This window comes from Taudactylus pleione, unplaced genomic scaffold (genome assembly GCF_031769625.1).
Source record: "Taudactylus pleione unplaced genomic scaffold, aTauple2 ptg002363l, whole genome shotgun sequence".
Lineage (NCBI taxonomy): Eukaryota > Metazoa > Chordata > Amphibia > Anura > Myobatrachidae > Taudactylus > Taudactylus pleione.
Genome location: NW_028286751.1, coordinates 6,129 through 78,217, shown reverse-complemented (window position 1 = coordinate 78,217; position 72,089 = coordinate 6,129). Strand labels below are relative to the sequence as shown.

At 45.8% G+C, this 72,089-nt stretch overlaps 1 protein-coding gene across 1 annotated transcript; it reads right to left on the bottom strand.

Annotated features, from left to right (window-relative positions):
• Positions 1–31,446: 31,446 nt before the first annotated feature.
• LOC148431371 (ciliary microtubule-associated protein 2-like) lies at positions 31,447–45,311 on the bottom strand. The gene is made up of 8 exons (XM_088466047.1): positions 44,683–45,311; positions 44,483–44,605; positions 43,780–43,915; positions 43,570–43,713; positions 34,993–35,160; positions 33,284–33,412; positions 32,792–32,913; positions 31,447–31,537 (listed from the first exon to the last, which is right to left on the bottom strand). Exons 3-8 carry the CDS (start codon positions 43,819–43,821, stop codon positions 31,447–31,449), a joined length of 696 nt encoding a protein of 231 aa, XP_088322173.1. The 5' UTR covers positions 43,822–43,915; positions 44,483–44,605; positions 44,683–45,311.
• Positions 45,312–72,089: the final 26,778 nt, after the last annotated feature.

Below are 72,089 nucleotides of genomic sequence, written 5' to 3'. Positions count from 1 at the left end.
AGCATGACTGAGATAGTGAAAACTTTGATTTTTGATGGTTCAATGCACACAAACTTTGTTTAAGGCACAAAATTATTAAAAATAAAGTATAAATTGACCAATAGGCTGTGTGTATAAGGTGTATATGACACATAAATAAATTTCATGTATGTACACAAACTTTGTTTGAGCCACAAAATTATTGAAAATATGGTATAAAATGACCTTCAGGCTGTGTGTATAAGGTGTATATAAATCATAAATGCATTCTGTGTTTAGATTTGGGCCCTATAGCTAAGATATTTTAATATGGCATGCAATTATTCCAAAATACAGAATGTTCCGATATCCAAAATACCCCTGGTCCCAAGCATTTTGGATATGGGAGACTCAACCTGTATTGCTCCTGGCTCTATCTAGATATCTAATAAACGGTTATACATTCAGGCAAATACAGTAGGTGTCACACTTAATAATATATTGGGCATGATCGCATTAAATGTTAAAGCTGTGAGACTGCGTCTTTGATTCAATTTTGTTTAACATAGATAGATGTAGAGTTTTGTTGTAATTTTGCTTCCTGTTAGTATTTTGGAAGTTTTTTTTTCTGTAGTAGCAGCGTTAATTCCTTGTCATGGTTAATAATGTTGCCTGTACTGTGCATTTTTTAATGTCGCTTACACACTTGCAGGGCGCCTGGAACATTTTGCATGAAGAGCCCATATTTGATTTAGCTATTTCCTAATGATCAGTGACATCACTGAGGCACAAGGCACTTTTTTGCCTATTGCCTCGGTGATGAATATTGCCCCAAAATTGTCGGTCTTCACTGTGTGTAGACGAAGGGGGGGCACTTTAACGGTCCCATATCGCAGGTACCAATAGTGATTAGCCAAAGGCTGCACAGTTACTCTTCCCAGGTTTTCATTGGAAGTCTAATAACTTATTTTACGAGCCAGCAGTTAATATGAAGTTATTTTCTCCATTATATTCACTGTACGAACTTTGTAAGAAGCACCAAATGTGTTCTCCTCTGTGTCTCTTTAAAGCAGGATAATAACTTGTCTGGACATTACGTTAATGATGGTACAGTGCCTTTAATGTTGTATTACCGTATATACGCCGAGTATAAGCCGACCCGAATATAAGCCGAGGTACCTACTTTTACCCCAAAAAACTGGGAAAACTTATTGACTCGAGTATAAGCCTAGTGTGGGAAATGGCAACAGCTGGTAGTGCCCCCTATAGTAATTCCCCCTGGTTGTGCCCCCAGTAGTAATCCCTCCTGGTAGTGCACCCAGTAGTAATCCCCCCTTTCAGTGCCTCCAGTGGTAATCCCCCCCTTTTAGTGCCCCCAGTAGTAATCCCCCCCTGGCAGTACCCCCAGTGGTAATCACCCCTTATAGTGCCCCCTGTAGTAATCCCCCCCTTGTAGCCTTGTAGTGCCCCCAGTGGTAATCCCCCCTTTTAGTGCCCCCTGTAGTAATCGCCCCCTGGTAGTGTCCCCTGTAGTAATCGCCCCCTTGTAGTGCCCCCTGTAGTAATCGCCCCCTGGTAGTGCCCCCTGTAGTAAACGCCCCCTGGTAGTGCCCCCTGTAGTCCTCCCCCAATAGAGAGAGACGTGATAAGAATTAAAAAAAAAAATCACTTACCTGAAACTCCCACTCCTGGTCCCGCCGCTATCCACTCCTCCGGCCGCTTTGCATGGTAGAGACGTCGTCATGACGACGTGTCTCCCATTACCCACTGCGAGAGCCGGAAGATGGCTCCCGCAGTGGGAGCAGCAGCAGCCACTGAGAGTCTGACAGACTCTCAGCCGCTGCTGATTACACCAAACACGCAGCTGCCGGCTCCGGCGGCTGTGTGTTTGGCAGTGTGTAGCACTTACCGAACTCCGTCCGGTCAGCGCTACACTTCACTCGAGTATAAGCCGAGGGGGTACTTTTTCAGCACAAAAAATGTGCTGAAAAAGTCGGCTTATACTCGAGTATATACGGTTGTATCCTTCTTTTCCAGTAGTATACGATAGCTCATGTAGCCTATAGCCGTGCTATGCAGAACAGCACAAAACGATGGAAGTCAGTTAGTGGCCACTTCAAAAAATTCCTGTGATGCCCAGTGCTCTCTATCTTCCCAGCTTCGCCCCAGGTGCAGGGCATGGATGTACTGGTACATGGTACTTGCATGGCAGTAATGGTATTTGCAGTAAGATGCACTGCTGTCTTGTACTCTGTATTACATTTGTCACTTTTATTCTATCTATAGGAAACTACCTGAACGGGAAGAAGGGGAAGGAGAGGAGACCCCAACATTCAGCCACTGGAGCGCCCCACGTGTGTATGTCATAGCTGTCAGTGTGCGTCCCTGTCTTTAACCACTTCCAATAACTGCATTACTGTTGTCCAACCATCTCCTGTTTTCTGATCTCCTTTCAGGGTAGAAATTTGGAGAGAGCCTGAAGTTTCCCTTGGAATCAGCATTGTTGGTGGGCAAACCGTTATAAAACGCCTCAAAAATGGGGAGGAGCTGAAAGGGATTTTTATTAAGCAGGTCCTGGAAGACAGTCCCGCGGGGAGAACCAATGCCTTGAAGACTGGAGATAAAATTCTAGAAGTAAGTGTAATAGCAAATACAAACAATACAGTCTTACCGACCAATTGAATTGGAGACGCTGTGCCGCTGTACACATCCCGCAATGTTTGGCTGCGCTCCTATTTGCCTATTAGGGTAGGCTGAGCATCGCTAGTTTTCTATGGGGTGCAAGGAGAAACTAGCGATGTTGCTGGTCGCGATGTAACTTTCCTGGACAGCACTTCACGGCCAGGCCGCTAATTGAATTGCCCCATTATCCAGCTTTTTCCTTTTCAATTCTGCACTGTATTTGTAAATTTGCAGTATGGTTTGCAGAACTGCCACGATCATTTCATTCTACCGGGTGATGTGGTTGGATTGGGAATAGGAGAATTTAAGAGTAAATTCCAAAATTGAAATGTTCAAAACTTACAGCTACAGTTCATCCGGAAAGTATTCACAACGCTTCACTTTTTCCACATTTTGTTATGTTCACCCTTATCCCAAAATGGAATAAATTAATTTTTGTCCTCAAAATTCTACACACAATACCCCATAATGACAACGTGCAATAAGTTTTTTTGAGATTTTTTTGCAAATTTCATTAAAAAAAAAACACTGATGGAGCATACACACGGTCAGACTTTTCTTCAGATCTGAACGATAATGATTTAAAAAATCGTTCAATCGGTCATATCTGAAGGAAAATCTGACATATCTGTCAGATGAACGATTTGAATGATGCGCGTTCCCGATGGTCAGATAACTATATCTGACATCTGATGTGTTTGCAGTCAGACTTGGACGATTCCATTCATTTTAATGCGGTCAAAAATCGTTCAATCGTTCATCTGACAGATCTGACAAATCTGACCATGTGTATGCTCCATAAGAAATCACATGTACATAAGTATTCACAGCCTTTGCCATGAAGCTCAAAATTGAGCTCAAGTGCACCCTGTTTCCACTGATCATCCTTGAGATGTTCCTACAGCTTAATTGGAGTCCACCTGTGGTAAATTCAGTTGATTGGACATGATTTTGAAAGGCATACACCTGTCTATATAAGGTCCCACACTTGACAGTGCATGTCAGAGCACAAACCAAGCATGAAGTCCAAGGAATTGTCTGTAGACCTCCGAGACAGGATTGTCTCGAGGCAAAAATCTGGGGAAGGGTACAGAAAAATATTTGCTGCTTTGAAGGTCCCAATGAGCAGTGGCCTCCATCATCCATAAAAAGAAGAAGTTCGGAGCCACAAGAACTCTTCCTATAGTTGGCCGGTCGTCTAAACTGAGCGATCGGGGGATCGGGGGATCTTGGTCACCTCCCTAGTCAGGGAGGTGACCAAGAACCCGATGGTCACTCTGTCAGAGCTACAGCATTCCTCTATGGAGAGAGGAGAACCTTCCAGAAGGACAACCATCTCTGCAGCAATCCACCAATCAGGCTTACATGGTAGAGTGGCCAGACGGAAGCCACTCCTTAGTAAAAAGCACATGGCAGCCCGCCTGGAGTTTGCCAAAATGCACCTGAAGGACTCTCAGACCATGAGACACAAAGATTGTACTCTTTGGCATGAATGCCAGGCGTTATGTTTGGAGGAAACCAGGCACTGCTCATCTCCAGGCCAATACCATCACTACAGTGAAGGATGGTGGTGGCAGCATCATGCTGTGGGGATGTTTTTCAGCAGCAGGAACTCGGAGACTAGTCAGGATAGAGGGAAAGATGAATGCAGCAATGTACAGAGACATCCTGGATGAAAACCTGCTTCAGAGCGCTCTTGACCTCAGACTGGGACGACGATTCATCTTTCAGCAGGACAACGACCCTAAGCACACAGCCAAGATATCAAAGGAGTGGCTTCAGGACAACTCTGTGAATGTCCTTGAGTGGCCCATCCAGAGCCCAGACTTGAATCCGATTGAACATCTCTGGAGAGATCTGAAAATGGCTGTGCACTGACGCTTCCCATCCAACCTGATGGAGCTTGAGAGGTGCTGCAAAGAGGAATGGGCGAAACTGCCCAAAGTTAGGTTGCCAAGCTTGCGGCATCATATTCAAAAAAGACTTGAGGCTGTAATTGCTACCAAAGGTGCATCAACAAAGTATTGAGCAATGGTTGTGAATACTTATGTACATGTGATTTCTTAGTTTTTTTTATTTGAAATAAATTTGCAAAAATCTCGAAAAACTTTTTACATGTTGTCATTATGGGGTATTGTGTGTAGAATTTTGAGGACAAAAATGAATTTATTCCATTTTAGAATAAGGCTGTAATGTAACAAAATGTGGAAAAAGTGAAGCGTGGTGAATACTTTCCGGATGCACTGTAAATGCACCATGGGACTAATAGTTTGTGGAACAGTTCTGTAAATTTTGTTCCTCCTGGTGACGTCGCCTTCCCGTCTTATTCCACTGAGCTGGACGCCTACCGGTTCCTCACCCCTGGGACTTCCATGGCATAGTTACCAACTTACCCTAAGTTTCAAGGCTTTAAAGATTTGTTCCTGTACAGTTTCTGTATTTTTCAATCTAACCATTTGTACAGTACAATTTGTGGAGCCTATGATCTAATCCCCCGACCATAGGCACACAAGTGCGCACAAACAATAGGGAAAAATTAGTCAGAAGCGAAGCCCAATAACCCAACAATATATTTTTGACTTGTGGGAGGACCTTTTAGAATATGATGAATATACAAACTTCATTTAGGTAGCATCTTGCATTGCAAGGAAGCTTAATCGTGTAGTGCAGGACTCTATAGGGTGTGGTTACATGCATCTGCTTAGCAGCGAAGTTTGAAAATATCTGTAAATATTAAAGTATTACATATGTCAATTGAGACGTTTACCAGGTTCAATGTTCTTCATGTGTCTCTTGCCAGGAGTATAAGGACCTGTCGGATGACTTATGTTCTGATACAGGGCTCTTTTAGTCTGCTGCGGCCCTTCAAAGCTTTTTTTTGCAACCCCCAATATTTGTGACGATCTCCATAATCTTCTGTATGACATAATTGTATTGTTAGCATTTAGCATAGTCATAGCAGAGACCGTAGGAGAGGTAACCAAGTTGTTGGATAATAGTTGCAATTACATAAATTATCTGCCTCTATCGCCGCTGGTGTTACTTACAGGTGCTAACCATTCTGTTACCATTCTAACCATTCTGTTACCATTCTAACCATTCTGTTACCATTCTAACCATTCTGTTACCAGTCTCACCATTCTGTTACCAATCTAACCATTCTGTTACCATTCTCACCATTCTGTTACCATTCTAACCATTCTGTTACCAATCTAACTATTCTGTTACCATTTTACCCATTCTGTTACCATTACAACCATCCTGTTACCATCATGTTACCATTCTCACCATTCTTTTACCCCAGACAAGTGTGGGAATTGCATCCCACGAACACAGAGTACCGTAAAACCTCTGCCTTCGTTATCAACTAGTGAATTTAAATATTAGTTTAAGCTATGGTATCTAGAATTATTGCATTTTATTATTGTACTCCCTGTCTGGCCATTATGTAGATCATTCCCCCCTTCCAGTTGCATTGTTTTAAATGTTGGTACTAATTTGTACATTACTAAATTTGCAATAAAACTGATTATGTGTTTCAGTTGTTAAAAATGTTTCCTATGATAGAATAGTGACACAGAACCTGTATTTGAGGTGTATAATTTGCCTCTGAATATAATTTCCAGGTGTCGGGTGTAGATCTGAGAGAAACCAGACACGATGAAGCTGTGGAGGCCATTAAAAATGCTGGAATTCCCGTCGTCTTCGTCATCCAGAGTTTATCGGCTGCCCTACGGGTGAGAAAGCGCCAAATGCTGAGAGATCATTGTATCAAATGGCGTATTAGTTATTCGTCCCTGAGCAAGGGAGCTCTATATTTTGTTGGGTTGCTGTGCATACGTAACAGACCTGGCCGTGAGAGGAACACTGGTGGGAAGTACATAAAATAATGTGTAACAGACCTGGCCGTGAGAGGAACACTGGTGGGAAGTACATAAAATAATGTGTAACAGACCTGGCCGTGAGAGGAACACTGGTGGGAAGTACATAGAATAATGTGTAACAGACCTGGCCGTGAGAGGAACACTGGTGGGAAGTACATAAAATAATGCGTAACAGACCTGGCCGTGAGAGGGACACTGGTGGGAAGTACATAAAATAATGCGTAACAGACCTGGCCGTGAGAGGAACACTGGTGGGAAGTACATAAAATAATGCGTAACATACCTGGCCGTGAGAGGAACACTGGTGGGTAGTACATAAAATAATGCGTAACAGACCTGGCCGTGAGAGGAACACTGGTGGGAAGTACATAAAATAATGTGTAAAAGACCTGGCCGTGAGAGGAACACTGGTGGGAAGTACATAAAATAATGCGTAACAGACCTGGCCGTGAGAGGAACACTGGTGGGAAGTACATAAAATAAATAGTTGTAACCTAGCTGCCTCCACACGTTAATGAGTGATAGTTTGCACAGAAATAGTCTTTTAAATTATATACATGGTAAATGGTCCTACCATTATAGGTGGGAGTGTGTCCCACCCTGTACTCTTTCTGTGGCTCACAACCAGTGAGAGAAGGGTCAAGGATGAAATGAATGTGACTGAGGCTACTCCCAAAATCTGGTCCTGCACGTGTATTGTATACCATACATGCTAAACTGCTATCTGGTCCTGCACGTGTATTGAATGCCATACATGCTAAACTGCTATCTGGTCCTGCACGTGTATTGTACACCATACATGCTAAACGGCTATCTGATCCTGCAAGTGTATTGTATGCCATACATGCTAAACTGCTATCTGGTCCTGCACGTGTATTGTATACCATACATGCTAAACTGCTATCTGGTCCTGCAAGTGTATTGTATACCATACATGCTAAATGGCTATATGGTCCTGCACGTGTATTGTACACCATGCATACTAAATGGCTATCTGGTCCTGCACGTGTATTGTACACCATACATGCTAAATGGCTATCTGGTCCTGCACGTGTATTGTATACCATACATGCTAAACTATCTGGTCTTGCACGTGTATTGTATACCATACCTGCTAAAATGCTATCTGGTCCTTCACGTGTATTGTATACCATACATGCTAAACTGCTATCTGATCCTGCACGTGTATCGTATACCATACATGTTAAACAGCTATCTGGTCCTGCACGTGTATTGTATACCATACATGCTAAACTGCTATCTGGTCCTGCACGTGTATTGTATACCATACATGCTAAACTGCTATCTGGTCCTGCACGTGTATTGTATACCATACATGCTAAACGGCTTTCTGGTCCTGTACGTGTATTGTGTACCATACATGCTAAACGGCTACTATTGTCTGAACATATGAATTGAGATGTGTAGGTAACAGAATTAAAAAATTTTAACCGGGGAAACCAGGATTAGGGGTTTCAGATAAGGAATGCGCTTGGATTGGTCATCTCCATGATACAAACCCAACATTGGGCCTGATTCATTACCGTACGCAACGGCGATTACGCACGCAGTCGCCTGATTGTTGCGTCCGCGCATGCATATGCTTTGCAGTGCGCAAACTAGCTTTTGTGATCGGGACTGCGATCGCAGAGGCTACGCAGACTGACAGGAAGCACCGTTTCTGGGTGGTGACTGGGGGTGGTGGTCAGGGAAACGCAGGTGTGCCAGTTCGCACGCCGTTGCAGGGGCGTGCATAAATTGTCCATTACCATACATGGTCTCAAAGTGTGCGTGGTTGTTAGCAATTTCTGAGTAAGGTCAGGGCTTGTTCAAATGTGCATGAGTCTGCGATGGTACTCGATTGTACCGATGGTTTCGCTATTCTGCTAAGTATTACGCATGTGTGCAATGTAAAGTTGGCGTCCTTATATAGTGCTGAGTTTGCATTGCGATTGCAATGGATTTGCATGTTATCGCAGTTGAACTGCATGCATGAGTGCGCAATATTGCAATCCGTAATGAATCAGGCCTGTTATCTCTTGTCTGGACTTGGCATTTTCTAACATTGACCACTAGATGGCATCAAAACAACCATTAGTGCAGATTTTGATACTTTTTTTTTTTTTTACTTAAAATAAATAAAATTAACTTCTACACCCTAGAATGCAATTATCGGAGCGACCCACCCGATATCCACTAAACGCCCCGATAATTGTAGTGTGTGATTTCTTGAAAATGCGCAGGGCCTCTGATTTGAAAATACCTGGAAGCGACCTATATCTCGTGATAATGATTACTTGACTTTGGTTTCTTTCAGCTGCTATCCATCGTGGCTCCTAAACCCTCAAAGTTTGACAAAACGAGCACAGACCCTGCAGAAAAGGTGAGATCCGCAGCGAGATAGGATTATAGCATAGAGTAACTTGTGCACAAAAGCACAGTCTCATTCCTTACATGTAGTGCTATCTGTGGGTCATTGCGTGGTGCTTTGTAGACACTACCAAAAGAGTGTTACAGGTACAATACGGGATAGCTGTGAAGTTCCTCAGTGGTGTCGCTGGTTCCGTAACGGCGTTCTTGTGTATCGGTTGACAAAATAGCTGCTACAGTTGCTTGTAGGTGACTGCTGCAAAAACAATTTATTTTAAGTATTGGTTATTTATAATTTGTTTTAGAAGTTTTCAGAAAAATTAGTAGAATCGTGAGCAACAAAACTGAAGTTGTTGGTATGGAGAAAGAATTGCGAGGGATGAAGTTGATGGGTTGGAGAAGGTAGAATTGTGAGGGACAATGTTGAAGTTGATGGGTTGGAGTAGGTAGAATCGCGAGGGACAAAATTAAGGTTGATGGAGTCTATGGGTTGAAGAAGGTAGAATCGTAAGAGGCAAAGGTGATGATGATGGGTTGGAGAAGGTAAAATCCTAAGTGACAAAACTAAGGTTGATGGGTTGGAGAAAGTAGAAATGTGAAGGATGAAGTCGATGGATGGAGAAAGTAGAATAATAGTGAAGGACAAAGCTGAAGTCGATTGATGGAGAAGGTAGAATAGTGAGGGACAAAGCTGAAGTCGATTGATGGAGAAGGTAGAATAGTGAGGGACAAAGTTGATGGATGGAGAAGGTAGAATAGCGAGGAGGAAAGCTGAAGTCGATGGATGGAGAAGATAGAATAGTGAGGGACAAAGCTAAAGTCAGTGGATGGAGAAAGTAGAATAGTGAGGGACAAAGTTGATTGATGGAGAAGGTAGAATAATGAGGAAGAAAGCTGAAGTCTATGGATGGAGAAGGTAGAATAATGAGGCAGAGAGCTGAAGTCTATGGATGGAGAAGGTAGAATAATGAGGGACAAAGCTGAAGTCGATGGACGGAGAAGGTAGAATAGTGAGGGACAAAGCTGAAGTCGATGGATGGAAAAGGTAGAATGGTGAGGGTCAAAGATGAAGTCGATGAATGGAGAAGGTAGAATAGCGTGGAAGAAAGCTGAAGTTGATGGATGGAGAAGATAGAATAGTGAGGCACATTGTCGATGGAGAAGGTAGAATAGTGAGGGACAAAGTCGATGGATGGAGAAGGTAGAATAGTGAGGGACAAAGTCGATTGATGGAGAAGGTAGAATAATGATTTATAATGAAGGAAAGGGAAGAATAATGAGGCAGAAAGCTGAAGTCTATGGATGGAGAAGGTAGAATAGTGAGGGACAAAGCTGAAGTCGATGGATGGAGAAGGTAGAATAGTGCGGGACAAAGTCAATGGATGGAGAAGGTAGAATAATGAGGCAGAAAGCTGAAGTCGATGGATGGAGAAGGTAGAATAATGAGGCAGAAAGCTGAAGTCTATGGATGGAGAAGATAGAATAGTGAGGGACAAAGCTGAAGTCGATGGATGGAGAAGGTAGAATAGTGAGGGACAAAATCGATGAGACCCCCATTCACACTACACCAAAACCCGGGAAATTCCAGGGTCGGATACATTAACACTAAACCCGGGTCTGCCCTGAAATTTGGTATGGATTTAAAAGGAACATTTTTATTTTTATTTTTTTTATTCACAGTAATGACATAGTATAAAAATTACCATTTTTAGAGTAAAGGCCACAAACTTTGTTTCCAATCTGTTTTTTTTTTTTATTGAAAACCAATAAATGTTTACATTACAATATAAGATAATTATGAATATAAGTCTTGGTCTATACAAAGACAAAATTTTCACATAAAAAAGTTAAACGTAAAATAATACACACTTAAATTAATTTGCTCCCCTGTCGTGGTCCGGGTGACTGCAGTTGATGTCATCTGCAGGTGCACGGAACAGCCAATGAGAAAGATTTCTTAAAACCCGGGTCTAGAAACCTGAGTTGGATGTATTCACACTACAGCCTACCAGGGGTTCACCCGGGAAAACCCTGGTACAGAGCAGGGTCATGGACCCAGGACTTCGACCCGGGTCATTTCTGTTCACATATAGCGAAAACCCGGGTTTTTGGTGTATGCCTGAAAGGGGTATGAGAATGCTGTGCAGTTGTTACATAACCTCATGACAAATGCAGCTATTTTGCATGCTGATCTACTTGTTCACTGAATATTAGGCAGGCCTCATGAATATTAGGCAGGCCTCATGAATATTAGGCAGGCCTCATGAATATTAGGCAGGCCTCATGAATATTAGGCAGTGCCTTTATGATGTCACTGGTTCCTAGTAAATGATTAGGTACATACTGGTCCAGCCAGCATGGTTGCCCCCATAATCTGTATATGTCCATTCCACTACCAGACCCAGATGTGCAATGTTGTCCACGCCTTATGTTCACGTAGAGTGCAAGCATGGACTTCATCCTTCTGTTTAATGCCAAATTAATCATTAGAGCAGATGGGCATGCTTTATAGCTTGGTGCATCATGTTTTGCTGTAGTTTGCAGCTATTTTACTAATAGCCTTAATCATTAGTATAATTATATTGCTTTATTTACTCAGACAAATCGCTCACATCTATTCATTTTTTTGTGACTAAGCGTTTTCGAGGCGTCTCCAGATGGCGCTTACTTTTAAGTAAACCATGACTTATTCAATTAATATTTCCCAAAGAGTAGCATTGATATTCAGAAACCAGTAATTATCTTCTCTAATCAGGCTTCCTGATTGCATGTCACTCGTTAGTTAGCGGACGTGTTTACTTGCAGGATATTCATTATTAATAATAATAATAAAAAATAATATTATGTATTTGTGCTCTGGTGTTATATTCTTGTTCAGCTAATGTCAAACGGAATATCTCAAAGTGAAAGCCGTCTGCTAGACTGCAGCCTAATTCACTAGGTACCAGTGACCTCACGCAAATGTATGCAACTAATACCTCTGACTTCTGTTATCATGTAGGATTCAAGTATTTTTGCCAATATTGCTGCAGTGTGCTGGAGGGAATATCCCTTTTTTTTCTCTGGTTCAGTGTAAACCCCGCCCTTTACAAGCACCTGGGCAATATCATTAAGCTGATTTGAGCGACCACCATACTTTCTATTTGTAGATATGTCAGATTTTCCTTCAGATATGAGCGATTGAACGATTTTTTAAATAAAGAAAAATCTGACAGTGTGTATGCACCATTAGGCACTAGAAGGGACTGTTAGGCTCAGGCACCTACCCTGACGGTTAGGGTTAAGCACCAGGAGGGAGGGTTAGGGTGAAGATTATGGCTAAAATAAATATTAAAAAATCATGTGGCGACAATTTTTGTCGCCGATTTGTACATGTCGACCTTCTTACATGTCGACATTTAGTGTCGACCTATTGACTGTCTAACATCTGGTGTCTATCTAGACACTGTCGACCTTTTTACTGTCTATCTGTTAATCCACACCAATGGCCGCCAATGTGAGCGATTAAGCATCTGTGTGTGCAATCAGTTCAGTGGCACGCCCCTGACACTCCCATAACACGCCCACAAGATGGACCATCTCCGTGTCTGTGAATAGCCGCCTCACAGTCACCGCCCAGCAAATTTCCAGTACAATTCTGATACCTTGCTTCTCCGTGTCATCTGCCCCTCTCTGAGTACACACAGTGGAACGCATGCACTGTAAGAGTTCTTAGGGGTTTTTTTTGCGTATGCACAGTAGCAGAAAATCACTGTACTCCGGGAACATCGGCGTGGAGTGCGGCTCAGAATCAGACCCCATGGCTCGATGGCATACGGTACTTTTGCGTGCACTTTTACTAACTGATCGCCCATTGGCTTTTAACTGGTGCAAGTTGCAATTGCCTTTTTGGTTTCTTATAGAGCAGTGCAAACGCTGATTCCTAAATTCAGGCTTAGCAAGTTATCTGTCCAGAATATAGCCATATCATTGGCCGGAACGTCAGAGGAACATCTGTCCATTCAGTTGTAGGTTATCCTCCACAGCAGCCATTTTGTTGTTGCTGTGAGATGAGGAGATGAGATCCAACCTCCCTCTGCCTATCAGTAACAACCAGAAGGAGAATTGTGGGATAGGAGAAAATAAGAGAGCTGGCACCGCAGGCAGTCTTAATTTGAAGAGCGAAGACAGACCGTCTGCAACTGGCAGTACAGCAGTATACGCGTCAGATATCCATAAATCGTTGCTGTGATATCATTGGTGACGAACGTATATCTAAGCGGAAGGAGGTATCTGAAGTTGTTCCCTGGTGGGAAGCCCTGAAGCTGATTGTTTAATGCTGTCCATCCACTACACGATGCGGGGATGACGGCACGATTACGACGTCGTCGTCTCCCGCGGGGTGAAGTGCATACACTGAACATTCAGTGTATGCAGATCAATTGTCCCCGAACATGGCAACATGATGGCGGTCGTCAGATTGACCGTCATGTTCGGGCGATGACTGATGTTAAAAACGACCAGCGGGCGTGCGTATCGCTGGTCGTTTTAACATTTTACTGCCCGATTTGCAGGCGATTACCAAGCGACAGAGCGATAACGACCGTCGTTATCGATCCATCACTAGGTTTAATCGCCTAGTGGATGGGCAGCATTAGATTTGCTTTATATGCTTAACTGACAAGTGTATACATGGCATGCACAGTGGCGTATCTATAATGGGTGCAGTGTGTGCGGGGCACAAGGGCCCCCGGGTCCAGGGGGGCCCCGCACCGCACACACTGCACCCACATTTTTTTTTAAACTTACCTGTCCGAGGTCCCACATCGGGTGTCACTGCTGCTCTGAACACCGTAAAAATGGCCACCGCGGCCATTTTTCCGGTGTTCTGCGCATGCGCAGTAGACTCCGGGCACACTCTAGTGCCCGGAGTCTACTAATGCTCCAGTGGCTGGCCAGCCGCGTCAGTCGGCTGCCAGCCACCAGGGAGAGAGGAGGGGGCCCCGCACGAGGAGTGCACACGGGCCCCCTCCTCTCTTAAAACGCCCCTGGGCACGCATATACATCGGAATACCTAATTTGGACTAATTGTTACTTAATACTGTATATTACACTATCAGGCGCTTGTCCTTCTCCCCCTTTTTTCCGGAGGTTATCCGTTATTTGTAAGGAGACACAAAACTTCTCAGTGACGGACGGTCGGTTTAACAAATCATACATTAAAAAAAAAAAATCCTACAGCAGAACCACAACATATGAGGCAGCTAAAGAAGGAGCAGAACTGAGACAGAGGGTAGAGAGGGCCCTGCTCATGAGAGCTTACAATCTAGCGTATTAGCCAGTTCTGCCTGAGATTGGCCTGGTACCCATCTTCGTCTGCTCTGTTTGGGTCTAATTTAGGTGCTGAATAGATGGCGTGATTTACATGCAGGCAGCAGCAGAACACTTTGTCAGCCCCGTCTACTACCGCAATGTCCAAGTCCCGTCGAGATCAGTTTTAGCCCTGGGCTGGGAATATAGGCGGTGGAAGCAGTGGTGGTTTGGCACAAGGGGGTCTATTCACTAAGCCAGGGGTTCCCAACCACGGTCCTCAAGGCACACTAACAGTCCTGGTTTTAATGATAGCCATACTTGAGCACAGGTGACTTAATTAGTATCCCAGTTAATTTGATTTAACCATCTGTGCTGCAGCATGGCTCACTGGCGGATCCAGGGGGGGGGGGCGATTGTGGCGATCGCCCCACCCTAGAAGTCACCTTCTAGCAGCACAGACTCCGCTGCCGCTGGACAGCGCTCCGCGTCCCCATAGAATCCAGCAGCTGGTCATGTCACGCTGAAGCAGGCACTAGGGGGAGGTCTGGGCACTAGAGTGTGAATATGTATAGTAACAGGTGTGTGTGCAAGAGTTAAGGAGTGGCAGCCATTTTCCCGAGGACCATCTCCCATCAGGATAGCATGCCCGGCTCCCGAGTCCCGCATGCTGCATACACCCCCACCCCCCCTTTCCTTCCTCTCTGTTAGGTGAGGTCCAGGAGCTGTGGGGATCGAGCTATTAGTGAGACTGTAAGAGGGAACTGATTGGGGAGAGTGCTGAGGTGGAGACAGGCAGAGTGCAGGCTGTGGAGGTAGTTGTCAAGTACATCACAGGAGAGCACCCGGCTCAGGGATAACGTGGTACCATAACAAGGTAATAATAGCACATATGTTCCTTATATTTCAGTGTTGGTATAAATGTGGCTGTGTGTATATATATATATATATATATATATATATATGGTTATCTGTGTATATATGTGGCTATATGTGTGTATATATATATATATATATATATATATATATATATATATATATATATATATGGTTATCTGTGTATATATGTGGCTATGTGTGTGTATATATATATATATATATATATATGGTTATCTCCGTTTATATGTGGCTGTGTGTGTATATATATATATATATATTAGGGGTGAGCGGGTTCGGATTTCTGAAATCCGAACCCCTCCCGATCCGAGTCAGACTCGACTTTTCCCGCCTGACTCAGATCTGAAATCGAGGCAATACGTCATCGTCCTGCCTTCCGGGTCTTGCGGGTTTTGGATCCTATATAAGGTACCCGCGTCGGCGCCATTTTCTCACTCGGCTGTGGATAGTCAAGAGGGAGGGTGGGAGTTAGGGCTGGCTGGGCTGTGTAGTGTAGTGTAGTATAGTGCAGTGTAGTGTTGTGCTGTGCTGCGCTGTGCTGCTGTTGTCCATAGTGGCTGTGTCCACTCCTCCAAAGTCCATAGGGGCTGGCTGTGTTGTACTGTGCTGCTGTTGTCCATAGGGGCTGTGTCCACTCCTCCAAAGTCCATAGGGGCTGGCTGGACTGTGTTGTGCAGTCAGTTGTCCATAGGGGCTGTGTCCACTCCAAAGTCCTGTGCAGAGTCCCAGTCCTAAAGGGGTGCTGTAGTGTTGTCCAGGGGGTGCTCTGTCCATCAGGGGTGCTCCCCCCAAGTGCAAAAAAAATTTAAATTTTCTGTGTTTGTGAATTGTGTGCGCAGTAGCTGCACGTGCATCAACAAAGTAGTGCCAAGCGTGCGCCTGTGTCATAAGTAAAGGGCCGGCTGGCTTGACCGTTAAAGGGTGCTGTAACCCCCAAAGTACACTCCAAACAAAATAAAAAAATATTTTCTGTGTTTGTGAATTGTGTGCGCAGTAGCCGCACGTGCATCAACAAAGTAGTGCCAAGCGTGCGCCTGTGTCATAAGTAAAGGGCCGGCTGGCTTGACCGTTAAAGGGTTCTGTAACCCCCAAAGTACACTCCAAACAAAATAAAAAAATATTTTCTGTGTTTGTGAATTGTGTGCGCAGTAGCTGCACGTGCATCAACAAAGTAGTGCCAAGCGTGCGCCTGTGTCATAAGTAAAGGGCCGGCTGGCTTGACCGTTAAAGGGTGCTGTAACCCCCAAAGTACACTCCAAGCAAAATAAAAAAATATTTTCTGTGTTTGTGAATTGTGTGCGCAGTAGCCGCACGTGCATCAACAAAGTAGTGCCAAGCGTGCGCCTGTGTCATAAGTAAAGGGCCGGCTGGCTTGACCGTTAAAGGGTGCTGTAACCCCCAAAGTACACTCCAAACAAAGTAAAAAAATATTTTCTGTGTTTGTGAATTGTGTGCGCAGTAGCCGCACGTGCATCAACAAAGTAGTGCCAAGCGTGCGCCTGTGTCATAAGTAAAGGGCCGGCTGGCTTGACCGTTAAAGGGTTCTGTAACCCCCAAAGTACACTCCAAACAAAATAAAAAAATATTTTCTGTGTTTGTGAATTGTGTGCGCAGTAGCTGCACGTGCATCAACAAAGTAGTGCCAAGCGTGCGCCTGTGTCATAAGTAAAGGGCCGGCTGGCTTGACCGTTAAAGGGTGCTGTAACCCCCAAAGTACACTCCAAGCAAAATAAAAAAATATTTTCTGTGTTTGTGAATTGTGTGCGCAGTAGCCGCATGTGCATCAACAAAGTAGTGCCAAGCGTGCGCCTGTGTCATAAGTAAAGGGCCGGCTGGCTTGACCGTTAAAGGGTGCTGTAACCCCCAAAGTACACTCCAAACAAAATAAAACATTTTTTTCTGTGTTTGTGAATTGTGTGCACTGTGGTTGCACGTGCATCAACAAAGGAGCAGCGCCAAGCGTGCGCCTGTGTCCCATAAGTAAAGGGCTGGCTGGCTCATTTCTTAAAGGGTGGTGTAACCCTCAAAGTGCGCTCCACAAAAAATAAAAAATTCTTCTTTTTTTTCTGTCTTTGTGAATTGTGTCTGTCTGTTAAAGGATTACATCGGTGACAGCATCCAAGTAGGCATGTCAGTCCTGTACCTGTACTGGCAGGAAAAAGAGGCAATTTGGAGGTCCCTGTACAAACTGGCTCTATTTTACCTGAGTTGCCCCCCCTCCAGTGTGTACTCCGAAAGAGTGTTTAGTGCAGCCGGGAACCTTGTCAGCGAAAGGCGTAGGAGGTTGCTTCCACAAAATGTGGAGAAGAAGATGTTCATAAAATGAATTATCAACTCTTCCAGGGAGACCAGCCTCCAGAACGTACAGAGGGACCTGTGGTTGTGGATTCCAGCGGGGACGAATTAATACTCTGTGAGGATGAGGATGTACACAACACTGAAGAGGGTGAGGAATCGGTGGATGAGGAGGATGAGGACGACATCTTGCCTCCGTAGAGCCAGTTTGTGCAGGGACAGATTAATTGCCAGCTTGTTTTGTGGGGGCCCAAACGAACCAATCATTTCAGCCACAGTCTTGTGGCAGACCCTGGCGCTGAAATGATTGGTTTGTTAAAGTATGCATGTCCTGTTTATACAACATAAGGGTGGGTGGGAGCACCCAAGGGCAATTCCATCTTGCACCTCTTTTTTTTCTTTGCATTATGTACTGTTTGGGGCCTAGTTTTTCAAACTGCCATCCTGTCTGCCACTGCAGTGTCACTCCTAGATGAACTATGTGTTTGTGCCGCCCACTCGTGTCGCTTAGCATAGTCATCCAGCTACCTCGGTGCAACCTTTTGGACATAAAAACACTATTGTGAGATATGAGGTGTTCAGAATAGACTGGAAATGAGTGGAAATTAAGGTTACTGAGGTTAATAATAGCATAGGCGCAGAAAAACCAACAATGTACTAGTTAAATGATAGCTACACTCTTAATTGGTTGCTACAGGCAACACCTGCACTTTTTAGAAGTTTTAGTAAATCTACCCCCAAGTTTCTGCCTCTGCTTTCTTAGTAAATTCTACATGTCAATGCAGAGAGAGCATTACAATTATTAAAGGGTATTCTGACAATTTAAAGCCGCTTATAGAATTGCTTTACAATGACTATTTGTGAGATCCAATGACTATGAATGGGTTACCATTATGTACTTGTTAAATGTACTCACTGTGGACTTGTTTTAGAGTTAATGTTAGTTGGTTGCAAGTGCAGCTGCATTGTGTGCCCGGAGATAAATCCGGATCTTGTCCCATATTCAGAGTTGGGCGCATCTATACGACTGCACCTATCCATCCTACCGTGAACGTAGCCGTCATCACTATCAGCGTCAGTCCTATAAATGGTGTAAAAGATCCGTCTGCTATCAGATGGACCTCTGCAAATGCTCAACACTGCTTAGATCACAATTCTGCATATACGCCAACGACACGCCCCTCTGTAAACCTCGTCTACATGCGAATGCCCAATTGCTACCCAGTTACACCCATTCAACCTCTAGTAAAACGTGACTGAGATTTGCATGGCCCAGAATCACCTATAGATACATTTCAGCTCCTGTTGCTAAAAATTGTAAGATCTGTCTGTGAAACTGACTCACATTTAATTCTGAATCGGGTCCTGTCTACTTCAACATTGGAGAGGTGTAATACCAGCATATTGTAATGTTTTGCTTAGGGATTTCCCATATCTAATATTATTTTATAAATTGTCTTATTTTTTGACCCAAACCTAATCCTTAACTTTTTTTTATTTCATTTTAAAGATCAATAATATTGGAAATTATTGGAAACCTTGGTTTTTCCAACATGTTAAGTCTTATTTGAAGAGTAACCGAAGTGGAACAGAGTACATCCCCCTACGGCATTACTATCACAGACACACACGGAGTATCTTCTGGGAGTTGCAGGTAGGTGTCCAGCTCCACCAGTGCACAAGTGCTCTAGAAAGATAGGATTGTACCAGTGCTGCTAGTAGGACTAGATTTGTAATATCATGTCGATAAACATCGCCTGTTCCAAAACGTTACAGAAGTATTAAGAGCTTTATCGTTTATTAATAAATTATTTATTAACCGTGTGTCAAAAAATTTGTAATAAACTTTTCTTTTTGTTCTCCCTTTGTTTTAGGACATAGGGCCTGATTCAGACCCACTCGCGAGTGGCTGTCCGCTCGCAAGTGGGTCGATGGTGTGCACTGCGCATGCGCACGACGGAGGGAGCTCCATTGTGCGCATGCGCGAGACGCGACGAGCGAAGGACTTTCCTTCGCTCGTAGTGTCTGATCAAAGGGGGCGTGCTGTCGATGTTGATTGACAGCACGCCCCCTTTGTTGGGCGTGCCAGGGGCATGCCTGCCAGACGGAGGCGTTCCCAAGGGGACGCCTACCGTCAGAAGCCGGCCCCACTGACATCACTAGTGATGTCAGTGGGAGTGATTTTGGCTCTGATAGAGCCAAAATCACTCCTGGCCTTGCGGTTGAGAAACTCAACCACAGGCTTCTGGTCGCACTGGCGATGGTCACGATGGTCAAGACCATCGCAACCATCATCCTGCACGCTTGTATAGGCTGTGGGTGGTGACCCACAGCTATGCGAGCGTCCAGGAGGACGCTCCATAATTATGGAGGTGGGCCCTGATTCAGAGCGAGCGCTCTGGTCAGAGCGTCCGGCTCTGAATCAGGGCCATAATTCCTTTTGGTAATCACCCAGTGTTCCGGTACCTGTTTGGTTGGATGGTTCCTCCAAAAATCTCCTTATTAAAGCTCACCCAGGGCGAGACCATCCGAAGGCTGTATGAGCAGCACCACGTGGTTCAGGATATGCTTGTTCCCATGAAATGCCTACAAAAATCCCTCACTGCTTTCCACAAGGAGATTAATGTGAGTTCTAAACAATTCTTACTGCAATGTACAGAGAATATGGCAAGCTTCAAAAAAAATACATTTTTGTTATTGATAAATGATTTCCTCTGTGTCCTTTTTTTTTATTGTTTTGCAAAAAATTTTTTTTTAAATGTTCAGACTACTGGATCTGATTTGGATGCTTTTCTTGCCCCAAAACGTTATGTCCCACAATCCTTGAAACAGTCTTCCATGATTATTCCCTACCAGTTAGGAATTGGTAATCAGGGGTGTTCGAGGAGTTTAGGCGCCCAGTGCAAATCGAAAAATGGCGCCCCCTCCAAAAAAATTTGTGGCCTGGTCCTATTGCCCAAGGTCACTTACAGGAGCATGGGCCTGATGCCCACTAATCAGTGCCACAGACCTAAGGCCTGATTACAACCACGGGTCTAGTGCCCGACAACCTGGTGGTCTAGGGAGGGGTTAATGACGGGAAGGCCTCATAGAAGGCTTACCTGTCTGGCGGGAGAGGCTGCAGTGGAGAGCTTCGTTAGCTCTTTTACTTTCCCACTCTCCAGTCCTCTGCTGCATTCTTCTGCTAAATCAGCCACGGCGATTGCATATGCAGCTTGAGAGCCCACTGTGTGCTAAGACACTTGCAGTGTCTGCATCAGGTCAGACCAGCTGTAAATGCTGCGTGAGTGGTCGATGTGCATCAATGGTACCGATGTTTATACAGAAGACCGACAGTGGACGGATGTGAGATAGCAGCAGTGGGAGTCTTTATGTCGGCGGTGCTTTGGCAAGCATTAGCCAAATGCTTGCCAATTAGCGTTCACAGCTGTGATCGCCCGCTGAATCAGGTCCACTGTCCCAGCGCCGGCCACTGATGTGTCCCACTGGGGACACCTCTCACTGGACTGCTGGTGCTGGAATCACACACTCGATCCCAGTGTGTAGCACATCTACACACTCTACATTGCCCTGGCCGGCGGCGCTCCTCTCTTCCGGGCCTGTCATGGCACCCAGGGCACGTGCCCCGCTCACCCTGGCCTCGTTACGCCACTGTTGGTAATGGCTCACCTGTAGACAGATGGTGCCCCTCCTGCTACCACAGGAAGGAATACTTAATATTTTGTGAGAAAGTGAGGCTAGTAAGGAATGGACATTGGAGGTCAGCTGAAACCTGGGTTTTGACAACCCTCATGCACTGAAAACCTGAAATATATCGGATCCCAGAGTCTGAACCCTTTCCAGAAAGAAAAAAAAATTGTGTGCGACACCCCTAATGTGGACAGTGGTGGAACTTGCACCCCACCACCCAGAGATGGAATTACCTCCACCTTTTAAACACACATCCAATTTTCGCTGGGAGTTCTGCTTGCCCTGTCTACTAGGCCCCAATAGAGCCACACTCTGTAGCCTGTTAGCTGTTGGAGAAGACTCTCTGCTAAATCATTCCCTTATCTATAGTAGGAAGGCAGGTTGCCCTGGGTTGCTATCCAGGACTGCAGGAGGATACAGGCAGGACAAAGTCCTGATTAATCTGCAGGTAGTTTACTCTGACATTTGTCACAGCCATTATCTGCATCAAGCAAGGATTAAGGCTCAAGACAATCCTGTAGATCACTAAAATGATTTAGGCTTTCTAGTTGTCAGAGTAAAAGGACAAAACCCTTCCCTGAGTAGGTAAGAAACAAACAGGAGACCATCCTCATTGGGTAGTTACCATTGGTCCGGTCCATATGCAGGCTGATGTGGCAGGACAATTGGGAGGAAGAAGCACTGGGAGACTGGTTATAGATAGTAGGCACATGCATCTGTAAAGTGCAAGGTCCCCGACCAGTCCGAAACTGCTTCTATAACTCCTACTATTGAACACGTCATGTGTGCAAGACTCAAATGCTGCTGTGTTTATTTGTAGCCTGATTTGTTGCTAACTCTTTTAAATGTGATATACTTAGATATTAGTGAGAGCTTATCATGTTGATGGATCTTTGGTGCAATATTTCTACATACAGTATATCCTGTTTGTATTTCATTTCAGTTGTAGTCAGTGTTAGTGGTATATTTACTGAAGATCATATTTAATCGATTGAAAATCATTCAAAATCCATCAACATTTTTATTGTGTTTTTAAGTATTAGTAAATGTGTGATTTAGCCCCACACACAACATCGATGGTAATCTATTTTGAGTGATTTTCGAAATCAATTAAAATCAACTTTTAGCAAATATACCCCTAATGCTGGGTACACACTAGACGATTTCTCGGAGGATATGGCGAATTGGACGGACATATCATCTGGATCGTGTAGCGTGTATGCACTATGCGCACCCCTGCACAGCGACATGGGGGTCATTCCGTTGACCGTGCATGTATGGCAGATGGAGCGAGCCATCTGCCGAAGCCAAGAGGGTGAACAATGTATCGGTCGGTGGGACACCGGATAGTGCAGTGTGTACGAACTGCCCGGTATATCGTTCCAATCGTACCATCAGGTGTCGCATTGGCGGGTCGGGTAATGTGTACCTGGCTTTAGTGTCAAGAATTCTAGACTAAGGGCCTGATTCCCTACGGATCGCTATTGCGATTACACACACATGTCTGCTGTGAAAATATGCTAATGAATGCAATCGCAAAGCCGTCGTACAGCCAGCATAGAGATGCCCACTACCACTATCTCACATCTGTAATACCTTGCAGTCCTGTGTCTACATTGGGAACATCGAGTAACATCGGCCCCTCACGCACAATTACAGCAGGTCTGACCTTACTCGGAAATTGCTATCCGCATTGCACGCAGTGAGTACTCAAGTTGCGTATGCTTTCGCAGTGGCTAATTTATGCACGCCCATGCAACGGCGTTCAAAAGGACTGGCACGCCTGCGTTTCTCCGACCACTCCCACGTCACCACCCCCAAACACTGACCTCCATCACTCACTCTGCGATGGCTTTCTTTCTGCGTGGGTGATCACTGTGCGATCACAATGCTATCACGCACACGGCGTTTCATACGCAAGTGCAGTACGCCCCATCGACCAATCTGCGCACGTGGTTGCAATTGCGATTCGTGATCAATCAGGCCCTATGAGTTGAGCTTGATGCAGCTATGTCCAGGAGCAATTTTGTTTTTACACTGGAATTTAAATTTGAGCTAGCACGTGCTCTTCCCAACTAGGGGATAAAGGGCCTGGTTCAGAGCTGAACGCTCTGAATCAGGGCCCTCCTACCTGTTTTAGGAGCATCCTCATGGACGCTCGCATAGCTGTGGGTTACCACCCACAGCTTATGCGAGCGTCCATGATGATGGTCGCGATGGTCAAGACCATCGCGACCATCGGGCTTGCGACAGAGACCCTGCAGTAGGGTCTCGCTGCCGCAAGCCCTGGAGTGATTTTGGCTCTATCAGAGCCAAAATCGCTTCCACTGACATCACTAGTGATGTCAGTGGGGCCGGCTTCAGACGGTAGGCGTTCCCATGGGAACGCCTCCGTCTGGCAGCCACGCCCCCGGCACGCCCACCAAAGGGGGCGTGCTGTCAATCAACATCGACAGCACGTCCCCTTTGGTGCGAGACCCGGAGCGATGGAGAGCCCGTCGCTCTCCGGGTCTCGCGCATGCGCACGACGGAGCTCCCTCCATCGTGCGCATGCGCAGTGGGGCAACATCGACTCGTTTGCGAGCGTCCTTTGCTCGTGAACGGGTCTGAATGACCCCCAAAGTTACTTATGGTCGTTTTTAATCTATTAAAAAAATCGATCAATATCGATGTTGTGTTTCAGAGACTAAATCACATATTTACTAACAGACAATTTTTTATATACATTTTTCAGTGTTAGTAGATGTGTGATTTAGCCCCTAAAATCAATCTTGATTGATTTAGAATTAAAATCGACCTTTAGTACATTTTACCCCTAAATCTCTCTGCAGATTAAGGGCCTGATTCAGAGCCGCACGTAAGCGGCCGGTCGTTCGCTCCGAGCGATGTTTGCCCAACTGCGCATGCGTACGGATCGTTATACGCATGCGCGAACCAGTCAGTGCGGCTGAAAATCGTTTGTTCGCTAAATAGCGAATGCCTGCTAATGAGTGACAGGAGGAGGCGTTTGTGGGTGGTAACAGAGGAAGGTGCTTGAAAACGGGGAGTGGAGATCCGAACGCAGGCGTGCTTAAAGGTCAAAACGGGTGTTTTAAGGGTGTGCATAATTAATACTGGAGCGTCATTGACCACGTCACTGGGTTATTTTATAGCCAGAACTGCTCGCAAATTTGTGGTAGCAAACACCAGCCACAAGAATAGCAAGCAGTTCATACGCTGGTCGATGTACTCGATTAATCTAATAAATAGCAGATATGACGTATGATGCGAGCGGCCAGGGGGCGTCTCTTTCAAAATTACAACCGCAAGTTTTGTTCGCTCGTTCAGACATAGAGGCGTGAACAGACCGCAAAGAGCGAACGGTTCATTTGAATAGCCACCCCTTTTTGTTGAACGAACGACCGCAAATAGCGACCGGCTCTGAATCAGGCCCTAAATCTGCCCTGTCTGCAGTGCAATGTGGTTTTCCAAGGCTCAAATTCCTTTTTTTGCTTTGTTCCTAACCCTGTATCAGCCCCTTTGTTGGGTTTTAAATCATGTAAATCTTGGGTAATAAACCGTGGTTCTTGGGCTTTTGTCAGGACTCCTGAGTCCCAGGTTGCAGCACATTTATCTTTCTGCTCTGTAACTGTATATTACATTTTGAGGCATATGTTCTTTTCTTTATTACAGGTTTACCCACTTTGGCTTTGTCCATTCATATTACCAAGTGAGCCAGGCATGGTACATCCCAAGGGCAATGAGGCTGAGCCTATGTAGATATTGAAGCATATGGGGAACCCAAGACAAAGCACTTTGATGCCAAGGCTTCAATGCGCCAGTTAGAAATGTTTGTCAGAGATGCTCATGGGTAAGTTACCGATATAAATTCCAGTTGTAGCCTCATTGGGCAGTTACTTTACCTGTATTATTTGCCTGGACTTATTTGGTCAGTATCACAAAAAACTATATTATTCCAGTACAAATGTGCAATACTACACTATTTTACCCTTAATCACTGATCTGCCTATTGAGGAAATGGATAGAATTTTGGGGCCTATTCATCATCGATAAATGGCCCGGTAATCATGTGGAAACGCTAGTTTCCGCATATTTTAGTTACCGGGCCATTCATCATTAGGGGTCCCAAATGGGCCACCTGATATTCAGCAAACTCCGAAAACTTTTTGGAGCTTGCTTGCAAGAACAAGCGCCATGTTCAGATGGCGCTAGTTTTCTGATCCCCCGCTCCTTCATATGGGTTCCTATGGGAAGGAGTTCCGGGGATGCGAAGAGGGATCCAAGCGGATCCCTCTGCCGCCTTCTCGCTACCTTTGCACATGCGTAGCCGCGCCAACGTGGAGGAGGTAAGTAATGCAGCTACTTCTCTAGTTGCGATACTAACCGAGGGGACAGTTGCCTTTCAGAGCAGTTGTCCCCGCACCGAAGAAATGATGAATTAAGTTTTCCCCGCTGCGAGTTGGATACTTAAGTATCCCTTGCAGCGAGATCAATACTTAATCATCAGGGGCCATGCGGCCTCCGATGATGAATTGGTCCCTAATTGCTGTAGCATCTGTTGTACAGCTGCCGGAAGCATAGAGTGTGATTTGTTTATTATAACCCTCCTGTGGTTGCTTTAACTGGTGCTTTAACTGATGTTGCAACATTAATTTACTTGGGGTCTGATTCATGAGATGTACGGAAACCCGTTTACATACATCTCTGATGTTTTTAGATCTGCGCAGAGACCGCACTACGCATGCGCAGATCTGGGGCTGTGATGTTGCTTGCAGTGCCCCACATGCTGCAGCATGATTGACTTGCTGCTGGCATTTGGGGGTGGCAACAGGTAACGTCCTCGGATGCATCAGCGAATCAGAGAAGCCTACAGGTGACGTCTATTTACAGAAGACGCCTCCTGTGGCATTAGTCTATTATCACACAGCTGCTGAGTACAAAGACGCGGCAACTGTATGATTTCCATCCGTTTCTGACACAGGCCATTGGTGCGCATATACAAGCAGACCAAATGCATATTTACATCCTGTAGTTGTTTATTTGCCTCCAAATGATAATTATTTCTTTCTCTGTTCAGCTTCCAAATGCTGTATGCAGACTGTTACATGAGCCGTGATGAATTCTGGGAGATGTTTGACTCTTCTTTGTATCAGAAGCTGCGAGAGAAACTGAACTGCAAAAACGCTTTTCCAGAGGTGTATAATAAAATCTGTAAAGCCGCACGTCATTGATGGCAAAAGACATAAGCTACAGAAATGGACTGTATACAAAAACCCATACTACAAGCCTTTTCCCAGCCGCTTGTAGGGGCTCTGAGCCTAATATTGTGCCATCACTGACGCAAAGACTCTTTAGAAGCTGCACCTTGTACAACCTTGTGCAATTACACCTTGGCAGTCCCAGAGTAACCTATTGTTGTCCAACGCCACAGATTTTTAGGACCCATGTAATTCAGACATAATAATTGTGATAAGAGGTCCAAAACGGAACACAAGTTTGGGAAATGAAGACCGAATTTCTATCCGGGGCTGAATGTGAGTTTTTTTTTTTCAGAAATGTGAAACCAAATAATGGTAATGTTTGTGTATTGGGAAGTGCCAACAAGCATAATGGTTTAATCAAGTGCTTTGTTTGTTTCTCTATATTTTATTATGTCTTAATAAATATTGAGTTGTGTGTAGCCACCTATGACTATTTATGAAATGCATATGAGCAATGCTCGTACACCAATATACTTACAGCATCTGCCTGTACAAATCATTCCGTGGGCCCGATTCAGAGCAAAGCATTGGGCACAATTGCGCATGCGTCCGAGAAGCACTACACGTGTGTCCTGATGGTTACCAGTAGGGATCGCAGATCAATATTGCATAAAGATCCATGCAATTGCAGTGGGGCTCTTGGGCGATGACTGTGGGGTGGGGGCTCACGGCAGCGGTCATGCCCGTGACACTGGCAGCCATGGACCCACTGCAGGTCCAATGGTGCGGCCATGGATTCGCGTTGCAGCCGGTGAGCTTCTCTATAAAACACACATCCGCCGCAGCATTACCCTACAGCCGCTACCTTCCTGCCTCCACCTCGGAGTAAGGCCCGTTACCTCTGTTTGTTATGTTTAGTAACTTCCATAATTATAGAATCTCTCATTGTGCAGTGAGAGAAACATTTCATTGGGTGATCTTCTCGCATCTACATCTATATCTGCCTGTTATCTGCGTACAGCTCAGTCTTTCCATATGACTTTCCATGCAGTTGCTCATCATCTTAAAGTGAGATTAAACTGCTAATTATCTTTGCTTTGCTCTAGAGCTGTGGTGTTTAACTTCTGGGAAGTAATTTGGGGGGAATTCAGGGCCTGATTCAGACCCGGTCGCTCTGAAAGCGCTCGCTCTGAATCAGGGCCGAGGTTTTTTTTTTTTTTAGAACGGCCTCCTGGCCGCTCGCATAGCTGTGGGTGACCACCCACAGCTACAGCGAGCGGCCATGATGAGGGTCGCGATGGTCAAGACCATCGCGCTTGCGATGAGACCCTTGTGGTAGGGTCTCGTGGCCGCAAGCCCCAGAGAGATTTCGGCTCTAACAGAGACGGAATCTCTCCACTGACATCACAAGTGATGTCAGTGGGGCTGCCCCCAAACGACAGGCGTTCTCATGGGAACGCCTCCGTTTGGGCAGCCGCCCACCAAAGGGGGCGAGCTGTCACTCAACATTGACAGCTCGCCCCCTTTGTTGCAAGACCCTTAGCGACGGAGTGCCTGTCACTAGCCGGGTCTCGCGCATGCGCACGACGGAGCTGGCTCCGTTGTGCGCATGTGCTGTGGGCCACCATCGACCCCGTTGCGAGCGCTCAGCGCTTGCGACCAGATCTGAATCAGGCCCTCAGTTCTATGCGATGTGATATCAGGCAGTTACAGGAGTGCCCACATCACAAGTATCCTCTCATCTCTATCTGGTGGAAGAAGAGATTTACGATGCAGGCGGATGCTATATGCCGTTTTGCGACGGTAAAGCGCATGGATGGTGGATAATTTTATTTATTAAATGAAATAACCTCTCTCTTATTGACAGTACCAAGCCTGGCATTCCTGCAGGTCTCGCTGTATTCCATCTCGTCTCTGATGATTACCGGTCATTACTCCATGTATTGGCTCCCCGGAGATCTATGAATGAATGCTGACTCAGAGCTGTGCGCTATTGCTGCCACAGATGAGATTTTCACAGTTGCGGATTTGTGAGAATATGCTAATGGCACAGCGGCCGGGACTTGTACTGAGATGCCCACCTGAGCCATCACACCTGCCGCAATTGCGTGCACATTCGCTGCATCGGACACAGATAATGCAAACATCGACTCCCTGAGTGAGTCTTTGGCCAATCAGAATGTCCACCAGAGCCATGTTATCTGCGTACTGGATCACAGACACAGCTGGAGAACCGCCCGGAACATACCTCCATTTTAGTTGACACTCCCAGTTACCTCCCACAAAATGTTCGCTTCCTGTCCATCACTTGCAAATCACTGCACCGTAATCGCAATTCAATCGCCACGTGTGCTCATTGTGGCTGTGACGCATGCGTAGATCATCGATAATCGCTCAATTGCGTGAACATCAGATTAGCGTACAACTTTGAACCCTACACTTGCTAATGACTGACCTTTGGTTTGTGTACTGATTCCCAGTGCTGTGCTGCCAGCTCCTGACCCCCGGCCTATCCCTAACAACATGTCTCATGATTCTATTGTCACCTCGGCCCAAACTTCTCAGTTGCTGCCTGGAGGAGCCAGGGGGCCACAGAATGTGCATAGCTCACAACAAAGCAAATTATGTCCTTAGGGTGGCCCTGTTCCATACTGGGGTATTCACTAGACCCATCCCCCATGTGAGCCAGCACAAACTACTAGTAGAAAGTGGGTATATTGCTGGTGCTGTGACAGCAGGTGTTTACTTGGTTCCATCAAAGACCACATCAAACTGTAATGGTGCGTACACACTGGGCGATTAAAGTGGACGACTGAACGATAACGATATCATTATCGTTCAGTCGTCCACTTTATCGTCCATTTTTAACACAAAAAAGATGAACGATGACGACGACGCGCGTTCCCGCGGGTCGTTCGTCATCCTCGTTCATCGGGCTGACATGCAGGCCAACCTGACGACCTCGTCAGGTTGCTGCATGTCAGGGAATGGGTGAGAGAGCCCGGCGCTGAACGATATCGCTAATGATATTGTTCAGCGGCTGTGCTCAATGTCATGAACGACATTGAGCACAGCCTGCCGGGGACACACTAGACGATATCGCTCAGGGAGCATATCGTCTAGTGTGTATGCACCTTAAGTCCTTTTAACAGAATATTACAACTTTCGCACATTTAGTTATTAAAGATTCCACATATATCTCTCTTCTGTGCTCCTGTAACACTTTCATGGGTGCTCTGATGTCCTACAATATGACTTGCAGGATCACGCCACCTATATTAGAGCTTTAAATACTAGGGAAAAAAATACAAAAGAATTGAACAGAGGTACAGGAAAGTGAGAAAGATGTAATTATAAGGCAACCTTGTGAGAAGTAGCGTAAGCCTCCACAACTCTGTGTGTGAGATGTGATGTGTGTAGTGTATGCTATAGTAGATGACTTGGGGGGTGATGTATCAAACATTCTAAAGAGTGGATAAGTTGGGCTTAGCAACCACTCAGCTTCTACCTATCATTTTATAGAATATACTAGATAAATGCTACCTCGGAGCTGATTGGTTGCTATGGGCAACTTCACTTGTCCACTCTTTTTAGAGCAGGGGTTGGCAAAAAAGCGGCCCTCCAGCTGTTGTTAAACTACAAATCCCAGCATGCATTGTAACAGTTTTAGTAGGGCATGCTGGCATTTGTAGTTCTACAACAGCTGGGGGGCCGCTTATTGCCCACCCCTACTTTAGAGGGTCTGATTCATTTCCCTCTAACAGTCATAAGTCCTCCTTTTTAATTAATTGTATATTAATTTATGTGGTATGAATATTTGCATTTCCTTACAGTGCATAATTGCAGGCTATACAAAGTTGGATGGAAGCGTAAATACAGCTAATTCAGACAATTCTTTTACCCCAAGTATAGGCTGGTGCACGTGTGAGCTGATGTTGATAAGTAATAAGCTACGCATATGGATAGTGGGCAGGGCAGAGCACAGATGCGTACAGCTCTGCTTCCAGGCGAACATACGCATCCTTTTCCATGCACGTAAAGAGGGAGCATCTGCGGTAGAGTTGCGTTCAACTCTGCATTGACCCTGTAGTTTGTGTAGGAGAACTATCTCCTCTATAGACCATGGGGTACATTTAATAAGTGGTGGGTTTGGTTCTGGTTCTGGTTGCGATTGTGGTGGAAAATGAAGGGAAACAACAGATCTGGTATTCTGCCTTTTACAGATACATTTTTCACATAAAAAACACTCACATTTACAACAATAAAATATAGCCCTGCATAAAATCTTTGTTCTCTCCAACCATAGTAGTGCACATCTTCCTACCAGAGAGCAGGGTTATGTCCTGCACCACTAGGAGATTCCTCAGATTCGTTTCCTTTGTCATCCACATAAGTACAAGTAGTGAGATCTGCTTCTACTGTGCTGTCATTCATTTATACTTCAAGTTGGAGGCACTCATGTATATAAAGTGTGGTTTTAAAATTGGATCCTTCTAGTGTGTTAAAGCATAATACTGTGAGTTCTATTCGCTGAAAAACTTACTATGGCTTTCCTTTGTTTACCTCTTTTTCTTGTTTGTTGGGCTTTTAGTATATTATTATTTAATATATCATTAAAATTTGTATTGCAGTATATAATTAGTGGGTTACTTATGTACACCACCATAGTATAACTTCCTTTCTCATTTCATTGAACATGATCATGTTGTAGTTATTAGCGGTAGCACCCTATGAGTTGAATATAAATCTGTTATAGTGTCAATGGTGAAGTTATTTAATCGGAGGGGGATATCATTGCCAACAATTATTATTGAAAGATAACAGCAGTGACTACTCCCTCATAGGACTCTAATTCATTTACCCATCCATGCTGAATCCCTCAATTACACTGAAGGACAGTGTTATGAATTGAGCTGTTGGAAAACCTGGGAGTGCTTCATAAAATAACAAGAGGTAATAACTATTGAATATCTCCTGGAACATATAAGAAACAGACCACTATATATAACAATTATCCTGATGAAAATGAGTAACGTGTGCAATTAATAGCAATAGACAGATTTTTGCATTAAGATGTTAATGATTAATTCCCACAGTTCCTCTTAACACATAAAACATTAGATTATCCATCATTTCAAGTTCTCAGCCAAAATGATGTCCGGTAAGCCTCATCCTCTCTCTCATGTAGTAGTAGATTGTAGTAGAGGACCATTAGCCGGTGCTACTAATGGCTGAACAGGCAAAGTACTGTGTGATCTCTGGATCCGTTCCCTAGAACAACAAACAGTGGAATTAGAAAATATAATGGCCGTCAGAATGAGAATTCAAGTCCATCTTCTTGTAGGGCACAACTTACATGTTAAGAGGATGTATAAACAATACACTACTGAGGGGGACATTTCTGAGACTGATGCACAGATAACAGAACACAAAAGTTGCTGTAACTCAGCAACCAATCAGTTTTTCTAGTACAGTTTGAATAAATTAAAGGCAGCATCTAGAGCTCTTTAGCCTCAGTGAGCCCACTGGTTGCTAATCACATGTTAGTATATATTATACTAAGGATGTGGTTCCCAAACTGGGTTCTGTGGTACCTGGGGTGCAAATAAATTACTTGGGCCACCATATTTGTAGGCTGGGCCATGTGCTACCTGTTAGCCTTAGAACGTCAGAGTGCAGCCAATTACACAGGCTGCACTACTTGTGTGTGGCTGTGCTGTACAGCCCCATCTGTCTTCTCATTTCTCCTCCCTCCTTCTCTGTGCAGCAAAGTGAGAAGAGGTTAATGAGCACCAAATATTTGCTGCCAATACAACAAGGGTGAATGAGCGCTCTGCACAGATTCCTGTCCTGATGGGAGAATTCATTGTTGTCTCTTCTTCACCAGTCCAGCCCTGACTTTGGTCCACCCACCCAAGTTTGTCACATCCTCTGTGTGCATCTCTGCTCCCTGTCTGTGTCCCTATCTGTCCCTCTCTATCTCCAAAATGTAATATGTACCTGTTTCTCTGTCAATCCTTTGTGGGTATATCTCCCATTGTCCCTCATCCCAGCTATTCCCCCTATGTTTTTTTGGGGGGAGATTCATTTAAGTATGAAGTTCCAACTGTGCACACAGCAGGTTATTACTGATGAAAAGTCTAGCTTACTCTTGCTTGCACCTCTATGGGGTGCAAGAAAAAACGTGTTAGGAATTCCCGTCATAGGACCCACATTGTATTAGTGCACAAGGTTCCAACAGAACCTCGAAGCTAATGGAGGAGTCTATTTACTAAGCTTTAGATGGAGATAAAGTGGACAAAGCTAAAGTACCAATCAACCAGCTCCTAGCTGTCATTTTTCAAACACAGCAGTTAGGAGCTGATTGGAATGCACTTGATCTTAGTAAATAGCTCCCCCCTGGCCTAGGGATGCTGTGAAAAAAATGCTGAGGACCTAAGGGGACCATGTACCAAACAAAGTTTGGGAACCACTGTACTAGGGTATGTTAACCATTGAATGCAAAAGAACCAAATTGTAACTCACTTGAAAGCTTTTTCTTTTTCCCGATCAGAGAAAGAGCGTGCGGTTTTTGAGAGAAATGCGGATCGGTAAGTTTTGCCACTTGTGGGTTTGTTGATATCGTATCGACCAACGCCGACTGGGTTCTGCAATGTGACAAGTACAGTAGATTAACTGAATGTGAGAAACAAGGGGACTGGATAATCCGGAGGTTCTAATACTCTGTCTAAGACATAAGCTTTCAATTTGAAGACAGTACTAATTCAGGGTCCATATTCATAAACGTGGCGAACAGAAGGAAAATGCTAAAAGTATTTGAAACTATTTTTATACTATAAAGCAAAAAAAAAAAGCTTGCTGTAAATGTGAGTGCGAAATACCCATAGATCTCAGGGAGTTACTGTGTAAGTTTGTGCAGAGCAACCCAAAATCTTAGGAAGAGCTAACTTAGGCCGAGTCAGCACCAGTAATGCAGAAATAAAAAGAACATCTATATTCTATGCACAATAAACTTACATTACTTCCAAAGAGGACTCTGCATGACTTTCTGTCAAATCGCTTAGCAGAGGTCAGGAAGGGAACCGAGGACTGCCTCACAGAAGCGAACACTGATTTTACATCATAGGAACCAGGACCTAGGGAATGCTATCATGAAAAACAATAGATCAAGATGCAGTGACACACAGTATATTAGTATAACACAGGCATAACAGGCCGCACAGACACTTCCTGTAAGAACTCTTGCTGCGCGTACATAAACATTGCAGATATTATTGCCTAGGTGTCATTAGTATTGATACTGGAAGCTAGTCACTAGGAGGACTGTCACAGATCACCCCACTAACCATGTGCACTTTATTGCTCCCTCTAGGGACTGATTCTGAGCCAGACAAAGTGGCGTACGTGTTTGCGCTCTTCTGTCACAGTCTCACCTGTGACTTTATGCTAATTCTACAATAAGCACTTGGTGTACAGCCGTGCGCAGGAATGTGCAAGGACTGAGACAGCCACTTTGTGCATCTGTAGGTGCTACATTACTGCTTGGTGCGTCACTGCTAGGTGCAGATTCTCCGTCAGAGTGTGGCCTCCAATGCACGCAATTAAGCATCTGATTCCAAAACCCCTCCTGCGACACACCCGCAAAACTCCCATAACACACCCATAAGATGCATCTTCCTGTGTCAGAAGAGCCACCTCCCAGTTACCGTTCAGGAATGCCCAATACATTTCTGATTCCATGCAAAGGTATCATTGGGTCCTGCGACTTTGTACCCACATACTGTGGGACGCTCAAGGTGAAATTTAAACGCATGCAAAGTTGAAAAAACATTGACCAATGCGAGAATATCGGCATTGGAACATACTCATAATAGGGCTCAATGGGTACATTTACTCAAGTGAGTTTTTAGAAGTGGAGATGTTGCCCATAGCAACCAATCGGATTCTAACTATTAGATTCTAGTTAAATGTTAAGTAGAATCTGATTGGTTGCTATGGGCAACATATCCACCTCTAAAAATTCTCACTTTATTAAATATATCCCCTAGTGTCTTCATTTACCTTTATGTAGCATATGTGGTGTAGCACTTGCATGAAAGTACGTGATCACCAGCCAGCATCAGTGGGCTACTATAATTATATATGAGACGCAAGAGTGGGATGGCCAAGTATAAGCTTCCCCAATATATCATTTCTGCACGATTCATGCTGCCCAATAGACACCAGCACAGCAGTTCCAATGCCTTATTTAGCCCCTCAGTTCCTTCCATCTTTAACATACTGTATGTGCAGTCCTTTTAAATAACCAGCTCTGGAAAGCTGTGTTCTATATGTACAGTACATACATTTTGTATTAAGGAATGTATCAAATTCAGGATTCTGTTGGAGACTTGGATGGACCTTAACAGCAACTCAAACATTTGGGATTCATTTAGATCCATGGGATTCAGCCAACTAAACCCAAATTCTGAGCTTACAGGAATGTTAGTGCACAAAACACTTGTTACAGCCAGGAGTCAAAATACTATTTTATCATGCTAAGTCTTAATATGCAATTAAGTAATGGAAACATATTATATGGCCCATCCATAGTTGTGTACATTTGCATAAAGGGTGCATTTGTATACATTCACACCCATCCAAGTTTCCATGGTAATACAGGCTAGATTTTGAAGCAGACATCCTGCAAATGGTTTGTACTGGATAATCAAATCCTGAATACTGACAAGTGGCCGGGGACAGTGGGCAAGCGAGCTGTAGAATATCCTGTCCGTTGGAGTTTTTGGAAAGCGATGAATTGTTCCAAACTTGCCATGTTTCTTTTTTTGATCATTTTCAAGATCTTCAATGAATGACTTTGCATCAAAGTATCCTAGCTCTGTCTGATAACATTCCTAGGGATATAATGAAACAGACATAAATACACACACAGAATAACCACCATATTCTGGCCACTTGTTTTTGCCTTTTTGGGAGAATGTAGGTGGGTTGAGTCTAGCACGTGATGTTCTGAAGCTATATCATGTGCACTGTGAATATATTTCATACACTTCTATTAGCACATTCAGTCATATTTTTAACCTCCATCTGTATTGAATCAGGAATACTAGAAGCAGAATTTAGGGTTGGCCATCGACCATTGATGATTGGCAACCATCGATGGTCTGATGTCGATCATAACTAGTTTTACCGTCAATCGGAGGCCACCAATGGTGAACATCAATGGCAAAATCCAAATGGCTAATGCCGGCTGTGTTCAGCGCATGCGCAGAGTTAAACCATTGATGGCTTAATCATTGATGGTTTCTTACTGATGGTTTGAAACCATTAGCCATGGATAACAGAGCCGTTGTTAGTCGACCCTAGTAGAATTTTGTGCACATGATTGGCGTAGCAGCACTGATAGCAGAAAGGCCGAGTTTTGCATAAAAAAAAAATCCTGTGGATATTCATGTCCCTGATGTCCACTCAAAGCACTAATCTTATAGGTAGGCATGGTATGTAAAACAGTATCTATGCTTATAAAGTAAATGCAAAAAAGATGAGGCAGTTTGTGTCCAGTTCTCCAAAGAACAGGAAACCCAATGTAAGGGCCGATGCAGATTTGAACGTAACTTTGTTTTGCAATTGGCTTCTGAGTGTTTTTGTGCTGTGTATGCTCCATAGCTGAGTCCTATGCAACTCAGTCGCATGACCGCTTCGCAGTCCTATCAACAGAATTGCGTGCTATGCAGAGTAGTGTGTACACAGCGATATGGCTGTTATCAGACTGGTGCATTCATAACAATGGTGTCTATGAAAGCGAGCAAATGCATAGGGACAGTGGGCTGAACAGATGGGACAGCACAGTTGGTATAGTGGTCAGCATTGCAGACTCACAGTTCCAAGATCAGGAGTTCAGTTCCTGACCAAGGCCTTCGGCTCTCCCAGTTTCCTCCCAGACTCCAAAAAACATAGCGTAGATTTACTGACTTCTGATAAAAAAGGACCCTAGTGTGTATGTATGTTCATGGGATACGGACCATAGATTGTAAGAACCATTGGGGCAGTGAAGGACTGAATTGTTCTTTGTAAAGCGTAGCATTATATATTCTAAATGTAAATAAATAAATGCGTACAGCTCTGCAAACAGGTGATCAACCACATTAGTTTCCTGTGCGCACAGTAGCGTATAACTGCATCCAACTTACATTCAACCCCTCATCGGCCCCATAGTGTGAAACTTGTGAGATTATTATATATATAAATAATATAAAATAAGAGATATGGTAAGAACTTACCTTTGATATCTCTATTTCTGCAAGGTCCATAGGGTTCCACAGGGATACCTTGGGTTATAGTCATGGCTTGGCCATCGGGCACCACACAGTTAACTTTGTGCTCCCAGTATGCACTGGGTCCCCCTCCCCCAGGCCAAGGCACCTCAATTCAGTAATAAGCCAAGGCCATAGGAGGAGAGAAAAAGAGAGAAGGAAGTCTGGAATACACGAGAATCACATTCTCACAACAGGGAGACGGAAAATCGGTGACCAGAACCAGACCCATATGAAGCACAGGGCGACAGGGTGGGCTCCTTGTGGAACCCTATGGACCTTGCAGAAATAGTGATAACAAAGGTAAGTTCTTACCATCTCTCTTATTTTCTGCAGCAGGCTCCATAGGGTATCCACAGGGATACCTTGGGAGTTCCCAAAGCAGTATCCTCAACGGTGGGGGCGCTCCTGTGCAGAAAGGAGCTGCCCATGATGGACCCACAGACCTCATAGAATGAGCAGTAACAGAGGGCGGAACAGGAATGCCCTCATGACTGTAAGCCTCAGAAATCGCCATGCGAATCCACCTGGCCAACGCTTGCTTGTTGGCCGGCCAACCCTTCTTATGGAAACCATAGAGGACGAACAAAGTGTCCGACTTCCTAAGGGAACTGGTATGGTAAAACCGTAGAGCTCGTACCACAAGGTCTTGTGAGTTAAAGGCCGGCACTACAATTTCCCCATTAATGTGGAAACTATAGACCACCTTAGGCAGGAACCCAAGGCAAGTCCGAAGCACTGCCCTGCTGCTGTGAAAAACCAGAAAGAGCCCCCAAATCTGACACCCTCCTGGCGGAAGCAATAGCCAGGAGAAACACAGTCTTAGCTGTGAGCCATTTGAGATCCACGGAGCCCAGTAGTTCAAATGGAGGTCAATTCCCAAGGAGCCACAGTAGGCACAAAGGGAGGCTGTATGCGAAGAGCACCCTGCATAAAAGGTGCGAACATCCGAGAGTGGAGCAATCCTCCACTGAAACCACACAGACAGTGCGGAAACATGTACTTTCAATGAGGCTAGACGAAGACCCTTATCTAATCCTGCCTGGAGAAAAGCCAGAACCCTGGATATCCGAAATACCTGGGAATCGTACCCCCTGGGGCGACACCATTCAAAGAAGGTATGCCATACCCTGTGGTAAATCCTGGCAGAAGCAGGTTTCCGAAGCATGGATGTCTCAAGACCCACGCCGTCAAAGACAGACGACTCAAATCCGTGTAAACACAAGGACCCTGAGACAACAGGTCCGGACGTTGAGGAAACAGCAACAGAGCGTCTATGGAGAGACTCTGAAGATCTGAGTACCAGTGACGTCCGACCACACTGGAGCCACCAGCAGGATCATGCCTCCCTCTTGCTTGAACTTCTTCAATACCCGAGGAAGAAGGGAGAAAGGAAGAAACAGGTACGCAAACTGGAAGGTCCACCGAACCGACAGAGCGTCTACCAGGAGAGCCTCTGCGTCTCTTGTTCTGGACCCGTACACTCTTAGCTTGCATTTGTATCTGGAGGCCATGAGATCTATCTCTGGAAAACCCCATTTGTCCACCAGGAGTTGGAAGACCTCCTGGTGAAGTGACCACTTCCCTGGATGTACATCGTGTCGACTGAGGAAGTCCGCTTCAGAGTTGAGTACTCCTGGAATGAACACTGCCGTATGGAATCTCATGCATGAACACCACACATTATGCACAGTTAAGCTGCTAACATGACGCTCAGTAGCGAATGCACAATATCCTGCATGCGAACGCTGTTTATTAGCTGCATGCGTGCACATCTGCCCCAAATCAGATAAACCTAACTAGCGTCTTTACATCAAACCCCACATACTCACACATTACATATTCACATACAAGGTTCCAAAAGCTTTAAAAAGGTATAAGATTCAAGTATGCACATTTACTATAATTGCTATGAAATAAAGATTATTTTGTAACTAAGGTTTTATATGTGATAAGTAAGCCATGTTTGGTATTGTACTGATGCATACTCTCTCAACAGTATTCCGGTAACATCGATGTAGAGATCGCAACAGGCATTCTCAACTTATGGACCGCAGAGACTTCAAGCAACAAAATGAACATTATATGACCAACCATTAGGATTTGCATGAGGTGGGAAACCAGAGACCACCAGTTGTTAGAGGCTGGACTGTGTATATTTGAACCAACCTGTTAAATGCCTTGTAACATATGCCCTCTCCTTTAGGACCAATGGTATTAGCAACAAACTTCTCTATTGTGTTGTCTATTTCTGGAGGGTATAAATATGTGTGCTCTGACCCTGGGTTTCGAGTCTTCGTGCTGAATGCTGATTGACGAGGGGTTTCTTGCTGATGCCTACATCTGGTCCAGAGCGCTGCGTATGTATAACTGTACTTGGGTCTGTATAATTCCTTTGCGCTAAATTTGTACTTATAACTAGCGTGTAACTGACTGTACTTTTGCTTGAATAATATTTTGTGCTTTGGAACCACAGGTTCTAGGTCTGGAGTCTTTATTTACTGTATAACTGCGTACGCAAAATAGCGTCGTCCTTAGAGGTTTATAGGCAGGATATCAGAAGGTATAGGCAGGGGTGTATAGAGGTTCAAAGGCAGAATCCTTAATCCGACCATGTGATCCATCCCATCTGAAGAGGATCAGCCTCTGTAGAGGTCTTGAACGAAACTGGGCATATTCCACCATGTCGAATGTCGACACCATGGAAATCAGTAATCTCAATGCCAAGTGAATGAACACCTGGCGACCCTGGAGACAAGAACGTAACCTGGTATGTAGGGCTGAGATCTTCTCCTCTGTAAAGAAGATTCTCTGCTGCTGAGAGTCCAACAGTGCTCCCAGATGCATCATCCTCTGAGATGGCATCAGTGAGGACTTTTTCCAATCGATCAGCCGTGAGTATGCAACACCGATATTGTCAGTTGCAGATGATTGCGAAGTACCTCCGGAGACCCTGCTAGGAAAAGCAGGTTGTCCATGAAAGGTAACAGGCGAACCCCCTGTAACCGCAGGCGAGCCGCCATGACCGCCATTACCTTGGTGAACACCTGCGGAGCCGCGGAAAGAACAAACAGCAGCGGTTGAAACTGGTAATGGTGATCCAATACAGCAAATCTGAGAAACCTCTGAGGAGCCGTAGCAATGGGGATATGCAGGTAGGCATCCTGAATATTCAGGGACACCATGAAATCCCCAGGTTCCATAGCTAATATAATGGAACGTCGAGTCTCCATACTGAACCGAGGGACCCTCAGAGACTTGTTGAGAGCCTTGAAGTTGAGAATAGGACGGACAGAACCGTTCGGTTTTGGTACCAAAAAGAGATTGGAATAAGAACCCATCCCCCTGAGGGACGGGGGGACTGGAACTATGACCCCGTCTTGGAGCATAGAACTTACCACTTTCTGGATTTCCAGAGCCTTTGTGGAATGAAGGCCTACCTCCGGAGTGTAGGAAACAAAACTGATGGGGAGGCCTTCTGTTGAAGGAGAGGGCGTACCCGTGAGAAACCACTTCTCTGACCCAGGTGTCTGTGATAATCATCCACCAGTGCTGGGCAAACCAAAGAAGTCGGCCTCCCACCCTGGGGTTCCCCAAGGGGAGGCCCAACTCATGCTGAGAGTTTGCCCTAGGCTTGGTGACAAGGCGTCTAGCACTCCAAGGTCGCTTCTTGGACTAGGGTGTCTTCCTGGTGGCTCCTGATGGCCTGGGAAAAGACTGCACCTTCTGCTTACCTTGAGGACGATCGTCTTTTCAGCCTAAGTAGCAGTCCTAGACGGAGCCTGAGGCGATGGCAGACATGCAGACTTTGCAGCTGCCAATGTACTTACAATTTTATCCAGGTCTGGGCCGAAGAGGACCAGACCATTAAACGGCAAGCCTTCCAGGCCCTTCTTTGAATGCAGACGTGGAATCTAAGAACGTAACCACCACGATCGGCAAGCCGAAACTGCTGCTGCTGAAATCCTGGAAGTAAGCAGGCTAACATCCAACGCTGCTTCGCTAATATAAGTAGCAGAATCACGGATACTACCAGCACCGTCTGCTCCTCAGAAGCATCAGAGGAGAATGACGATTAAAAAGCATCAGCCCATTTTTCCATGGCCCAAGCCACCCAACAGACCGCCATGAGCAGTCTGGCGGATCCCCCAGCCAAAGAGTAAATGGATGTTAAGTAAATCTCTACCTTGCGGTCCGAAACGTCCTTAAATGAGGACATAGACGGCATGGGTAAGATTGCACTCTTAATCAGGCGTGTCACATGGGAATCCACCTGAGGAGGGGTGTCCCACTTAGTGAAGTAATCCTCTGCAAAGGGATAAGAATATGAGTCTCTTTTGGGGCTGAAACATTCTGCCTGGGAATTTCCACGCTTCCTCCATATGGTCCACCAGCTGACCAGAGAGGAAAAACTGACGCCTTACCTTTTAAAGTATGCGTAAGACGATGCAGTCTCAGGGAGACAGTCATCCTCCATAACCCTGCGGAAAGCTTTAATTAGCCCGGATACATAAATCCTGCACTTATACTCAACCGCTTAAGTGGGTCGTTCCGAGTCAGATTCCGGGAGCTCCCCTTCATCTGACATCATCATCGTCATAATGTGGTAACAGTGGCGCTACTAATGGTCTCTCAGCAGGCCGTAGAGCGGGCACCTGCAAAACGTCCGTTAAGTTCTGTACTGTGGCGGACCGAGGGCCTGATTCAGAGACGGATGCTCTGAAAGAGCGCTCGCTCTGATTCAGGGCGGTTTTTTTTTTGTGCGGCCTCCAGGCAACTCGCATAGCTGTGGGTGACCACCCACAGCTATTGCGACCGGCCAGGCCATCGCGACCATCGGGGCTTGTGGTAGGGTCTTGTGGACGCAAGCCTCAGAGACCTTCCGGCTCTAATAGAGCCGGAAGCTCTCCCACTGACATCACTGGTGATGTCAGTGGGGCCACCCACAAACGGCAGGCGTTCGCTTGGGAACGCCTCAGTTTGTGAAGCCACCCCCCCGCCACGCCTCCAAAATGGTGCGAGCTGTCGATCAAAATTGATAGCCGCCCCGTTTTGGTGCAAGACCCGGAGCAACGGAGCGCCCGTCGCTAGCCGGGTCTCACGCGTGCGCACGTCAGAGCCGGCGCTTGCCTGCACTAACAGCGCTATCATCAACCACTCAGATGCTAAGTCTGAAGTGGGAATAGCGCTACCTGACCAAACATTAAGCTGTAGGAGAGGTAGGATGGTGGGGGACCCAGGCTCCACATTCCTACTCAGCGTTGCTGTGCATCCAAGATGGCCACCGTGCGTTCTGTAGGCGGAGCCGTGGGGAAGGATCCCAAGCACCAGCGCGCCAAGCCTCAGTAGAAAGGCAGCTGGTGCAGTGAGAGAGGGGTCTTTCCCATAGTCTAAAACCGGAAAAGCACCCTCTCTGGCAGGCCATTAACCCTCAGGATGCTGGAGCGCTTCCTTAATGCTCCAGCCCCATATCCCTGGTGGTCTAGTGGTAGCGCAGGATGAGTACCTGGCTCCACTAACTGCACCCCTCAGGTAGCCCCCAGCCCTGAGGACACTGGACTGTGCCACAGTGGGCTCCGTCCGCAGACGCCCCCTGTGCTTACCTTGTTGCTCCCTGTGCACCTGACCACAGTCCTGCTAGCTGGGACCCCCAGAAAAGCCTGCAGAGTTCCCTGGTTCAGTACCGGTGGCTCAGCGCCAGCAGGGGTGTAGGTGGGGTAGTGGGGGCTTCCGCTGGACTGTCCCCACTAGCCGCACTTGCAGTCTTCTTAACTTCGGGGCTGTTTTTGCCAGCAGCCCCCATGCAGTGACCCGACTATGGACGGGTACCAACTGAAACTGAGGTGCCTTGGCCTGGGGGCGGGGTTATAGGAGGGGGGCCCAGTGCATGCTGGGAGCACAAAGTTAACTGTGTGGTGCCCGATGGCCAAGCCAGGACTATAACCCAAGGTAACCCTGTGGATACCCTATGGAGCCTGCTGCATAAATATATTTTAAATAAACAAATTCAAATGTTTTCTGTATTAGTTCCCTAATCGTAAACAATTATAGACATTCCACCCATAACTGCACCAAGTGGGACAATAATAACACCAATTTGACCTACAATGTTACAAGTTTCTCCAGATAAAGTTGGCCAAATCTGGCAATTTCCACATACAATTTATTCATTTACCACCCCTGCAGTGTCTTTGATCAAGAGGTCATAAAATCTTGTGGGTGGCTGTATTTTATTGTACTGTATTGTATAGGGTGCAGTTATTCAACCTCACCTCCTGATGGTCAGATCTGCCTTATTCAGAGATGTACGCAAACCCAATGGTGTGAGATCTGTGCATGTGCAGATCTCGTTCTGAGAGATCGCTAGCAGTGCCCCCTAAGCCACAACATGAATGACAAGCTGCGGCAGTTTGGGGACTGGGTGGTCTTGAAAACAGATGTGTCGGCCCCATTTTTGAGGCACGCCGTGGCCAGTGTCTGCGTCTTGCAACACAGGGTTACTCAGATGGCAGATGTTCCCACAGAGTGAGCCGATGCTGCACCCCTCGGATCTGCAATGCATACAGTAGGCGTCATTTTAAACTAGACGCCACCTGTGGCATAAGCATATTATTGCACAGCCGCTGCATGCAGAGTCGCAGTCTGTGCATTATCACCCATCTCTGATCAGGCCCAGAGTCTTCTGGATTTCCAAGTTGGCCACAGAACAGAGAAGATTGCTTTTTCTTATTTTTTTAAACAAGGGAATATTGTGATCATTACATGGTAGCCATAAATCACAAACAATACTTAAAGAGAAGTATACCATTTATATAATAATTGAAAATAAAAAAGTACAGGCATATACTATTGTATACCTCCTGTACCGTTCGTCATATACTGGTTCCCTAATTTCTTATATTCAGTTTTATACATGTACATACTATATGTGGTCAGCATCTTCCATTCAATGACCTCTAATGGAAGCGTTCCACTTTGTAGCATACTTACAGGTGTAGCAAAGTGTCCGTAAAGGATGTGCTGTGATCTTGGCCCGGTGAATAGGTCATAAGGTCCTCTTTTACCCACAACGTGCTTCAAGGTTTCATCTATGGAGCATTTTAGGTTGTAGGTTCCTGGTCCCGGCACACATTCCTGAAATATGAGCAGTGCATTAGGAAAGCAATGACACACGGCCCCTCTCATCCCATAATCACTTACATTGCTGCTTGCTGAGCCACATTTAGTCGTTTCGCTGTCCATTATACCCTTGGAGCTGGCAGACTCTGAAGCCCTCTCTTCTATGAGTGTGTGGATTCCCTGCTTTGCCGTAAGTTCCAGGTCCTGGGGTACAATTCTGTGTGGAGGACAGAAACAGGAATCATGAACAAAATAGATCACATAGCAAACATTCATCTGCATGTGACATCATTCACACACTGCCAGGAAGGGGGTACAGAACTGATTCAGGTGTCTATTTATTAAGATGAGAAAAGTCCTTTCTCTGGTGTTTTCACCAAAGGGCTTTTCTGTGCTTTTATTACATTATTAACAGATTAGCACCAGTGAAATCAGTTTGTGAGGCTTACCCCCGCCCCTATAAATCTCTATGGAGATGGCAGCTTACTGTAATTTATTCAGATTGCGTTACACTGTACCCGACAACGGGGACATGCAAAAATGGAAATACTTTGCTTCGCCAGCGTCGGGTCAAGCTACCGTGTAAAACAGAGGGGGCGCTGCCAGGGCATGCTTATATTACTGTGACCGTTCGCCGGCAGCACTAGGCTGGGAATTGGTTAATCGGTCCCATAAATGCACAGTGTGTACCTAGAACTAGCCTACAGTTTGGCTGACCCACAATGTGTAGAGGATCATTGTGCATATTCCTAGAACTCCTCTATCACTGTTTAACATGCTCTACCTTTAATTCGTCCTTGAATCGCACATCTTTAGTGTTACACAGTCCTCGCACGCTGGCAGGTTTCTTTTCCATTAGCTCCAGAAATGACTTTATGTTGTATCGACCCGGCCCCATGTTTTGCTTCTAAAGTAATCAAGCATACAAACGTTTCAGAAAATTGATTCATGTTTCCCAGAGTGTAAATTACAGCTTCACCTCACCAGCAAACGGTTCCTCTCCCATGTTTCCTTGTACAGGACATGTGGCATCACAGTCAGCCGTTCTGTTTCTTCTGCTCTTTTCCATCCAGGCGTAGATGCAACTCACTCCAGAACGAAAGGATTATAGGGATTATAGGTTCCAGGCCCTAAACGTCTTGCCTGGATTAAATCACAGTCTTTTTACAGATACAATTTATGTCCAACATTCACATTCTTACTTAAAAATAAGAAAAAACGTGAAAAATGTTTTCTTTCTCAAGAAAAACATATAGAGAAAACCAGTCTTACCCTATAAAATACAGCCCTGCAATCAACAGAGGCTTAGGTAGATGAGGGACAGAGGGGGTAAGTGGTGTCCTGTGACCTCTAAAAGGACATTATTGTTATTCGGATGTAGCCTTGAACTGTACATCTTTCATAAACTTTCTTGAATCTAAAATCAACTTCATCAAGTAGATCTTATTTAATAACATGGTGCAATGAGCATGAACTGTTTCAATCCACAGCAACCAACCAGATATCACTTTACAGGACTCTAGAGACACAAATTAATTTATGTAGTTGCCATTGGCTACTGCATGTTCCCCTCCTAATATTTTATGAAATATGTTCTTTAGAGTTTCTTAGCCAGTGGTGTATCATATATGTACTCACTGTCTCTGAAGTTGCCCTCTTGCAGTAAGGTACTTGTGTGTAGGAACCAGGTTTCTTAAATTCAGGATAAACCGCAGATACATCAAATCTATGGGATAAGATAGAAAATCTAAATGTAACTATTTATGTAAAAAAATGTATTTGTTGTTCACTCATTGGTTCGTGGCTAAAAAGTGTGTAAACATTAAAGAACAGTGGGGCCTGATTCACTACGGATAACTATTGCAATCGCGGCTGCGATTACGCACACAGGTGTGCTGAAACAATATGCTAATGAATGCTATCGCAATGCCGTCGCACAGCCAACATAAAGACGCCCACTACCGCTATGTCACATCCGTAATACCTTGCAGTGCTGTGTATACATCGGGAACATCGAGTAACATCGGCCCCTCACGCACAATTACAGCAGGTATGACCTTACTCATAAATTGCTCGTTGCACGCAGTGAGTACTCAAGCTGTGTATGCCGTCGCAGTGGACAATTTATGCACGTCCATGCAACGGCGTTCAAACGGACAGGCACGCCAACGTTTCTCCAGCCACTCCTCCATCACCACCCCCAAACACCCTCCTGTCCTTCAGTCTGTGATGGCTTTGTATCGATCGCAATGCTAACTCACGTACGCGCACTGCAATGCATACGAAGTACGTACCATCGGCCGATTTGCGATCCGTAATGAATCAGGCCCAGTGACCGCAAACCATGACTGATTCTACATAAGTAACTAATTGCTTCCTGACCATATGATAGAGGTTCCCAAACTCCGCCATACAGTCCATGTTTTAAGGATATCCATGCTTGAGCACAGGTGATCTACCGTATATACTCGAGTATAAGCCGAGTTTTTCAGCACAAAAAATGTGCTGAAAAAGTACCCCCTCGGCTTATACCCGAGTCAAGTGTAGCGCTGACCGGACGGAGTTCGGTCAGCGCTACACACTGCCAAACACACAGCCGCCGGAGCCGGCTGCTGCGTGTTTGGTGTAATCAGCAGCGGCTGAGAGTCTGTCAGACTCTCAGCGGCTGCTGCTGCTCCCACTGCGGGAGCCATCTTCCGGCTCCCGCAGTGGGTGATGGGAGACAAGTCGTCATGACGACGTCTCTCCCATGAAAGCGGCCGGAGGAGCGGACAGCGGCGGGACCAGGAGCGGGATTTTCAGGTAAGTGTTTTTTTTTTTTTATTCTTGTTAAGTCTCTCTCTACTGCGGGGGGGGGGGGGGGAACTGTATAAATCACCGGGACTCTTGGAAATGGTTGCACCAGTTGTTTAGCAGATTAGAACTTAGATGCTGATTAAGTACCGCCGTGTGTAAAGTGGAATCCAGTTCTGACTTATATATTAAAGTAGGGTCATATGTTAATTTTTCATATACTGCAGTGTCCAAAAGTTGATTATCTAATTCCTGTTTGTACTGGAGAATATTTTGAATATTCAGGATTGAGGATGTTCATGGACACCATTGTTAATACACCGCTATTTAAGGTAAGCTTCCTTATTTGTCACACTTTTACACCCTGATGACAAGACCGCCCAGGTCTTGAAACGTTGGCGAATAAAGTCACTTTTCTTCATTTATAAAGACCGTGGAGTGCCGCCTGTAGCTGTTTTCTGACAGACATCGCATTTTTACATACATACACATATATATATATATATATATATATACACTGTACAAAAAAAATAGGCAGCACTCGGAGACTGGATAAGACTCGTGAAACCCTCAGCCGAGGGACTTTTAATCAATCATAGGTCGACGTTTCGGGGTCTTGCACCCCTTCCTCAGGACAGCAGAATAACACAATTCAAACAAACAGACATATTTATATCATAACTACTCACCACTAAACAGGCGCCATGCACACCTGAGCTCCGTCCAGCAGCCGCACTTCCGGTCGCGGCAAGTCCGCAAAAACCGGAAGTGACAATTAGATATCAGGTCTAAAAAATTTGAGAGGAGAGGGTATCCGGTGGAAGAATTGATTAAGGCTAGACAAAAAGCATTGTCTGAGTAGGGAAGAGTTATTGAGAATTGATCCTAAGGACAAAAAGCTAAATCAGCTACCATGGGTCCATGAATACGATGTTAAGAGCAAATATACCAACAAAAGAGCTAAGAAGTTATGGCCCATTATTACATCTGATCCAGAGCTAAAGTGTTTGCACAATACTAAACTATTACCTAGCTATACCAGAGGGAGAAATATCAAAGATCTGGTGGTTAAAACTGATGTGACAAATTTTTTAAAACCTATGCCTAAGCCCAATTTCTTGACACGTAAAGATGGATGTTTTAAGTGCCTAGGGTGCACGACGTGTTCATATCTTGAGACCGGGGATACCATACTCCATCCATACTCGGGGAAAAGATATAAAATTAAGTGGCCTTTGACATGTACCTCTAGATTCATCATCTTTGTTATTATATGCCCATGTGGCCTATATTACATAGGCAAAACTGAATGCCAATTTAAAATCAGAATGGCTCAACATAGATCGGCAATTAGAACAGCTATCTCCACTAATGGTAGTGAACAACCGGTAGCACGCCACTTTGCGCATAACAAACACAGTATAGCGACCCTCAGATATAAGATTATTGACCATGTACCCTTGTCACTAAGGGGTGGTGATAGAGGAAGGAAACTCCTGCAATTGGAGACACAGTGGATCTGTAGATTGGATACTTTTTTCCTCAAGGGTTAAATGACTCTTTGGGTCTTATTAATTTCTTATAAATTTGTGTAATTTTGGATGGCTTTATATGCCAATGTTGTGGATGTTCTATGACATGAATATGTTCATTAAGGATTGTATATGCATTTAAATTTGGTAGTAGTGGTGTTTTTTTGCCCACTAGATGGCTCCATTTCTCCATTATGTAGTATTGATTTTTTACTTGTCATATTGATGACAATAAGAGGCAATGTCATTAGTGGCAAAATGTTTTTTATAGTGTTACTAATGCATTTTTTATCTTTAGTTATATGTCCACGTTAGAATATGTGTATTTTATTTGAGTATTTATATGTATGTGTATTCACTTTACACTTTTTGTAAGTATCACTTTTTATACACAACAAAGTTTGTATAATCCTTTCTGTGCATGATATTTGTACGCAGATCTTATGTTTTTTACACAGTGTACATGTGCTGAGATATATACACTTTATGGATCTATTGCATTATGATAATGACTAAGTTTGTTCACGATCGCACTGTGTATGTTATTGCAGGTTGCCATGGCGCTGGGTCCCGCCCGGGTGACGTCACTTCCGTTTTTTGCGGACTTGCCGCGACCGGAAGTGCGGCTGCTGGACGGAGCTCAGGTGTGCATGGCGCCTGTTTAGTGGTGAGTAGTTATGATATAAATATGTCTGTTTGTTTGTATTGTGTTATTCTGCTGTCCTGAGGAAGGGGTGCAAGACTCCGAAAGGTCGACCTATGATTGATTAAAAGTCCCTCGGCTGAGGGTTTCACGAGTCTTATCCAGTCTCCGAGTGCTGCCTATTTTTTTGTACAGTGTGTATTGGGGGTGCTGTCCTCCTAATAAGGAAGGCACCGGAGCAAGGTGTGGGCTGTTTGTCCAAGTTACACTGCGTGAAGGAGTGCCGGAGTTGTTGCTTATATATATCTATACACACACACACACACACACGTATAATACGAGGGCAAATAGCACCCTGCCCTCCAGGAGGGCAAAAAGCGCCCTGCCCTCACAGCCTGCGGGTGCCGTCTTCACCCGCGGGACGCAGTGTCCCGCAGGGGGAGAAATGTGCGGTGACCCAGTCACCGCCGGAGAATAGACGGCGGGTAGCATCTATTCTCCCTCTCTGCAGCGCTTGGGGGCTGCCCGGCGTGTCCGTAAGTGCCGGGCACGCCCCCAAGTATGACGAAAAGGGGACGCGTTTTATACACACACCCCCTTTTTGGGCGCGCGCACAACGTTGCCCTCTCTAGCTCCGGCACCCTGCCTGCCGCCGGAGCTAGAGTGAACACTAGGACACTAATATATATATATATATATATACACCCACACAGGACACTATAGAATTATATATATTTCTGCTGGTGCCTACCTGGTGCTGCAGTACTGTACAATAATATTGGGCAGTTTGCTGCTGGGCGCTGGCAGCCTGGCTCAGTGCTGCATTACATCTGCTGCCTGGTCTGAAGTCTGAGGCTGACGGCGCAGGGGCTAGAGACAGAGCAAAGGCTCCGTCAGCCATTTTTTTTTTTTAACTCCATCAAGCATCCAGCTGCCTGATCGCATGGAGGGGGATCAGATATTGAAGGGCGGGCTGAGTGTGAACTGACCTGGCGTCCCGGCAGCCCAATCCACCCCCATCCACCCCCGAAATCAGTCCAGGAGGGGCGCATACATAGCACCAGGACTCAGGGAACATTGAAGACTGGAGGCGGAGCAGCAGACTGGGCCGGCCAATGACATCGCCGGCACAGGACCCAGGCAGCTGCCGCAGCCTCTAGCATTGTGAGCCATATTCAAGTAGAGGTGTAGTTTTCACCTGTCCGACTGTTCGCTTCATTCGCCTGTTTCAGAGGCGAATTTATTCCATGCTCGTCCCCGCTTTTCGCCTAATTCAATTGCAAGACAGGCGAAAACGGAAATAGGCGACTGCGGAACAGGCGAAAAATACTGAAAGAATTGGGGAAATGAGTCTGTACCCCAGAAAAAGATATATTAACCTAGGGAATCAATATAAATGTGTACTAATAGCCCTAATAAGACTATTTTGGGTACTTAAGTTGTGTAAATTGCTTGCTATTAGCGTCTTTGTAAAAGTGGTGAAGAATGGCATAAAGCTGTATTTTTTGGTGAAATTAAGTAAACCAGTCAAATTTGGGGTGCTTGAAAAGGGTGCTAGCATGTTTTTATGTCTCTAAAGTGAACTTTTAAAAAACGTGAAAAATCCACCTGCTGCATGCACCTGCAATCCCAAAAACCCCTGACCTATACTTGGGGACCCCCAAGAAGTCTATTTCGATACTTTTAATGTTTATCCCCCCACTTTTTAAATTCTCACCCCAAAAATGACATGTCTTTTTTGGGGTGTTCTTAGGTTTTTGTTTCTGGTTTTTTTGCAGATTTGTCCTTTGGTGGGCTGTCCCAAGGGGTCTGAGTTTTTTCACCACGTTTACACCCCAAAATAAAGATTTTGCATTTCTTTTCACCAGCTATTGATTGGAGAATCATTTTTGGAGAATTGTTTCCACTTAGGCGAAATTGTCCTGGAATTGAATTTGGCGAATTTTTTTTTAGGCAAATTTTTCACAAAAAAACAGGTGAATATGGCTTTTCGCCTCTAATTGAATTCCCCTCTATGTGTGTCTGTTTAGTTTGTCTTCTCCGCGGTTGGGTGGGAGGGAGCGGGTGTAATGGGCGCCGCCACTGGGATTCACCGGGTCTCAGCCTGCAATAGTGGCTTCTAAGAGAGGGAAGGCAATGCCCTCTCTCCAAGACAGCCTCAGCGGGCCGCCCATCAGGTCCCGACGCTCTTAGGCAGCTGCCTAAAGCTGCCTAATGGAAGCGCCGGCCCTGGAAGTGTCAGCTTATAAAACCTGCCACTACGTAAATAAAGCCCCTATAGTGCGAAGTTAGAGTTCAGCTGGAGACTATGGTGTATCCCTTCATGAGTGTTGGTGCAGTATTATATACATCAATTACCAGACCATATTTCAGTTTTTCGGTTATTCCAAAAAAATATATTTTTTAAAATGCTTTTTGTGCCCTGTTGTATGACACCTGACAGGAAGATCTCAACAGAAGGACAGCACTAGAGCATTTCATGGTAAAAAAATATTTTTCTAAGTTGGTTTAATTTCACTTTATTTTTCTATAAACATTTAGTTCTAATTTTAAGTTGCATAACATATCTGCAACTGCACGTTTAAATGTATTAACATGGGTGGGAGCTTTCATACTGCTAATCCTGCCACTAGCTAAAATACACTATAGGATTTGACGGCAGATAGGAACCACTTGGCCCATCTAGTCTGCCCATTTTATTTTGGTAAAAGAACCGTATATGATGCTTTAGAAACATAGACTCTAGGGAAATAGTGCACATTTATCAACAACATAAAAAATTATATTTCCATTTAAAATTCGATTCGCTGTTTACCAAACATGAAACTGGCATTTCACCTAAAAATTTTCAAAGTGTATTTTCAAGGTCATCAAGGCAAATTTACATCATTATTGGTAGAGTTCAGTATAAATGGACTTTGTCATTGTGTAATGTCAAAATGCCAAACTATTGGAACAGTGTGGAGGGTCAAAGAGCCTGATTCATTACGGATTGCACAGCGAAAATATGCTAATGTTTGCAATCTCAGTGCCATCGCAGCCTAAAATAAGGATGACCACTTCTCCTTACTCACATCCATAATACTTTGCAAATCTGCATAATCATCGGTAGCAACGAGTACCATCAGACCCTCACGCACACTTGCACAAGGTCAGAATTTGCTAACCTCATCGCACGCAGTGAGATCCCAAGCTGCATATGCCATCGAAGTGGCATTTATGCACGCCACTGTAATGGCGTTCAAATGCACTGGCATGTCTGAGTTTTGCCGACCACCCCCCCAATCACCACTCCCAAACACTCACTCTGTTATAGGCCTGTGTAGTCACTGCGATCGCAGTCCGATCGCAGTGACATTTGCGCACTGCAATGCAAACGCAACAATCAGCCGTCTTCGTGCATAATCGCAGTTGCGATCAGTAACGAATCAGGCCCAAAGTGCAAATAGGGGTGTGTTTACTTAATACAGAGTATTATCCTTTATTTCTTGCGCTGCTTATACATGAATGACTTACACCAATATTGTACCGTGTAAACCTTTTTTTTATCAGGAGACATCTGGGCATTATAGAACAGTTCTCTACTTGAAAGCAACTTCTATTACTATAATTGATGCTGCTATTATTCTGGTGCCATTTCAATTATAATCTATGTGATTCCCACTGTTGTCACATTCTCATTATTGCATATATTTTGCCACATTTTGGACTCAATTACTAAACATTATTTGTCCATATTATCTATTGTAGGCATTATTATTCTTTATAAATGATTGTCTATCTCCTCTTTAAAATACCTTGGGCTCATTTCAGCCATCTACTTAACGCAGGGGTGTATCTAGGGGTCCGAGCACCCCTGGCAAAGTAAAGGACCTGCGCCCCCCCTCCCGCTCCCCTCCTTTTTATAGGAATAATTATACTTTCTAATTATAACTTAAATATTTGCAAATAAAAACAAAATTAATCAGTTTTAAAAGAACTAAAAAACTCTTTATGAAGCTATCTGGGGCTGCTATGAATAACAGGCACACAGGAAATTAACTACTGCACAAACTTCTTACCCAGTTACCCTCCTGCTCATCCCCCTTACTACACTATGGGTGGTATTCAATTGTTATAGTGCTCCCAATCTCCCGTCTAAAGTGACAGGAGATCGCAGGGCGCTTTTCAATTGTTGCAGTTTTTCGCGCTGATCGCGCCCAAAGTGTTCAGGTTTAGCCGTGTAAAGCAGCTTCCCCCGACCAAAGTGCTGGGCGCGACCGCGAAAAGTGATGTTTGGGTGCCCAAACAGGTCACTTTTCGCACATTTCAGCTCGCAACCCGCTGGGGCTGCGAGGGGCGTAACAATTGAATACCGCCCTATAAGGACAAAGCTATCAGGGGCTACCCACTCCACTTACTTGGGTTGCAGATTGCTGGCAGGTCTCTGGTGGGCTGGAAGACCGCTGGGCCCTGTCACTGGTAAGCGGGCTGCTGGGCTCCCTGGCTGGTGCTGGCTGCTGGGCTCCCTGGCTGGCAGGTTGCTTGTCTAACCAGATGCAGCATGCAGACTCAGCATAGGGAAGTAGAATCCATGTGCAGGTGGAACGCATAATTCCTTTCTACTTCCCTTCCTGTGTACACACAGCACAAGTCCACTCATCACTATACAGGCAATCATTTGTCCAGTAGCCTGTCATTTAAAGTTTGTCCCACCCCCACCATTGGACCTTATCCAATCAGCGTGGGGTGTAGTGGACGGGTGACAGAGAGGACAGAGACAGAGACAACTTCAAGTACTGTATGTAATTTATGTGTTTAACACTTTGCTGCCAGCCAATTTTATGCGTTGGGGAGGAGGATTTGTGCTATAGAAGCTGCTGCCTGTGACTAAGAGCAGACGCTGCCTCTTGCCTGTCTGCTCTAAATCAGTGATCCCCGCAGCAGCAGTACACACACGATACACAGAGCAGTCAGGGAGGAGGGAGGACGGGCTTAGGCTGCTCAGCTCCAGGACAGCGTGTCCTGTCATGCTGCAGCTACATTGTTTCACATACATGATAGAAGAACTAACCAGCCAGCTGCTGTGTGTGTGTGATAGCGCTGGATGTAGATACGCCCCTGACTTAACGATACATTAAAGAAAGTTAGGCTGTAACATTATAGACCTTCTCATACACCAAGGTGTGCTGTTATGTCTCTGTTTGCTTTAGTTTCCCACTGTCCCAAAAGCATTATATTCCCGCAGCCTGTGCGTCCTGGGCTGGACATTTGTACCTGGCCTCCTGGCTGCCGAAGGGAGCTCCACTAAACTTCTTCTTCTCCGCCATACCTGCGCCTGGTCACCATAACAACGGAGACGCCTGTCTCCTTCCCTGCTACTACCGCATCACGTGATGACACTCACTAGCCAATCAGAGCACTGGCACAGTGGTGTGACGTCAGATGCCATGCAGCGTCCTGTGTGTGTTAGCGCCTGTCTCCTCATAACCTGCAGATGATGTCTCCTCCTGCCCTGGCTAGTGGCTACCTGTCAGTGCATTTTACTGTGATTGCTCTACAGAGAATATGAACTGCTTTATGTACCTTCCCACAAATACTGAGCCGGCCCTAGGCATACTAAGCAAATGCCTAGGGCGACTGAAACGCCTTGGGGCGGGGAGGCATTCCAGGGCTCTGATGCTGCCCCCACACCCTTCGCGACGCTGCCTCACCCCCTCCCCTCCCGTTGCAGCTCCGATCGGGCACTACAGTACGGTAGTCAGCCAGTCAGGTGACTGACTGTGAGCCAGGTCAGAAGAATGAGCGTCTGCATAGAAGCTCATTCTGGCTATTGGCTGCAGTAGGAGAGAAGATGGCCGCGGAGGGTATGCTGCGCATGCCCAGTCACGGCCACTCTTCCCATGTGCCTTTGCGGAGCAGAGCCATGTGTGACCTCACGGCTCTGCTCCCAGACTAACCGCCGGCGCTCCACCCGCATTGCCCAGCGCCCAGCCCTTGCCCAGCAGCATTACCTGCATCAAAAAGTAAGTGTAACCTGCGTAGGCAGGCAATGTTGGCAGAGAGGGGGGCTGAGCTGTCATATATATATATATATATCTATATCTATATATATATATATATATATCCCCCCCCAAAAAAAACAATGTCATAGATATGTGTGTGTGTATTTATATCTATATATAGATAGATATACATACACACACACAAACATATCTATGATATCTTTGTTTTTTTGGGGATATATATAGATATATATCTATAGATATTTATAATATATATATATATGTTGACAATGGATCAGCGGCACTCAGGAGTCTTTAAAAGTTAGTGAAGAAAAGGTGTCTTTATTTCGACGTTTCGGGGGTTAAGTGACCCCGTCTTTAGGAACCTGTGTGTGTTCCTGAAGACGGGGTCACTTGACCCCGAAACGTCGATATAAAGACACCTTTTCTTCACTAACTTTTAAAGACTCCTGAGTGCCGCTGATCCATTGTCGACTTCATTGAGGGGAGTGATCTCTACCCTCTGAGGGCACCTGGAGCAAGGTATATACCCTGACTAGGGTTTGCAGAGTGCCGGGCCATTTGCATATTATATATATATCTATATATATATATATAATGTATCTCAAATAGATATATCTCAAATACATATATATATATATATAGATAGAGATCTCTCTCTCATCTATCTCAAATGAAGTAATTGCAGCACTCTGTGGACTTCAAGGAAATAACCACGGCACAAGGCATAGGGCCGTATTCAATCACCCGATTTTTCGGCGATATTATCGCCATCATGTAAAAATGGAGAAAACTTTCCTTCATTTTTAAAAAGGTGGAAAATGGGCAAAATCCCTATTTTTGTGTAAAAATGTGGGGATTTCTTACAGAGCCCTTTGGACAGCCCCCCCAATGATACTTTGGCAAAACATTTTTACATAAATTGCGTGCTTTGGCGAAAAATGACAGCTGAAATTTATTTATTTTTTGTGAAAAATGCATTTAATGTATTGGGACTGGTATTTTGAAGGGACATAAAGATGCGCCAAGTGTTTTAAACATCGTACGTTGCCGGTACAGGTGTTTTTTTTAGTGGTTTTAAAGAACCACCTGTGCCAGCCACGTGCGATGTTTAAAACACTTGGCGCAGCCTTATGGCCCTCCGAAATACCAGACCCGATACGTTAAACACATTTTTTACGGGGAAAAAAAATTTAGACTGAAATTTCAGCGCCTGATTTTTGACAAAGTACGCAATTTACGAAATATGTTTTCGCTAAATTATCATTAGGGGGGCTGTCCAAAGGGTTCTGTAAGAAATCCCCACATTTTTACCCAAAAATAGGGATTTTGTAAATTTTTTCGCCTGCCCTAGGCTGGAGAAAAGGTTTCTCCAGTTTTTAGGTGAAAAATGTCAGTTTTTCGCAGTTTTTCACAAATCGGCCGATTCGCAAACGAAGGCGAAAACGGCCGATTTCGCCTCTGATTGAATACGGCGCTTAATGTTCAGAAAATTATGCATTGTGCTGTGGTCATTTCCTTGAAGTTCATGGAGTGCTGCGCTTCTCTGCGTTTGGGGTCAGCTTTGGTCTCTGGATGTGCACCCTTGCCGTTTATATTTTGTGGCGCCGACCTCTGTCCGTATAGTATATACATACATACATACATACAATACTGCGCACCGGCACTCCCACTATCCGTGTCATAGGGCAAGAAGCCCAATACTTGCTCTGGTGCCCTCCAAGGAGGACAGCACCCCCAAAATGTAATAGTAACAAAAGTCAGGCGGCACTCAGAGTCTCAGTAAATCCAATACCCTCACCAGAGGGATTTAATGGTCAATGGTCGACGTTTCGAGGTGATCCACCCCTTCCTCAGGACAACATAACAAAGTGAAACACATACAACAAGGCATATAAACACATAAAACAATATGCACTTACCCCACTGTACAACCATGCAACCATGGATTTACTGAGACTCTGAGTGCCACCTGACTTTTGTTACTAATATATATATATATATATATATATATATATATATTGTATATGTATATATGTAAATGTGTGTATATATAAAAGATAGCGAGAGCTATAATGACAAACAGCGGTAATCTTTGATTATAACTGTTTTCTCTAGAAAAGATGGCATAACCCCTTTAGCAAGCGCTAAAGGGGTTATACTTCATTGATAAATAGGGGCCTTAGATTGGTGGTGGGATTATTTGATAGGGAGACCAGTCAAAATTTTGCCTAGGGCACCAAATTGGCTAGGGCCAGCTCTATTGTGCAGCCTTAGAAAGTTTACCTTATGTACATATGCTTAGTCTGGGAGCCTCTGTCTGGTCTTTCCTACTGTTAGAATTGCTAGATTACATGTGACAGAGCTAACAGCATCTGACATCTCCTGAGACAGATCTCCCTTGCAGCAGCAATGTCTGTAATAAATCCCTGCTGACAAAAAGTGCTAAAACTCATGGGATAGATGCCTAGTATCGTGTAGAAAGCCCTCTAGACTGGTGAAGTGCAGCAACTCGACATGACATCGATTTCACAAGTGGACGGAAGACTTCTGGAGAGATGTGACCCATGCTGTCTGGATAGCTTCCCACAACTCCCTGATATTTGTAGATGCAGGAATGAACCTCTCCACCACGTCCCATAAATGCTAGATTTGATTTCATGTTGGGAGAACATGGTGGCCACACCATTTGTCAAATCTCTCCAGAATGCTCCTCGAACCAATACTAGACGACTTGGGACCGATGACACGGTGCATTATCCTGCTGGAATATTCCATCATTGTGGGGGTGCATGAAATCCATGAAGGGCTGCAGATGGTCATAAAGCTATGCAACGTAGAGGTTAACGGTCAGTGACATTTTCAGGTGGCCCCAACCCATGCTAGATGAACACACCCCACATCATTATGAAACCACCACCAACCTAGACGGTACCTTGTTGACAACTGGGGTCCATGGCCTCATGTTGTTTGCGCCATATCTGAACCCTACTATCAGCCCGAAACAACTGGAACCGTGACTCACCGGACCACGCCACATGTTGCCAGTACTCCAGTGTCAAATTAGCTACAGTCAGGTGGATAAATATTGGGACATTGACAGAATTTTCATATTTTGGCCTCTATTCACCACCACAATGGCTTTGAAATGAAACAAACAAGATGTGCTTTAACTGCAGACTTTCAGATTTAATTTGAGGGTAATTACATCCAAATCATGTGAACGGTGTAGGCATTACAACGGTTTCTATATGTGCCTCCCACTTTTTAAGGGGCCAAAAGTAATGGGACTATCAACTCAAAAGCTATTTCATAGACAGGTGTGGGCTATTCCCTCATTATTTCATTATCAATTAAGGTCTGGAGTTGATTCTAGATGTGACACTTGCATTTGGAATCAGTTGCTGTGGACTCTCAATATGAGATCCAAAGAGCTGTCACTATCAGTGAAGCAAGCCATCATTAGGCTGAAAAATCAAAACAAACCCATCAGAGAGATAGCAAAAACATTAGGTGTGGCCAAATCAACTGTTTAGAACATTCTTAAAAAGAAAGAACGCACCGGAGAGCTCAGCAACACCAAAAGACCCGGAAGACCACGGAAAACAACTGTGGTGGATGACAAAATAATTATTTCCCTGGTGAAGAAAAACCCCTTCACAACAGTTAGCCAAATCAAGAACACTCTCCAGGAGGTAGGTGTATATGTGTCAAAGTCAACAATCAAGAAAAGACTTCACAAGTGTGAATATAGAGGGTTCACCACAAGATGTAAACCATTGGTGAGCCACAAAAACAGGAAGACCAGATTAGAGTTTGCCAAACAACATCTAAAAAAGCCATTACAGTTCTGGAACAACATCCTATGGACAGATGAGACAAAGATCAACTTGTACCAGAGTGATGGGAAGAGAAGAGTATGGAGAAGGAAAGGAACTGCTCATGATCCAAAACATACCACCTCATCAGTGAAGCATGGTGGTGGTAGTGTCATGGCGTGGGCATGTATGGCTGCCAATGGAACTGGTTCCCTTGTATTTATTGATGATGTGACTGCTGCCAAAAGCAGCAGAATGAATTCTGAAGTGTTTCGGGCATTATTATATGCTCATATTCAGTCAAATGCTTCAGAACTCATTGGACGTCTCTTCACAGTGCAGATGGACAATGACCCGAAGCATACTGCAAAAGCAACCAAAGAGTTTTTTAAGGCTAAAAAGTGGAATGTTATGCAATGGCCAAGTCAATCCCCTGACCTGAATCCGATTGAGCATGCATTTCACTTGATGAAGACAAAACTGAAGGTAAAATGCCCCAAGAACAAGCAGGAACTGAAGACATTTGCAGTAGAGGCCTGACAGACCATCACCAGGGATGAAACCCATCGTCTGGTGATGTCTATGCGTTCCAGACTTCAGGCAGTAATTGCCTGCAAAGGATTTGCAACAAAGTATTAAAAGTGAAAGTTAGATTTAGGATTGTTTAGTTTGTCCCATTACTTTTGTCCCCTTAAAAAGTGGGAGGCACATATAGAACCGTTGTAATTCCTACACCATTCACCTGATTTGGATGTAATTACCCTCAAATTAAATCTGAAAGTCTGCAGTTAAAGCACATCTTGTTTGTTTCATTTCAAAGCCATTGTGGTGGTGAATAGAGGCCAAAATATGAAAATTCTGTCAATGTCCCAATATTTATTCACCTGACTGTACGTCAAGAGCCCAGGTGAGGCGCTGTGTCTGGTGTCGTAGTGTTAATGGGCACTCTGGTGGGTCTTTTGCTGCCATATCTCACAGATGCTAAAGATCGCTGCATTGACCTTCTGCATTTGCGTGTCTTCTGCCAGGGGTGGATTGGCTGTTGGAGTCAGCAGGAAGATTCCCGGTGAGCCGAGGCAGCCTGCAGTGGGGCCGGACCACATTAAATTACACACGGCAGGCTAAAGTGTGAGGCCAGGCATATATTACAGTCTGCAGTCATCCTGCGGGGCTGAGGGGCGGGCTGACAAATGAGGTGGGCGGAGCTAAGTGGGCCGGAAAGTGCTCTACAAAGCTCCGTACACACGGACCGATCAGCCAGCGATAACGATATCGCTGGCTGATCGTCCTGGTGTACTGGATGATCGATATCGATCATCCAGCACACCAATGACTATAGCGAGGTCCCTATAGTAACCTGCTCGATATCGAGCAGGTTGGCCAGCATGCATGGCCGATGGACGGTATCGCTATCGTCCATACGTGCCCGCACATCGCTGATCGTTGGTAGGCAAAAAATGATCGATAACGATATGAACGATATCGTTATTGTTCAAATCGTTCATTTAAATTGCTGCGCGTATACGCAGCATACGTCAGCCGGTTGTGCTGGGAGGCCACGCTGACAGATGAGCTGGGCGGCAGATGGAGCTGAGGGGTATAAAGGAAGGGTAGTGGATAGATCCCTTTCATTATTTGTACCCTGACATTAGTTACTGTCCAATGTCATTCCTTACTGCACTCAATCCACGTCACTTCCATAGTGTTCACTCTAGCTCCGGCGTGACGCAGGGCCGGAGCGAGAAGGGGGCGTGGTCATCAAAAAGGGGGCGTGTCTATAAGATGCGTCCCCTTTTCGTCACTCTTGGGGGCGTGCCCGGCACTTACGGACACGCCGGGCAGCCCCCAAGCCCTGCAGACAGAGAGAATAGATGCTGGGCGCATACGCCCAGCGTCTATTCTCCGGCGGTGACCGGGTCACCGCAAATTTCTTCACCCGCGGGACACTGCGACCCGCGGGTGAAGACGGCTCCGGCAGGCTGTTAGGGCAGGGCGCTTTTTGCCCTCCTTCTGGAGGGCAGGGCGCTTTTTGCCTTCCAGAAGGAGGGCAGGGCGCCGCGCCCCGCTAAAACAGCCTAGCGGGAACGCTACTTCCAAGTACATATATTGAAGGGGATCTAAACACTCCCATAAAGGAAAGTAAAGGAAGCGCCAGGGCACAGATCTGACAGATGGGCTGCTGGTGCTGATGATCGCAGCTGCAGCCTGCCTCTCGCTCACAGCCACATGTCTCTGTCTGTGAGTCAGAAGCCGCTTGGGCTGGGATCGTTAGCACCAGTGGCCCCTCAGTTTTGATCATTAGACCCAGCCAGATTTTAGATGGGGGCATTGGTGGTGTGTGCTCTCCTCCCCCACTCTTGCAGGGGACTTTAGTCTCACTGTCCGGCTGAGTTTCACTTTCCTCTCCCGACTACTCTGCATGATGCCCCACCCCAAGGTCCCCCACAGCTCCTCCTTTCTCCTCCGCCCCCTACTTCCCCTCGCTGGGCTAAATAGAGGCACTCAGACGTTCCTCACCTGTGCCTCTCCACCTACCCACCCCACGTGTTCCCCTAAACCGCCACCAATGTGTGCCTCTGCCACCGTTATATGCTGTGCCTCTGCCCCTCCCCTTACAGGTATGCCTCATTCCTGTTTCCCATCCTTTGCCACATTTTCCTTCTGTCCTCCTCTATCTGTGCCTCTGATACTTCCCCCTGCTATGTCTCTGCCCCCTTTGTCATCTGTACCTCTGCAACCATCTCCATTTGTCCCTATGCTTCTTTCCCCATCTAGTACCTCTGCTACCTCATCATGTGTGCATATTCCACCTCCCCATGGCTGGTGTCTGCCATCAGAAGTGGTGCAGACCATAGAAATACAGGTGTGTACAGCACCACTTCATTCATCTAAAGGATGGCAGCTAAGCACAATGTTATGTTAATAATAATTTTATATTTCTATTTTATGTATTTTATTATTATTATTATTATTATTATTTTATGACCGGACAGGAAAATTAAAGGAAAGGATGGCGGTCCACAGATCAGCCATCCGGGCAGCACTGGTGTTAGTGAACAACCGGTGGCAAGCCACTTTCTAGAATATAATCATTCCCTTACATCGCTAAAATACAGAATGATAGACCACATCCCTCCACTTAAACATAGGGGTGATCTGGGCAAGATGCTGCTTAGACGGGAGGCACAGTGAATTTTAAACTCGATGTTGTCGCTCCTTGGGGCCTAAATGTAAGTATTTCGTACTCATGTTTTCTGTGACAGTTAGACTGGCTTGGACGGCTGGGTTGCAGACCAGAGAGAGGTGCCTATGGATGCAGTCTCCTGGTTCGGTCCCCATACATACTTCTGGCCAATATGTTTCTTCTGGGACTATTCCCTCATTGACATCAATGATAGTGACATGAATATGTGTTGCTTTCCTCATATGGTGTATACTACATACTATACTTTTTGATATTATATTTTTCTTTATGGCTGCTCTATCCTATTGACAGGACCCCCGGCAGGAGGCTGAGCATGGTGAAGGGGAGCACATATAAATGGTGAATACACACTTATTCTTTATTTCTGATGAAAATGTTGGTTTAAACATTGAAACGTTGACATACCAAAGGCTGCTGTTTTATTCTTTTGAGAAACCCTGAGTGCCGCAGTCAATACCTGCATACATCCTCATGTTGGAGACATGACATAATGAGAGCAGCGGGGTGAAGTATAGAATTAGAGAGAGTGCCGGTATGCACTGAAAAAAAACAGCACTTCAAATAACTATGCCAAAATGTAATTTATATATAATGCATGCTCATAAAACAGCCTCCAGTATGATTCTTCAGTCACAAATCAAAGTGCTACATGCAGAAAATACCAGTTAATACTTAACGGACTTCATCTGCCTGGAGCCGATACAACAGCAATTGATCATGATATATAGATAGCCCGACGGCCGCTTCGGTGGCCACTGGCATATTCATCACGGGGCAAATCACAGTTAAACAATAACACACACTACTTGTTTTTAGTGCATACCGGACTTTTTCATTTATCACCTATGACTGAGCACCCATCATTCATTTGATTATTGAGTATGCAGGATTTGACTGTATCTTTATATATATCGTGGTCTGGCGCTTCAAATACCAAACCTTTAACTGCAGACGGTGCCTTCACATAAAATCCAATAAGTATGTCATAGGTGCAGCACTCATCCATAAAGAACCACTCCACTCACAGTTCGTTTCAGTGCTTTAATGCACTATCTTCAGGATGCAAAAGAAGACTAATATAGGGTTAAGGTGCATACACACAGTCAGATCTTCCTTCAGATCTGTACAATAACGATTTTAAAAATCGTTCATATCTGAAGGAAAATCTGACATATCTGACATGTTGGTCAGATGAACGATGCGCGTTCCCGCTTGTCAGATAACGATATCTGACATCTGATGTCTTTGCAGTCAGATTTGGACGATTCCATTCATTTTAATGCAGTCAGAAATCGTTCAAATCATTGGTAAAATCGTTTAATTGTTCATTTGACACATCTGACCGTGTGTATGCACCATTAGAATACCTAGCGTTCCCGCTAGGCTGTTTTAGCGGGGCGCGGCGCCCTGCCCTCCTTCTGGAGGGCAAAAAGCACCCTGCCCTCCAGGAGGAGGGCAAAAAGCACCCTGCCCTAACAGCCTGCGGGAGCCGTTCTCACCCGCGGGACGCAGTGTCCCGCGGGTGGACAAACATGCGGTGACCCGGTCACCGCCGGAGAATAGACGCCGGGCGCATGCGCCCGACGTCTATTCTCCCTTTCTGCAGCGCTTGGGGACTGCCCGGCATGTCCGTAAGCGCCGGGCACGCCCCCAAGTATGACGAAAAGGGGACGCGTCTTATAGACACGCCCCCTTTTCGTAACCACGCCCCCTTTTCGGACGCGCGCACCTTCGTCGCGCGCACAACATTGCCCTCTCTAGCTCCGGCGCCCTGCCTGCCGCCGGAGCTAGAGGGAACACTAAATACCATAGATTATTATGGTACCATGATGGGATGGAATTTATCCTTATCTTTTCTCTGACTATTACCCTAACATACAGGTGTATTCAGGGGGTTTCCAATGCCTCACTTCTATAGAACTAAGTATTTGTGAGGTTTGTCACATACAGGAGTTCGTTGCACTGTGCCATATTTGGGCTGTGGGCTCATGCTGCTTAGCCAAGCATAAGACAAGACCAGTATTTTGCATTGCTACTAGTATCCTACAATAACACAGAGGTTGCATTATACCCAGTGCCATATTGTGTGCAATTTACTCTGCAGCTATGTTTAACAAAGGCAAGAGTAACAACAGGCATCTGCTCACATACTGCTATCTTGCAAGTTATGTGCTGCAGGCTTAAGTGAGGAGGATTTCATACAAGATGGGCTATGTAGTAAGTATTATACTCCACCTGGCCCATCAGACAGAGCCGGTGCTAGGGCCCTCCTGAGCTTAATTTTCTCCAAGGTACTAGCCACTATTGCGGACCGCATAGCGGATCTGGCTGTAATTCCCCCTATGGGGTTATCACAGCAGGCAGTAATGTCCCCTTTGGGGTTGCCTCAACAGGTTCAGGCGATACAAGCCCCCTGTACTGCCACCATGGGTAGATGTACTTTCTAACTCGGTGCAGAGTCTGGTGGCTACATCTAATGGCTTTCACTCCATGTTGCAGGGTAAGAAGCCCCTTCCCAGTAACCCCTTTAAGCGTCCTGTGGTATCGTCACAGTCCACGCAACTTTCAGATTCTGAGGTATCATCCGATGAGGTAAAAGATGCTGATCTCTTTAAACCTGACTCCCTTCTGGAGGAGAATGAGAGTCGGTCAAAAATAATATTCCTGCTTTGGTGCGAGCTGTCAGATCCATCTTATTAATAGAAGATGACGAGCCAGCCCCTAAATCCAAGCACCCGCTGTTTAAATGGCAGAAAGGGACTTCAGCAGATTTCCCTATATCGGATCAGCTAGCTGAACACATGGCTGCAGCCTGGCAATCGGTCTGGTAAGAGGTTTCAACCACAAAAATAGCTAACTTCATGTTACCCTTTTTCTGTGGCTCATTGTGCAAAGTCAGAAACACCCCCTGTGGATTCCCATGTTACGTGTTTAATTAAAATACGTTGCCTATTCCTACAATTACTTCCTTGAACTACATAGGAAGGTGGAAGATTGCCTGAAATCGATATGCTCTCTTTAAGGGACTGTTGCCCGCCCACCCATGGCTATCACATGGGTAGCTAAACCTATAGAGAGCTGGGCTGACGCACTTGAAAACACTTTTCCCTCAGAAGCTTCTAGGAATCAGATGTCTTTTGTTGCTCACATTCGAGATGCAGCTTCCTATATTGGTGAAGCAACCTTAGATGCCAGTCTCCTAACCTCCACAGTTTCGGCCGCCTCTTTGTCTGCCTGCCGTACCCTGTGGCTGTGATCATGGAAGGCAGATGTGGATTCCAGGAAAGGCCTTGAAGGATTACCCTATAATGGGGAGATCTTGTTTGACCCATTGACAAATATCGTAACCACGTTGGTAGTATCAAAAGCGGCATTTCTGCCTTCAGCTACCTCTACTACAAGGCCTCGGACTATGGCCCTGATTCAGAGCCGGACGCTCTTTCAGAGTGCTCGCTCTGAATCAGGGCCTTTTTCTTTTATTTGTGTGTGTTGGCCTCCTGGCCGCTCGCATAGCTGTGGGTGACCACCCACAGCTTTTGCGAGCGGCCAGGTGATGGTCGCGACCATCGGGCTTGTGACGAGACCCTTGAGGTAGGGTCTCGTCCATCGCAAGTCCCAGTGGACTTCCTGCTCTAATAGAGCAGGAAGTCCACCTACTGACATCACTGGTGATGTCAGTAGGGCTGCCTACAAACGGCAGGTGTTCCCTTTGGAACGCCTCCGTTTGTCAAGCCAACCCCCCCTGCCCACCTCCAAAACAGGGTGAGCTGTCAATTATAATCAACAGCCGACCTGTATTGGTACCAGACCCGTAGCGACGGAGCACCCGTCATGCGCAGGGGCCAAACATCGACCCGCTTGTGAGTGCTATGCGCTCGCGAGCGGGTCTGAATCAGGCTCTAAATCTTTTTAAGTCCTTTCCTCCTCAAGGAAAGCCTAAAGGAAATCCTTTTCTAGGCATTTGGCTTCCACGAGGGCTCCCCAAAACCAGAACCAAGCAGACGCCCTGCTTCAAAACCCGAGGATAAACCCCTTAGCCTGGTGGGACGGGCCTCCCTCTAGGGGTTCCCAGAGAAGGAGGCCGACTTCTTCAGTTCGCCCAGTATTGGTGTCAAACCACCACGGATGCTTGGAGACCATGAGAGAAGTGGTCTCTCATGGGTATGCCCTCTACTTTCTCAGACTGCCTCCCCACCAGTTTTTATACAAATCCAGAAGGCCATACAGTACTTGCTGCAAGCAGGGGTAATTGTGCCAGTCCTGCTATCTCAGCGAGGGACTGAATATAATTCTACTCTTTTTGGTTCAGAAGCCGAATAGGTCTCATCGGCTTATCCTCAAATCCCTGAACAAATCCCTAAGGGTGCTAAGGTTCAGGGTGGAAACCATATGCTCCATCATCCTAGCTATGGAGCTGGGAGACTTTATGGTATCGCTGGATATTCAGGACGAGTACATACATGTACCTATAGCGCCCTCTCATTACCGATATCTCCAGTTTTCTGCCCTTTGAACTGTCCACAGCTCCATAGGTGTTTCCAAAAATTATGGCTGTCATAGCAGCCCACCTGCATGGTCAGGGTGTCCGACTGCTACCATATCTGGGCGACTTCCTGCTATTAGCAGAATCCCCAGAGGGGCTTAAAAAGCCATCTATAGCTAATCATTGCTTTCCTTCACAAGCACAGTTGGTTAATCATCTGGAAATAAGGGCCTCCCTGAATCCCTCACATAGAATGATTCATCTGGAGGCCCTGCTGGATTCTCAGGATCAGAGAATCTTTCTGAAATCAGACAAGATCTCCACACTTCGAGTACGAGTGCACAGATGTCTTCACAATCACCGAGTGTCGATCTACTCAGCAATGCAAGTTCTGGGATCCATGTTGTCCACCTTCGACATGGTGGAATATGCTCAGTTCCATTACAGGCCTTTGCAGAGGCTAGTTCTCTCCAGATGGAACAGGTTAAGACATCGGATCAAAGCTCAAACGATGGTGCTCTCTCCGGAGGTGCTTCTGTCTCTATCTTGGTGACTACAGACATCTATTCTAATCAAGGGTTCGCCCCTTTTGGATCCCGGACTGGGTAATCCTAACAACGGACTCTAGTCTCCGGGGCTGGGGCGCAGTGACCAGTCCGCATTCCTTTCAGGGCCGTTGGACATCAGTCCAATCAACCCTGCCAATCAACATATTGGAACTTCGAGGTGTCTACTGGGCCCTCAAACTAGCCCAGCACATACTTCACGGAAAACCTGTACAGGTTCAGTCCGACAATGCCACAACAGTGGCTTACATCACTCACAAGGAGGCACTCAAAGTCGGGCAGCAATGACAGGAGTGTCACACATTCAAACGTGGGCTGAGGGTCACCTTCCAGCCATCTCTGCTGGGTTTCTTCCGGGAGTTCTCAATTGGAAAGCAGACTTCCTCAGCCGTCACGACGTGTATTCCGGGGAATGGTCTCTTCACCAAGTGGCATTTCAACTCCTAGTGAACAGATGGGGCCTCCCAAAGGTGGACCTCATAGCCTCCCGGCACAGTCACAAACTGCCAGTGTACGGGTCCAGAACAAGAGATGCCGAGGCAACCTTTGTAGACGCATTATCAGTGAAGTGGACCTTCCAGTTTGCGTACCTATTCCCTCCAGTCTCTCTTCTTCCTCAAGTTCTTCGCAATTTCAGACAAGACGGAGGCACTGTCCGGCTAGTGGCTCCAGCTTGACCCAGGCGTCATTGGTACTCATATCTTTGGAGTCTCTCCATCAACACAGTTCCTGCTGCCTCAACGACCGGACCTGCTGTCTCAAGGTCCTTGCCTTTACCCGGACCTGGGTCGTCTGTCTTTGACAGCATGGCTCTTGGGACATCCCTCCTAAGGTCCAAAGGATTCTCTAGCTCTGTCATCAACACGATGCTTAGAGCACGTAAGCCAGCTTCTGCTAAGATCTATCACAGAGTGTGGCATAGGTATTTCCAATGGTTTCGTCCCAGAGGTTACGACCTCCAGGTGTTTTGGATTTCCAGAGTCCTGGCCTTCCTTCAAGCTGGATTGGACCCTGGTCTCATTGAAAGTGCTTGTCTCTGCTCTGTCAGTATGGTTCCAACGTAGACTTGCTCCGCTAACGGATATCCACACCTTCCTCCAAGGTGTCTTATGGATTCAACCTCCCTTTGTCCCCCCAGTGGCTCCTTGGGATTTTGCAGTAGTTCTTTGGGCCCTCCATTTGAACCACTAGAGTCGGTGGAATTCAAGTGGTTGACGACTAAGACTCTTTCTCCTAGCAATTGCTTTGGCCAGGAGGGTATAAGAATTGGGGGCGCTTTCCTGTCGTCCTCCCTTTCTGATATTTCACCAGGACAGGGCGGTGCTTCACACTCATCTTGGTTTTCTACCTAAAGTTGTTTCTAATTTCCATATTAATCAGGAAATTGTTGTACCGGCCTTTCAGTCACCAGACCTCACAGCTGGTGAGGCCTCCTTGGATGTGGTCCGTGCTCTCAAAATTTATGGGACCGGACCGGTTCCCTTCGGAAATCTGATTCCTTATTCGTACTCTTTGGATTTCACAAGAGGGAATGGCCAGAAAACAAACACACTTTGGCTAGATGGCTTCGTTTGGCTATCTCTGAGGCTTATACACAGACGGGCCTGCCTGTTCCAGTTTCTGTTAAGGCTCATTCTACTCGGTCTGTGGGCTCCTCGTGGGCAGCTCGCCGTGGTGCCTCGGCTGTCAGCTGTGTAAGGCGGCTATGTGGTCTTCCATCCAGACCTTCCTGAGGTTCTATGCTTTTGACACCTTCGCCTCTCAGGATGCTTCCTTTGGACACTGGATTCTACTCTCAGCGCAGGAGCGTCTCCATCCTTAATTGGACTGCTTTGGGACATCCCCAAGGTCAACCCTGTGGACCCCCTATGGACCCTGAAAAAGAAAATGAGAGATATGGTAAGCACTTACCCTTGTTATCTCTCTTTCTTCGAAGTCCATAGGGTCCACAGGGCACCCGCCTTGACGCACCTGGCTTCATATGGGCTGTGTTACTGGTCACTGGTTTTCCATCTCACTTTCTGTGAGTATGGTTCTTGTGTGTTCCAGTCTTCCTTCTTTCTGTTGTTCCTCCGCCGGCCTTGGCTACTTATCAACTGAGGTGCCTGTGGCTCGGGGGCGGGGTAAAAAGGAGGATGGACCAAGTGCATCCTGAGAGCTAAAACTTTTAACTGTGTGGTGCCCGTGGATCCAGATCCAGCTATACCTAAAGGTCAACCCTGTGGACTTCGAAGAAAGAGAGATAACAAGGGTAAGTTCTTACCATATCTCTCAAGCGGGTGTAGCCAGGCTGTATACAAGGTGACTATGCTGGGAGGGTATGGTGAAGGTGTGTAGCCAGGCTGTATACAAGGTGACTCTATGCTGGGAGGGTAGGATGAAGGGGTGTAGCCAGGCTGTATACAAGGTGACTCTAGGCTGGGAGGGTATGATGAAGGGGTGTAGCCAGGCTGTATACAAGGTAGGGTCTTGATCATCGCGACCATCAACCTGGTTGCTCGCTAGAGCTGTGGTGGTCACCCACAGCCCAGCGAGCGGCCAGGAGGCCGGCTCATAAAAAAGTAGCGGCCTCCCTCATTCAGAGCGAACACTCGCATTTTGCGAGCGGCTCTGATTGAGGTCCAGTGTTTCGGTCAGCACTGATCGGGAGGAGGCCCGCCCTCATATCATGTTCCTTAGCTGGAGAGAGGCCTGCCTCCAATGAATTCAGCAGCCTCTGTTCAGACAGCTGCCTTAGACTGACGGCTCGGCAGTCCCACCCCACCGGGCCACAATGCCACCAGTGCTCCCGAGAGGGGGGGGAGCGGGTACTAATTACCCGACCCCTGCCTTGATGGAGGGGCCCGGTGCTGCCTCCCCCTCCCTCTTACATTAAAGCAGCAGCCACAGCAGTCTCCAGTGCCTGTGGGGAGAGCAATCATATTGATTGCACCCCCCTCCACTGGCTATGTGCCGGGTCTCACAAAGCCCACCTCCGTGGCGCTGCAAAACTGTGTTGTTTTTTTCTCTAAGGGGGTGTGGCCATGCCTCCCGCAGTTAGGCCACACCCCTTCCCCATGGCCCGGTGCGGCTCTCCTGACCGCCACACCATGCCATGCCACTCCACTCTCAACTCTGCTCCTGGACCTCAGCTCCTGCCTCCCAAATCCCAGCTGAGGTGCTCTGGAGGCTGCTGTGGCTACGGATGCTGCTCCAGTGAGTTTGCGGGGACCAGGCATGCTCAACAACCCAGGTAAGTACTCCCTTCCCTGTGTCTCCACCCCCCTTCAGCCAAGTGTCTCTCAAACCCCCACCATCTCACTGACCCCTTCACCGTCCCCAATCCCATTGTCTCCCCTTTCCCTCCACAACCATCTCCCCAATCACTGCTCCACCTCTTAAAAAAACCCAGCCAGCCCAGTAACAGTGCCCACCCCATTGAGTCCAGTGTTCCCCCTTCCCACCCCCAATCTCACTGCCCTTCATTCCCGTCTAGACAGGTGCACCCCCATCTCACTGTCCCTTCTTCTAGCCCAGTGTCCCTCCCATATATCACTCTCTCTCTCCGCCCCACCCGATCATTAGGACCACTTGGTTGGGCACGGATCCCGGCGGACAAAATCCCAACGCCGGCATCCCGACAGGGTTAGGATACCGACATCGGTTGGTCTGTATCCTAACCCCCCCTTTCCCTACCCCTATACCTCCCCCTCCCACCCCCGCACCCTAAACCTAACCCTCCCCCTAGCGCCTAAACCAACCCCTAACCCTCCCCCAATGCCACTACTTACCTTTGGGATTCCAGCGCCGAGATTCTGTCAGGTGTTGGGATTCCGGCGCCGGCATTCTGACCAGCGGAATACCCACAGTCGGTATTATGACCGCATCCCGGACCGCTGGTAGGATTAGAAAAAAAGGCCGGCGGGTCAATAATCTTCATTAAAACATCAATTCTTAAAACCATATATACAAATGGCACCAAATTAGCAAATATATTTTATTAATATAAAATTGTTAGATCAGAGAAACTCACATTTTGCCCTGCCCCAAAACTTCTGTTATTGTGGGATTATCTGGTTGAATCGCTATTGCATGATGATGATGTTGGCTTTATTCCTAGGCAATCGGGCGGCTTCCGCACCATTTGAACACCTGCATGGATAGTGAATACCGACACTGCCAGTCCAAGAAGGATCTATTCTTCAGAGGTTCCCCCGTTGCAGAGAAACCACAATACAATTAAGGTGTATTTTTATTTAGTACACACAAAAAATAGTTAATTTTTTTTCCTTCAGACATTTCACCCCCTGGCTCTACTTGGTGTAGGCCCGTCCATGCAAGTAGTGAATAGTGCTGGTTGCTATCACTGTTAGCCAACGTGTGCCACTTTATAAAAATTTTCCAGGGTCACTTAAGTTTTCCAATCCGCCCCTGCACTTAGTACACACTAATAGGAATAAACCTATTGTAATAGGTAGCCTATTCAGCTTGTAAGAGTCTGGTAGCATGAACTATAATAATTGTTTTTCTTTTCCTTATGTAGTGCATAACACAGTTCGTGGGCATATATTGTCCTGATGAAAGAATACACCAAATGCCTTTAAACTGAATATTTTATATACTGGCAGAGATTATGGGCTTCATTCAGAGGCAGTCGTACGGTCTACTAGTGATGTCAGTGGAGAGCTTCCGGCTCTGACAGAGCCAGAAGCTCTCCGGGGCTTATGACAAGTGAGACCCTACCCTAGGGTCTCGTCGTAAGCCCCGATGGTCATTACCCTAGCGGTCATTAGAGCTGTGGGTGTAACCCACAGCCTAACGACCAAAACAGGCGGCCGGTCAGGATGCAAGTGGCCACCCAGTTTCTGAACGACCGCTTGCATCCTCCGACCGCCTCTGAATGAGGGCCTATATGTTTAGATTTTGAGGATATACAATGTTACATTGTGTTACATTCTAATTGCTATGCTGCGTACACACGGTACGACAGCAACGATCAGATAACGATCAGACGATCGTCTGAATGTTCTGCATGTGCTGGGTCGGGCATCCAGCACATGCAGCAGACCCTCCACTACTATAATGACCCCCGATCAACAATCACTGGTCCCTATAGTAAACAGGCTTACCTGGTCGATATCGGCCAGGTCTGCCTGCTTGCACAGACGACGGTAGTTCGTCGTCAACTAACATATGTGGACGCGCATCGTCCATCGTATGGTCGTTAGCAGGGCCCAGAAACTGTCAGATTTTAACAATAACGATAGGATCGTTATCATTGAAATCTGACATGTTATCGTACTGTGTGTACAGGAGATTACTCATAGGTCATCCTTAATGTAAAGCTGGCCATACTCTAGTGCGATT

Coding starts and splice junctions, on each gene's coding strand:
- LOC148431371 (XM_088466047.1), bottom strand. CDS start 43,821: ATGGACAGCGAAACGACTAAATGTGGCTCAGCAAGCAGCAAT. Junction 43,714..43,779: donor GTGGCTCAGCAAGCAGCAAT/GTAAGTGATTAT, acceptor CTCATATTTCAG/GAATGTGTGCCGGGACCAGG. Junction 31,538..32,791: donor GAAAAAGAAAAAGCTTTCAA/GTGAGTTACAAT, acceptor TTGTTGTTCTAG/GGAACGGATCCAGAGATCAC.